Source organism: Cupressus sempervirens, chromosome 4 (assembly GCF_028749045.1).
Source record: "Cupressus sempervirens isolate cs-2001-9-10 chromosome 4, ASM2874904v1, whole genome shotgun sequence".
Taxonomy (NCBI): Eukaryota; Viridiplantae; Streptophyta; class Pinopsida; order Cupressales; family Cupressaceae; genus Cupressus; species Cupressus sempervirens.
In genome coordinates this window covers 716,149,738-716,221,826 of record NC_143121.1, presented here as the reverse complement: position 1 = coordinate 716,221,826, position 72,089 = coordinate 716,149,738, and the positions used below count along the sequence as shown (strand labels likewise).

The 72,089-nt window shown below is 36.1% G+C and overlaps 1 protein-coding gene across 2 annotated transcripts; it reads right to left on the bottom strand.

The window, feature by feature from the left end:
* Positions 1–19,109: 19,109 nt before the first annotated feature.
* Positions 19,110–53,624, bottom strand: LOC149563277 (ubiquitin family protein). Of its 2 annotated transcripts, none has more exons than XM_089826627.1 (7): positions 53,452–53,624; positions 33,626–33,758; positions 33,113–33,195; positions 32,870–32,948; positions 32,647–32,756; positions 32,458–32,522; positions 19,110–19,431 (listed from the first exon to the last, which is right to left on the bottom strand). In XM_089826627.1, exons 1-7 carry the CDS (start codon positions 53,533–53,535, stop codon positions 19,332–19,334), a joined length of 654 nt encoding a protein of 217 aa, XP_089682753.1. In that variant the 5' UTR covers positions 53,536–53,624; the 3' UTR covers positions 19,110–19,331. The 2 variants fall into 2 exon arrangements, with proteins under 2 accessions (XP_089682753.1, XP_089682754.1); XM_089826628.1 differs by having other exon boundaries at positions 33,113–33,192.
* Between the last annotated feature and the right edge of the window lie 18,465 nt (positions 53,625–72,089).

Here is a 72,089-nt window from a genome sequence, read left to right as displayed (position 1 = left end):
ATCCACTGTGATAATCAAAGTTGCATCAAGCTATTAGTGAATTCAGTTTTTCACAATCGATCTAAGTATATTGAAATACCTTATCATTATATTAGAGATGTGGTAGATCAAGATGTTCTCAAGCTAGAATACATAAGTACAAATGAACAAACAGTTGGTGTACTTACTAAACCTCTTTCCAAGCCTAAATTGGAATATTTCAGAGGTAAATTTTGTATGATTAAATTATGATTGTAAACACTGAAATTAGGTTTCAATTCTCTTTTAAACAATTGTATATTCATTATTGATTAAAATGCTGCTATCTTATAGTTGCATTTGATATGTAATGAAAGGTGATGGTCTTTCATTGACATATATAAATGGGAGGTAACCATTGTAAGGCGACGATCTCACAAGTGGTAGACCTATTATCATGACAAGATTATGTTGTTATTCCGAATAATTGAAAGTCCTGGTAACAAACATATTATGATTAGACTTAATTAAGTTGTTGTCCAGAGTGCCAAAGATCATAATACTTGTCGTGAAAAAGTTCATGACATTGTGATTTTGGTTATATAATGGACTACTCTAGATCTTTGTTTTTGAGTATTAGAAATTATATAACCTATTCTCCTGATAGGTATCAATGAAGTTGATACCAGTGCACATATCAAGAGAATATAAGAAACCTTGGTATTTCACTTCTCCCTCGCTAAGCGGGAGTGTTAAAGTGTAGCTTCAATAGAAGTCAAGTACACATTATAATTAGTATATGAATTTGTGACTCTCACATATATATATATATATATATATATATATATTCACTATTATGTATTTCAATATCTATTCATATACTTATTTGATTATCTCATAAGTTTATTTGTGTGTGTATATTTATATATTTTTATATTTTTATTTATTTATTTAATAATGATTATTAAAGGCTATTGAAACTTCTTTCTCCACCGGCCTTGATTCAAACTACTATTCAAAGGCATGATTATCGAAAGGTAACTAAGATCATGATCCATGTAGGGACATGACCTTACTAATACTGATAAGGATCATTGGCTTGAGATGATAATTCAATAACTATGGCAATATATCTTCCTTGGTAGCAATCGGTACACACTACAATATAATTATTTATATTTCTCATAATATTAATTGAAGTTGGCAATATATATATATATATATAGCCTAAAAGACATACTCAGTATACTATATCAGATTACTACTATAGCATATTTGAATCATTATTGATTAAGAATTTTGTACTTTGATCTCTATCAGAGATCCATTCACATTTACAAAACTGAGGATATTAATGAAGATCTATTACAGAATATAGAAGGAGCTAAGAGTGACAAATCAGGTGAGGTCTTTTACATTTGCATGGTAACTAGAGGTGTTGCCATCAATGCATATTAGTTGATTGATGAAGGAGATTTGAAAAGAGAGATAATTAGATGAACTAGTGAAGTTGAGGAGTAAGTATGATGGAACTACAATGGGCACTTGATCAGTTAATCTTTGACAACATGATGTATTGTTTAATAATTATATGATGAAGAGAAGACAGTTGAGTTGATGTTTAAAAGAGAAGATAAGCAATCAAGTAAAACACTAAACTTAATTGAGTGACACTTTCACTAGGTCAATAAAGCAGAAGATTAAGGAACTTAAGAGAGAGTCGAGCAAACAATATTAGCCAAGTGTCAATTTTGACCAAGTGAGCCAGTGACAGCCGAGCGTTGGAGAGAAAAATGAAGATAGAGCAATCTAGTGATGACCGAGAAGAACACAATGATGACCGACTGTCAGCAAAATAACAGTTTGTGAAAGAATTGAGTTTTGAAGCTAGCATAGTTGACATTTCAAGTTGGTCAAAATGCATGGAAGATAAGGATTGATGAGTTGGCGTGCACGGATAGAGTTTGTTATGCGATCAAAGGCAAGGATCTAAAAAGAAGTTTCTAGAAGTATCAAGAAAGGAGAGGAAGAACAAAATGATGGATAGGTTCCATGAATCTAATCTAACCCTAAGATCAACGATGAAAGTGCCAAAAGATCAAACCTACCTATTTAAGGAGGCATAAAAGATGTTTCTAAGGTTGGTTCGTTGTTGATTGGCAATTTTTGTGAAGAAATTGTGAAGAACAGAGTAGCATAGGAAAAGTGAGAAGATTGGTGAATTGTGATTGCCTAAAGGGTTGCTAAGAAGATCAAAGATGGAAAACTTAATGGAGGTCAGACAATGTTGTTACATTCTAACCATTGTGGCAGTAGAAATTCTGTAATCAAGGTTGACCTAACAGTCATTTGTAAATCCTTTAATCAAGGTGACATTATAATGGATTGAAGTCCTCTAACTAGGCCACACCTAGCTGGGTGATTAAATCCTTTAACAGGGTAACATTTAGCAATGTGTTATGTAACCTTTAACAGGGTTGGCTCTTAACCGAGCTCACTTCATAAGAGTGAAAAGTTGGTAGCATGTTACTGGTGGTTTTTCCCAAATTGGGTTTCCACATTAAATCTTGGTGTCATTTACTTGTGTGAATGTTATGTTATGCATGTTGTTTTTACAGATGTTTATTTTACTGTTAGTCGGCACATATACAAAATAGAGAGTTAAATAATGTTAAGTTGTTGATGAGCTGCTATACAGACCAAGTTGTTTAATGAGTTTGTTTAAGTTCTTTGAAGTTGGTAAAAGTTGAATTGATACATCTAGACCTGACAATAACTGATTCACCCCCCACCCCCCCCCCCCCAACCTCTCTCAATTATTCTAAATATTCTATCAAAAACTCCAGTAGCATATTCAACAATTTATTCCTTTTCTTGTGAAAAAACAAATGTTATGTGCATCTGTTATCAAATGCACTTGTATACAAGATAAAATCTTGTGTTGGTACATGTAGATTAGGGAGATCTTGGACTTTCTATTGGATTTTTTGGGCAACTTCATCATGGATTAAAGCCCAATGAGGCTTTCTTTTTTTCAAAAGTTATTGTAATGACACTCGATCAAAACCTACACTTGGATAAGAATTATTTACATAATTTAATATTCCTAAGAATCCTTGTAGCTCCCTTGTATTAAGAGGATGATGAAATTCAAGGGGTTTAGTCTTAATGTGAGGTTGAACCTCAAGTCTACGAAAGTTCACAATTATGCCTAAAAACTTACAAGAGTGTGAACACCATTGAATCTTAGAAAGGGATAGAACAATCCCAAAATTTAAACATAACCTATAATAAGATTCTAGATGAGATTTATGCTCATCAATGTTGGTGCAAAAGCACCTTTCATACACCATGGTTAATCATGCATCTACCCATTTTTGTCTTCTTTTACATTGTAGTAAGGCATTTTGCCAAGATTTGTAACATGATTGTGACCTAAATCTTATAATGCCCTCATTAGGCCTAATTAGGCAACGATGGTCAACTTTGGTCAAACCATGCCTAGGGGGGTTCTAGGGTGTCAGGAAGTCATTTTGGTTGACATGTAAAAATTTTGAGTTGATTAGGAGTCAAAGTTACATAAATTAGTTTGAAATGCAAAATATTGTCATTATATTACAAGGTTGGCAAAGTGCAACTTTGATAAGGTTTGCAAAATGATCATAAGTTGAGTTCCAACAGTTAGTTAGTTTGAAATCTAGTTGGAACAATTTGCATAAGCCATGTTTTAAGACAGTAGATCAATTGGATTTGAAGGAATTTGGTTGTTGATCAATGGGGATTTCATTGCTTTCTTGTTGTTGAAAGTGTTTGTGTAGACTGGTATGCATTGGTTTCCATAACTTTTTACCATGAATTGATAGTCACATTAACTAGCCTTCCATTGTATTTGGTTTGAACTCATTTGGTTAACTATAGAGGAAGATATAAGGAATCTGGTACAAACTAGTCTGAGGAAGCACATATAATGAGGGTTTCTCAAACAAATGGGATTTCCCTAACATTCCACTGTGGAAATCTAATGATTCTTGGGGCAATGCTAGACCACCTATATACTATAAAATACCTTTCGCTTTAGGAAAACACCATCAAACCCTGATTTTTGTTGTGATGCCCTAGGCATGGCATTTAGATCTGACAAGCCTATTTGAGGGAGAGATTTGATGTGCAAAACAAATTGATGTGTGCGAGTGTCAAGTAATTGTTGGTTTGATGTTCTTAGACATGGGGAAGATTGGATCAAATGTCCTTTCACACTAATCAATCCATTTGAAGGATGTATGAATAAGCCCTCGCCATTTAAGGGTCTACAAGCCTTTTTGGCCCATTTCATGTTAACACAGTAAATGGTAGAACCCACATACCAAACCGTGAAATCTCATAGTTCATCAAAAAGGGTGTTATAATCTCAAATTTGTTTGGGGGTCGTTAAGGAGGGTTGGGAAAACAATCAAATTTACCTGGTCAAGAGGGCTAATTGTTTTAGGTCTTCTCTAGGCCTAATTACACCAAATTGTGGGTCTTTGTGCATGTAATCAAGTGGACCCAAAAGGACAAAATGGTTCAAAGAGGTATGGAGGGTACTCGCACATACTCTACATGATTGGTTGAATTGATCCTAGGCTATAAATGAAGGAAGTTGTCTAAAAAGGTCTTAGGGGAAAAGGTTTGATATAAGGGGTTTGGAACCCAAGTATACGAACATATTGCTCTATTGAAGGGAGGACCCTAGATGGGTGCCTAGGAGAAAGGTTGAAAGAGGACTTGACCTTGGAAGGGTTGGAGTGAATAAGACCAAGTTTGGTGCCTAAGAGCAAACTTAAGAATATAAACCCTAGGGATTCTTGACGAACACCCTTGCACTCTGCATTAGGTATCCTTACTAAAAACTAAAATATAGTCAATATAGACACAAAAGAAATATTCACAACTACAAAAGATTTTAATAACTCTTTCTTGGAAGTATGAGGGAGCATTCATGAGACTGAAAGGCATGACTATCCATTAATGTCCAAAATGAAAAAAACTAAATGTTGTTTTGTGTTGGTATTCTTTCTTCATGTATATCTAGTAAAATCCTTTTTGCAATCAAATTGTGAGGAGATTTGAGCATTAGAAACCTTTTCTAATATTTAAGATTTATATGGAATAGGATAAGGAAAAGGTATTGTTATTGCATTTAAAGGCCTGTAATTTATAACCATTCATTTCTTTTTTCTTTTCTATTTAGATTCTTTGTTTAGCATAAATGCATAACAATTGAAATAAGATTGAGAGTGGACAATGTACTTCCCTATTTTGAGCTCTTCAATTGCTTCCTGCATATCTGCATAGTCATGGGACGGTATTGGAATCTTCTTAAACACTTTTAATATTTACATTTGGTTGTAGTCTTATCTCCATCTTTGGCATTACATTTTTCCAGAATTGTTGTGGATCTTCAAAATAGACATCTTGGATGATAGAAGATTGTAGCTCTGTAAGTGGCTCAACTATTTGTATCCTGTTAATAGTTGGGAACTTCTTTTAGGCATATACATGTCTAGAAGTGCTAATTTGTTTCCTTGTAGTGCAAACATGATGCTTTTTCTTTGTACAACCAAAAGGAGTATGTATGTCTATAAAGGTACCTCCATGTAACACATTTAATGGAATTTGTTACATGAAAAAGAAATTACACTCAAAATCTCTTCCCTCTGACTGGACTATCAATCGGTGACTGTATTTGTCACATTGGAATTTATTTCCTTGGATATCACAAGCAATTAAATAGTTTTTTGTGTTAATTGTTCCCAATTATCTAAGACTTGTTGCTTATAAAAAGAGAGGTAGGCTCCAGTATCCATTTGAGCATCAAATTGTTTTCCATTAATACCACACTAATTTATTCGGGCTCTAGCCTAGATGTAGGCTCAGGTAAGACACAACCATTCTCATGTTATTAGGGTCTGGTATACTAGGAGAAATGGTTTCCTCTTCATCACTATATTCTTCTTGAATCTTGACTGGAAATTGGTGGTGACTCGTACCAGAATATGAGGTTGATGGTTCAGTGGTTGCTTGGATTACAATGGATAGCTCGGATCTCACTAATTGGGGAAGTTTGGGATATATATGCTATTAGGAAAGAGCATGAATAATAGGAAAAATGATTACTTCTTTTTGAGGTTTCTTCAATAATTTCATATCTTTCTACTCAATAGTAACAGGTGTAAATAGAAAGGGTCTTTGACATACATCTTCTATGGGTTTTGTTGTCTGATACATATTAAAATCTTGAAATTCTTGTGAAAATTCCTCGAATTTTGGATCATGTTGAAGTTGTGGTTGGTAAGACATCATAGGAGGTCTGGAAGACTGCATATTAAAAGGTCTTCTACCTCTTCCTTTTTCATTTCACCAATTGTATCATCCCTTTCCTCAACGAGTATGGTTCATCATCAAAGTAGGCAAGTCCTTGTTATCTTCTTCTTCAAGTTGCCACTTCTTTTCTTGTATAGTGGTTGCAAGATCATCAAGAAAAGCATCATCTTCTCTTGGCACTTTTTCAATAATAGGTTCAAAAATGATATCTTGCTTGTATAAATCTTCTTCTTATCTACAAAATATCACCACATTGTTGCAATAGGATTAGTATAAGCTATTTTAACAGTATTATTACGACAGAAGCAATTGGGGGCTTATGACCAGGCTTTAAAAAAATATAGCAAATGCTTTGTTGAGTATGAGGATGCAGATGAGAAAATTTTCGAAGATAGTGACTCTTGGGAGCATAGGAATGGCAGTGAGGAAAGATGCGACGCTGGAAATGCAACTTTCTATGCTTCTTGTTTTTTTTTTTCATTTTGCACTAAATTTTGGTAAAAGGATTACAAGCATAAGTGTCTAGGAAAGACGAGGCAATTCTCTGAGCTTCAGGTATGGTGAACTTTTGTTGGTATTTGCAATCTCAAGAAACTTCAATATCTGATCCTTATCAAACTGAATCAGGTCAGAGGCAGGACATTCTTCTAAGGTCAAACTTCTCATATCTAAATATGCCATAACTTTATCAAGTATATTATATGGCAATCCTTCAAGATACTTTGATTTGGCCATATTAATTTGTTGTGCATTGGTGAGCTAGTCCAAAAGTTTTCTAGAATCTTGTGAGTAAGCAGAGAAATCTTTCAAATCACAACATTTCATTTACAAAATGTTCTTGATAGTTCTTTCCCTTCTATTAACCAACTCAAGGAAAAATTCATTGACTAATTCATTCATCAAACAAATGATTGGAACTAATTGAACTTGTTGTACAGTTTGGCCAGTATGTGGATCAACCATAGTTTAAGTAGTAAGTTTCTGATATACTTTTGCATCCCTTTCTGCATTGCTCTTCCCATTCCACTAGGCTCTAGTGATTCCCCATAAGTAATTTACAACCAGTTTACATAGTCTTTTCTTCATTTGTTCCAGACAAAGCACCGACGATAAGAAAAGTATTCATCCAACCTTCTATCTTCTGTTTTGGATCTTCATCCATGTCAATGTCTAAGTACCATAGTTGAATATAACCACCAGTTCTCATCATTAATAATCGATCACTTCGTTTTTCCTTTTTCTCTGATGTTTGGAGAGAAGTAGGGATTACTAGTGTTGTTTGTTCTAGCTGTTTTTCTTATCAACTGGCTGGACTAGAGAGGTGGAGAGTTCTTGTAGAGAATGTACAGTATCAAATCTTTGTGTAAAATCATCATGATGTTGATAAGTAGGAGATAATTTCCATAGCAAGTCAAATTGTGATGTGAATATCAGGATTTAACTGTGTGATTTTGAGTCAAACTCATTGACCCATGTTTCATGAGTAGTGATTCAACATGAATCCATCTCTCATGAGAATAAATGGAACACTTAGCAATCATTGGATCTAGGTGATGCTCACAGGGGTGAAGTACCAGGACTTCTCGAGAGGTCACCCATCCTAGTACTATTCCAGCCTGAGCGCACTTAACTACAGAGTTTCCTCCATAGTTAAACCCAAAGCTTGCAACCCCATTTGCAAACCTTCACCAAGTGTTGTGCCTTATGAACCATTCATTAGAAAGCCCCTTAAGCTCATCAATTGATAAGTAGGAGATAATTTCCACAGCAAGTCAAATTGTGATGTGAATATTAGGATTTAACTGTGTGATTTTGAGTCAAACTCATTGACCCATGTTTCATGAGTAGTGATTCAACATGAATCCATCTCTCATGAGAATAAATGGAACACTTAGCAATCATTGGATCTAGGTGATGCTCACAGGGGTGAAGCACCGGGACTTTCTGGGAGGTCACCCATCCCAATACTACTCCAGCCTAAGCGCACTTAACTACAGAGTTTCTCCATAGTTAAACCCAAAGCTTGCAACCCCATTTGCAAAACATTCACCAAGTGTTGTGCCTTATGAACCATTCATTAGAAAGCCCCTTAAACTCATCAGTTGATAAGTAGGAGATAATTTCCACAGCAAGTCAAATTGTGATGTGAATATCAGGATTTAACTGTGTGATTTTGAGTCAAACTCATTGACCCATTTTTCATGAGTAGTGATTCAACATGAATCCATCTCTCGTGAGAATAAATGGAACACTTAGCAATCATTGGATCTAGGTGATGCTCACAGGGGTGAAGCACTGGGACTTCCCCAGAGTTCACCCATCCCAGTACTACTCCAGCCTGAGCGCACTTAACTACAGAGTTTTCTCCATAGTTAAACCCAAAGCTAGCAACCCCATTTGCAAAACCTTCACCAAGTGTTGTGCCTTATGAACCATTCATTAGAAAGCCCCTTAAGCTCATCAATTGATAAGTAGGAGATAATTTCCACAGCAAGTCAAATTGTGATGTGAATATCAGGATTTAACTGTGTGATTTTGAGTCAAACTCATTGACCCATGTTTCATGAGTAGTGATTCAACATGAATCCATCTCTCGTGAGAATAAATGGAACACTTAGCAATCATTGGATCTAGGTGATGCTCACAGGGGTGAAGCACCGGGACTTCCCGGGAGGTCACCCATCCCAGTACTACTCTAGCCTAAGCGCACTTAACTACAAAGTTTCCTCCATAGTTAAACCCAAAGCTTGCAACCCCATTTGCAAAACCTTCACCAAGTGTTGTGCCTTATGAACCATTCATTAGAAAGCCCCTTAAGCTCATCAATTGATAAGTACGAGATAATTTCCACAGCAAGTCAAATTGTGATGTGAATATTAGGATTTAACTGTGTGATTTTGAGTCAAACTCATTGACCCATGCTTCATGAGTAGTGATTCAACATGAATCCATCTCTCATCAGAATAAATGGAACACTTAGCAATCATTGGATCTAGGTGATGCTCACAGGAGTGAAGCACCGGAACTTCCCGGGAGGTCACCCATCCCAGTACTACTACAGCCTGAGCGCACTTAACTACAGAGTTTCCTCCATAGTTAAACCCAAAGCTTGCAACCCCATTTGCAAAACCTTCACCAAGTGTTGTGCCTTATGAACCATTCATTAGAAAGCCCCTTGAGCTCATCAATTGATAAGTAGGAGATAATTTCCACAGCAAGTCAAATTGTGATGTGAATATCAAGATTTAACTGTGTGATTTTGAGTCAAACTCATTGACCCATGTTTCATGAGTAGTGATTCAACATGAATCCATCTCTCGTGAGAATAAATGGAACACTTAGCAGTCATTGGATCTAGGTGATGCTCACAGGGGTGAAGCACCGGAACTTCCCGGGAGGTCACCCATCCCAGTACTACTCCAGCGTGAGCGCACTTAACTACAGAGTTTCCTCCATAGTTAAACCCAAAGCTTGCAACCCCATTTGCAAAACCTTCACCAAGTGTTGTTCCTTATGAACCATTCATTAGAAAGCCCCTTGAGCTCATCAATTGCTAAGTAGGAGATAATTTCCACAGCAAGTCAAATTGTGATGTGAATATCAAGATTTAACTGTGTGATTTTGAGTCAAACTCATTGACCCATGTTTCATGAGTAGTGATTCAACATGAATCCATCTCTCATGAGAATAAATGGAACACTTAGCAATCATTGGAAATTATCTCCTACTTATCAATTGATGAGCTTAAGGGGCTTTCTAATGAATGGTTCATAAGGCACAACACTTGGTGAAGGTTTTGCAAATGGGGTTGCAAGCTTTGGGTTTAACTATGGAGGAAACTTTGTAGTTAAGTGCGCTCAGGCTGGAGTAGTACTGGGATGGGTGACCTCTCGGAAAGTCTCGGTGCTTCACCCCTGTGAGCATCACTTATGTCATGTCCCCAATTTTTTTGGTGACAATTCGATTTAATTAATTTAATTAATGGTTGTCCAAGGACGACTAATTAGTTATTTTAATTAAATAAATAAATATTAAAAGATGACCTTGTATTTAATAAAGTGACTTGGAAAATATTTAATAAAGTCACTAGAGGGATAAGATCAAAAAGGTTCTAGAAGTCTCTGGAGAGGATGGAGGGAAAAGAATAAATAGGCACCCCGGGGCTCCATTCGAATCATGCAGTTGATTATCTCTCTTTGATTTTCAGGTTGTGATTCAATCACAGGTGCATTGTGGAACCTAGGGTTTTCGCAATTGTCACAATTGGCCATTGAGAACGATAACTCTCAATTGGTACGCAATTTTGAGGGTGTGAAATATCATCCGAATTATTGCAGATTGGAGGTGATATTCAGTCATTTCATCAGGGGCAGAATCGGGTGGTCTAAGGCCGAATTTTTGAGAATCATTCTGAGAATTGAGATTTGAAGATTAAGCGATTTACAAAATTGGAGAGATCACTAAATAATCGCAGAGTACAAGGACACGAGTTTGAAACAGGTTGCAATTAATATTGAAGCGATTCCCTCTGAACAAACAAGAACGAATTTGATCTCCATTCGATCCAGTCTGGACCAGTTCCAATCCCGTTGCAAAGATCAGTTATGGTAGGGTTCTTATGAACAACGATTGCATTAATCTGCAGGGCATCTTCGTCATTGGAGGCAAAATCAAAAGGGGAAATCGCGAGTACCATTTGGACCATTACGAGGGGCATTTCATCAAATCTTCAATCACGTCCAAAGTTGCATACGAGGAACCCATTCGCATCAAACCCAGATTGAAGACTGCTAAGCACAGCAAGCCGATTAATTGGAAGTCGCACGCAGAATAGTTGCAGGGTCAGGGTCAGATGACTCAATCTACATCCAAGTGGATAGAACCGCTGAGGGAATTGAATTTCGCATCAAGCCGACTGTAGAAGAAAAAACCAGTTTCCGGTTTAATCACATTCTCCTGCGAGGAGCCGGGACAGCGGGCAGAGGGAGGTCATCGGGCAGAGAGGCATTTTCCACATAAACTCTGGCGGCTTCTTCCGCAAACGTCACTGCTGTCGGTAAAGAAATCACAGGCACTCCTATTTATTACAAGGGGGCACGGGTCAGACCATAGCAAATCTAAAACCGTCATTGGCACTTCATGGTGGAAGCTTGCATTAGACCCGAAGCATGGGTTCCATTCAGAGGGAATGGACGACTGGCTGAGTAAACAGTATATAACGAATTTGGACGGCACTAAGAGATAAAAATCTGAATCGATATTATATTTCAAAGATCGGCTGATTTCCTTCGTACAGTGATTCTCTAATATCGCCACATAAGCCAAGTTTGTCGCCCGTAGACATGGCAAGGTGAGGGCTATGTGGAGATGTCCGACTCTTCGTTGGATTACAATATCGACAGTGTTTGAAGAGGACGTGAGTGTTAGTTCGTAGAGCCATTGCAGAGAGGCAAGGCAAATATTTAGCAGGCCATTTGTCTCGAATTGAAAAAGTGGATGAAGGGATCACCAACTTAAGGAAACCGTGGCTAAAGACACAAACAAAATCAGGTTCTCAATAGATCATTAGAATCAATTTAATTATCAGGCATTGTTACTCTTCTTGTATTACCGTATGGAAACTTGTTATTGATACTTGGGTCTGTAATCACTGCACTATTACAAAGAGTTTAATATTATTGGCGTTCCAGTTATCATGGCATCCCTTGTATAACCATCTTATTTGCAAGTAGTTTCAGAGACAAATTCATTCTAGCAGTATTAGTTGTTGGCTAACTGTTTAACGAAATGTCAAACTCTTGAAGTGAATAAGGTCTTGGTGTTCAAAGGAGCAATAATCCTGTCAGGGATATTTCAGTGGTATCAGAGCGGTTTTCTTGCCATCCTGTGGGGTGAGAACCGACTTACATGAGTGATCAGCACTCTACTTCAACCAAGATGGATAGGTACAGCACAAAGTCTCCAAGGACACAATCTCGGACAAGTAATAGACGCAGTATTCAGAGTCGGAATTATGGAAAGGAGGACTATTCAGGTATTCAGGATGAGCTCAGAAAGATGAAACATAACATGTCTGAACTGTTGATTAAACACCACCGTATGCTTGACAGGCTGTCCGTCCCAGCTAAGGTGAGTAAATCAACTGGATTTCGTTTTGGCAAATCTTCTCACGAAGCGTTGACAGATACAATGAGAGATGCTACTAGGAACCTTAATGAGGAGTTCGAGAAACAAGTGTGCAACCAGTCAGAGGCTTCAGTTCGGTCACAGGAAGAAGCGGTGAAGGACATTACTCTGATGGATAGTAACTGTCAACCTGACACTCAAGTTGAGACAGTTGAATACGAGCTTTCCAAGGGTGATGTCTCAAATACTCAAGGTAGTTTGGTTTCGACAAGCAATGATTACAGTAAGGTGAGTTCAGATGATGATGATGTCATTGTGCATGGTGATGAGATACCTGGTGAAAATGAGCAGACATCGAGCATTTATGAGTTTGCTGAGAGAGAGTACCAGGCTCAGTTAGATGCTTCGTCACATGAGGATGAGATTGGCAGTACTTCACATGATTTGTCCAGCCAGCTGAAGGTAAGCAAAGATAGTATTGTGGCTTCTTTATCTCATCATGACAGGATGCGGGAGATGTTAGAAGAGCACATCCAGATGATTCAATTACAAGGAAGACATAAGGGAGTTCAGGCGAATTCTTCTTGCTTTGACTTACATGCAATTGGTGAAGGAATGGGAACGACGAAGTTGAGCTATTTGCATCTTCTATCAGACCGTGATCATCTACTAAGCCTTACCAAAGATTATTCAGATGCCTTGAGGAGGAAGGAGGAGGAAGTTGTCAAGCTTTCTTGCGAGCTTGAGGACACTCGAGCAATTTTGGCATTACAGGATTGGGAGAGACATAAGCATGGCATGGAGCTGGGCTTAGTTTCATCTTACATGCCTGACATTCAGCTCCCTGCAGCAGATGGATCATATATGGTAGCTGATAATGTTACGAGTTCATCTTGCATTCACATCCAGGATACAAGGACAATGGCAGACAGGTATGTGAAGTTAGTTGGTATTGGTCACATTACTCAGGTAAGGAGTTTGCTTGAGTTACCCGTTGTTCCTTGTTTACGGATATGGACTCAAGAATGTTTCAGGGGCATTTGGGGTTCAGTTAACTGGAGATCTTTTACACTTAATAGTAGCAATGTTTGTTTGAGTGCTATCATGGATTTGATTAGCAGAATACACGGTGTTGTCTTTCCTTGTGCCAGCAGTTCATCCGATGTTGGTATTAGTTTTTATGCACCGTTGTTGGGTTTGGTTCATATTTCCAGTCGACCATCCTTGCTGAAAGGTGTTGAAGGTTTTTCATATTTGGAAGCATGTACAGATGAGTCCCAGGATCGTTTTGACCTTGATGACATCCGGGAGAATGAAGTGAACAATTTTGAAGATTCAGCTTCCTTGACAGTTTCTTTAGGTACAGAAGAGCTTGACAGCAGAACTACAGATTTTGACACTCTGGATGTTGATATGAATTTTGGAGTTGATTCGCAAAAAATGGATGGTAATAACCCAGAGACCAGTATCTTTGAAGATACTCCTTTAGACAATGTGTCAAAGGGAATTTATAGAAGACGGTATAGCCAGAACCATCATGTGATTAGCCAATTGAAAGTTAGTGAGCGAGACATTGCTATCGCTTGTGAGCATTTTGATACTGCTCGTCAGTTGTTGGCGGTTACTAGTTGGGGTACGGCTATGACAGATGAGTCCAGCGGTGGTTACTTTTCTTTGGCAGAGATTCATGCCTTGCGTGAAGCTGTCCGGATTTTGAAGCAGGATTATTTACGATTGGTAGCCGACCGTGATCACTTGGTTGAGTGGGGGAGTACAGCCTATGAGGCACTCTTGGATCGTGAAGAGGAGGTGAGTGAGCTTTCCCAAGAGCTCATAGCGACTACTGAGGCATTAGAGGACACACAGCGAGATCTACAGAAGTCGCAGTTTCAATTGAAGGAGGTGACCGTGGAGTTGGAGCATTTGCGATCAAAACCAGCCCCAGACCCAGTTCATTTGACTACTGAGGTGGATGATGGTAAGTACACTTCCGCAGTTACTACTAAGGAGCATATTGTTAAGGCCGACACATACATTCAGGTTTTGGTAGTAGCTGGTCCTCATGAGTTTGGGATACCAGTAGAGTCAAGTCTCCAGATTGATTCTACTCAGATAGTTGATAGTGTGGTACAGTTGAGTACGCCATCCTTACAGGAGGACCAGTTGTGGTGTAAAGGGGAGTGTGTAAATGTTTCCTCATATAATTTTTACTGCACTGAACCGTTCATGAAGTATTTGCTGAATAATGCATGTGTTCATTCAGACTCGTATAAGGTGACAGAAGGTGTTCTCGTTCGAGATACTAGTGTTATTCGCGGATTGGTTGAGAAGATTATAGGGGTCCTTTCTACTATGCTACCTCACAGGGATCTTGAGGAGGGGTTTGTTGAGCAGAGTGCACAAGGACCTATCCGACCTACAGTCACTCGGAGTCAGAAAATGGAGCCATATGTTGATTCCCAGTTCAGTGATGATGAGCCAGCAGCAGAGTTTGGAGGTTCTTACCGGCATTATACGGTAGGGTACGCTCATCAGTTTTCTTTTGACACAGAGATAGAAGATTTTACTTCACGCAGATGTAGATTGGCTCCAGTTTCTTACCATCCATTAGGGGATAGATTGGCACCATCTTTTGAAAATAAAACTGGTAGTAGCAAGTTACTCGGCCTGCAGCATCGATACACCCGGAGCAGTTTTTCAGAGATTGAATTTGATGGCAGTAATTCAGGTATCTATAGCTGTTGTCATATCTACAGTGCAGTTGGGGGCAAGTGTCATTCTGAAGGGGGCTTGAGTTTTGATAGAGTTGATGTTTCAGTTGGCTTGAGTTCCGCAGAATGGTTTCTTCTACTGACATCTACAGTTGGGTTACAGATAATTTCATCAGAGTTGACAGTTGTTTGTATGTTGAGTACAGTTTCTCAGCTACTGGTATTGATGATTTCTCCACAGGAGTATGATGAGGATTGGGATGATACACAGATTTACATTTGGGATCCAGGAAGACTGATTGGTTCATGGTTCAGCCATTGCTTGGGGACAAGCAATTTCAGGAAGGGCGGACTGTCATGTCCCCAATTTTTTTGGTGACAGTTCGATTTAATTAATTTAATTAATGGTTGTCCAAGGACGACTAATTAGTTATTTTAATTAAATAAATAAATATTAAAAGATGACCTTGTATTTAATAAAGTGACTTGGAAAATATTTAATAAAGTCACTAGAGGGATAAGATCAAAAAGGTTCTAGAAGTCTCTGGAGAGGATGGAGGGAAAAGAATAAATAGGCACCCCGGGGCTCCATTCGAATCATGCAGTTGATTATCTCTCTTTGATTTTCAGGTTGTGATTCAATCACAGGTGCATTGTGGAACCTAGGGTTTTCGCAATTGTCACAGTTGGCCATTGAGAACGATAACTCTCAATTGGTACGCAATTTTGAGGGTGTGAAATATCATCCGAATTATTGCAGATTGGAGGTGACATTCAGTCATTTCATCAGGGGCAGAATCGGGTGGTCTAAGGCCGAATTTTTGAGAATCATTCTGAGAATTGAGATTTGAAGATTAAGCAATTTACAAAATTGGAGAGATCACTAAATAATCACAGAGTACAAGGACACGAGTTTGAAACAGGTTGCAATTAATATTGAAGCGATTCCCTCTGAACAAACAAGAACGAATTTGATCTCCATTCGATCCAGTCTAGACCAGTTCCAATCCCGTTGCAAAGATCAGTTATGGTAGGGTTCTTATGAACAACGATTGCATTAATCTGCAGGGCATCTTCGTCATTGGAGGCAAAATCAAAAGGGGAAATCGCGAGTACCATCTGGACCATTACGAGGGGCATTTCATCAAATCTTCAATCACGTCCAAAGTTGCATACGAGGAACCCATTCGCATCAAACCCAGATTGAAGACTGCTAAGCACAGCAAGCCGATTAATTGGAAGTCGCACGCAGAATAGTTGCAGGGTCAGGGTCAGATGACTCAATCTACATCCAAGTGGATAGAACCGCAGAGGGAATTGAATTTCGCATCAAGCCGACTGTAGAAGAAAAAACCAGTTTCCAGTTTAATCACATTCTCCTGCGAGGAGCCGGGACAGCGGGCAGAGGGAGGTCATCGGGCAGAGAGGCGTTTTCCACATAAACTCCGGCGGCTTCTTCCGCAAACGTCACTGCTGTCGGTAAAGAAATCGCAGGCACTCCTATTTATTACAAGGGGGCACGGGTCAGACCATAGCAAATCTAAAACCGTCATTGGCACTTCATGGTGGAAGCTTGCATTAGACCCGAAGCATGGGTTCCATTCAGAGGGAATGGACGACTGGCTGAGTAAACAGTATATAACGAATTTGGACGGCACTAAGAGATAAAAATCTGAATCGATATTATATTTCAAAGATCGGCTGATTTCCTTCGTACAGTGATTCTCTAATATCGCCACATAAGCCAAGTTTGTCGCCCGTAGACATGGCAAGGTGAGGGCTATGTGGAGCTATCCGACTCTTCGTTGGATTACAATATCGACAGTGTTTGAAGAGGCCGTGAGTGTTAGTTCGTAGAGCCATTACAAAGAGGCAAGGCAAATATTTAGCAGGCCATTTGTCTCGAATTGAAAAAGTGGATGAAGGGATCACCAACTTAAGGAAACTGTGGCTAAAGACACAAACAAAATCAGGTTCTCAATAGATCATTAGAATCAATTTAATTATCAGGCATTGTTACTCTTCCTGTATTACCGTATGGAAACTTGTTATTGATACTTGGGTCTGTAATCACTGCACTATTACAAAGAGTTTAATATTATTGGCGTTCCAGTTATCATGGCATCCCTTGTATAACCATCTTATTTGCAAGTAGTTTCAGAGACAAATTCATTCTAGCAGTATTAGTTGTTGGCTAACTGTTTAACGAAATGTCAAACTCTTGAAGTGAATAAGGTCTTGGTGTTCAAAGGAGCAATAATCCTGTCAGGGATATTTCAACTTAGATCCAATGATTGCTAAGTGTTCCATTTATTCTCATGAGAAATGGATTCATGTTGAATCACTACTCATGAAACATGGGTCAATGAGTTTGACTCAAAATCACACAGTTAAATCCTAATATTCACATCACATCATGATGTTGGTTTGTATGATTCAACATGATGTTTTTATGTAGATTATTCAATATTTGCCCAGTCTGCAATTTTAGTTTACTCATAAGATCTTTGATTTTAGTAATACTGGTATGGTTTTTCACAACCATATTTCCTATTTTTTGTATATTTATATGCATGGTTACAACTAATTGCTTAAGAGAGAAAATATTTGTACAAAAATCATCTATATTTTTTTTGCAGGTGTTCATAAAATCTACAGATATAATTTCTTTGTTTAAATTCACTAGAGGGTTCCTTTTCTTCAGTTATCTTGGGCTAGAAAGCATATTGAACTATAGACACAACCGCATGTTTTTTTTTGAACTCTCCCTTCAGAGGTGGCCATCTACCATTCTGATAGTAAGTGTTTTATTGTTCCTTATAAAAAGCTAGAGTTTGTGCTCTAGGTAAGGGATTTACCATGTGACGAAATGAATGATCTCCTTTTCTTGTTGTTGCTTGGATGGGCTTATGCAGATTAGGACCAGTGTTTATAGGTGCATCCTCTTCAACTTCTATTAACAAATGGGATTTTGTGCAGCTACTACTGGTACTGCTAAAGGAGCTGATGGAAGGACAAGCCTTCTGGAATTGATCAACAAAGGGATGCAATGTTCTGGAAGAAAGAGACTTAGGTAAAATATCTATATGGTTCTGAGAGACATTTTCGATAGTTTTAGTTACCTCTAGGAAGAAAGAGACTTTGTAAAATATCTATATGTTTCTGAGATACATTGTGGATAGTTTTGGTTACCTATACGAGCCATATTTAAAATCAAATATATAAATATCAAATTTGTAAGATTACATACAAGAATGATATTCAGGACAAGTTATTTTTTAATTCCGTGTCTTTTCATGATTTTCACCAATAAACAAATTATTAGAAATGAATTGTCCTTTTTAATGTCATATTATGTTTCTAGTGCTCTACAAATTAATCTATATTCAATATTAGTAAATATGACCCAAGACCAAGAATATGACCGTACAGAGTTAATTTGCTACAATTTTAGGTTAGCTTCAATAATATTTTATGTTATGTTGAGAATTTCCCTTAATATTATTCTATTTCTTAACAGTCTCTTAACTACAATTCTTAGTATATTTGGGGGATTGTAAATGGAGATACGTTGCATCTTTAAGTTCTAGATTAACCCATAGTTGCCATCTTACAGTTGTATTTACTGTAGGATTTGACAATAGCCTCAAAGTCCAATTGGTACTTGATTTAGGAGTGGTTTTAATTTTGTATTTCATGTGTGGTAACTGATTTAGGAGTGATTTGAATTTTACTTTTATGTTTGTTCTGTGGTTTTCTGTTTCTAGAGTTAGCTTCTGTTCTTGATGGCATTTCCATTTCAAAAACCTTACCTGTTTTCATGTACAATGAAACTTGGCTGCCAACAGATTACTATTGAAAGAATTCATATACTGTTAATAGTTGAGTAGAGAAACACCGAAAGAAACTTCACCGTTGCAATTGTTTTGCAAGCAATCTATGAACCCAGTATGCTGTAAAATTTGAATTCATAATGTGATGTAAAAATATCCATTGGATTGAGAATTCACTGGACTCTTATTTTTATACTAAATCACTGTATATTATACTGGTTACTTCAAAATTTAAAAGCTAATGGCATTTTTTTATGGTTATACAAGCCTGACTATTATAAACACCATCAAACCATGGAGTCTGTACGATAGAATATTACATGATCAACTTCAATCGTAGTCAACCTACAAACTGTCCAGCCCTTATATCTCTGTCCAAACGTTCTGCATTCAATGTCCCCGGTAACTCCCTGAAATCATCATTGAAGATGGAATATGCACTGCAAGAGAACCATACAGGGTTAAAAGATGAGTCCTTGGGGCGGAAAGACCAAGACAATACCTATAAATTTGAACAATTATATGAACGTCTGTATTATTTGTTGCCAATTTTGTCAGATGATTAAAAATTGTTGGAGCAACCAGCCATTAGAAAAAGAGCAAACATCACAGGCAGAAAAAACAGGTCTTGATAATTATCAAAATTCTGTACCACTGAAAGAAGATCTATATTTTGGACTGGGAGACTGGCTCGATTGGCAAGAGCTTCCTATAGTAAAGCACAAGGTCACGAGGTCAAGTCTCCCCTAGTACATGTGGCACTGGAGGATGTGTCGCGCCGTTGTCACTGGTTGTGCTTAAGAGTTTACGTACTGCAGTTTTTTTGGGGGGTGTTGCTACACCCAATTCCCGCAGTCTAAAAGGAAAGAAGAAGATCTAGACATAGAACTCTGATGGACCATTGAACTATTCTGTTGTTACACAAGGCTGCAAGTGCTGGAGTATGCAAGGCACAATTGCACAGATCCCCAAAGTTTAGGTATGATATAATGCAGGCCCTCAAAACTTATAAAGGTGGAAAGAAATTATATGCGACTCACACATTAGAAATTTTGCATTGTTGACAGAAATTTAAAGTCTGCATAAAGGATTTAGGTCAAGAGCAAGTAATCATGGGGACACTTGAGGTAAGAGTTTAAGTTATAACCATAAGGACCTAAGTCAACCTAGATGTTCTCCAGAAGCCTTGCCCTAATGTTACCCTTCACATTTACCCAAAATGCAATAAGTGGGAAACGATGATTTCCACATTGAAAGCCCAAAGTCCATTCCAACTGGCTCTTAGGCACCTTTAGTAGCCTCAGAGACACTTGGATGTAGAGGCGGAATGCATGGAAATGCATGAACCTAACTCCACCCATATGGATCCCTATAGGGGCAAATAGAAATAAAGATTTAGTGTGACCAAATTAAGGACCCAAGCCCACACTTGTGTTCCCTGAGCTTTTCTCTAATGTATATACTATACAGTGATATTTTCAGCCACTGGATGTTACTGTCTGTCAAGATTAAATAATCAAGACCTGTTCAGATCTTAAAATGGTAGATTGCAATCACCCTTCCTACTCCACACTAACAAATTATTTTAAGTGCTCATGTGCTAAATGGGTACCCTTGACTTGTCATCATTGCAAACATACATGAGGAAAAATCTCCTATTATAAAGATTACTCCAATTTATCTTGGAATGACTTTCTATTAAGGCATTAAATCTGGAACCTGTGACTGATCTCTAGGAAAGATGCTTTTCACATTGAAATTACAACAAAATAAGGTTGGAGTTATAGAAGAAAATAGTATGTAGAAATCACATTTAATGGAAATCCAGCAAGAAAATGATTACCTCCTCCAGCCCCACCCCAAAACTCATGATTTCTGTAGTCAGTGATCACAAATAACTTTTAAAGAGAAATTGTCAAGATCATATCTCCTCATTTCATCACATTTTTTCCTTGGCTGGGCAATTTTTTTTTCACTATAAACAGCAATATATGTATTTTTGGGAGTCATTTATCAGGTTTTTTGTGATTTCAAATCTTTTCTTAAGTAATTCTTGCATTCACCCTTCCTCCCCACTGTTAACAAATGGTTAAAGGTGTTTGAGTTGAATTGACTCTCCCTCATCAGTACAAATAAATACTTAAAGGTATTTGTCTGCTAAATGGATTCACTTGTAGTTTTAATTATTATCGAGACATGAGAAAAAACAGCATTAGTGTAAATGATTACTCCCAAAAGTTATCTTGAGATGACTTAAAATACACAGGCATCAAATACCACAAAAAATTTAAAAAATTCACTTCAAAGTGCTTGTGAAACTCTTTGAATACCCAACATGACATGCTTCAACTTAAATCCAAAATATGACATTACTTTCTACAGAGACATTACATCTGGAATTTATGATTTATCTATACAGAAGATGTCTTTTAGACATCAGCTATACAGTGAAAGATGGTTTGAATCGTAATAGCAAATGATGTCAAAAAATCATTCCTTACTGCGATTCAGGCAAGAAAATGGTATTTTCATTGAAAAACTTGTGATTTCTGACATAAATCACAAACAGCTTTTTCAAGATAAATTGCAAGATTGTCTCCTGATTTAAATGTTATTCTTTTGGCTGCACAAGTTTTTCACTATGAACAGTAATATCTTTAGATTTGTTTAAACTTTAAACTTCTGGATTAAACTGTGTAACATTATTGACTGTGGAAAATGCATTACTCTTTAAGTAATTTATCTATATTTATTTTGTGTTACAAGCAGGCTAACCCTAACACCAAATCGTAAAGCTTATTAGGGTTTTGGAATTAACATGAGGCTTTTTTATTAGTAAATACACCATAAACCTAGCTTTATAATGCTAAAAGATGTGTTTAGGGTTAGGGTTAGATTTTTTGTTGCTAAAACCTTAATACTATCATACCCTGAAAATGTTTAGGGTTTTGTTAGAATACACACTGAAAGATTAATTGGGTCGGATGCTCTCAAACAACATTCATTTAATATTATAACCTTAGAAAGATGGGATAGTCATAAGTAAGCATTCAAACATCATAACAAAGAAATGGAAAGCGTGAAAATAGAGCTACTCAATGAACATTGTGTTGTCATTGATGTCAATGGTGTATGTCATGGGTGCTGTCAGATTATCAATATATTCTTCATTGTCAAGGTATCCAGATGGTTACTAGAATTTTAATTACTTGTGATATTGCGGGAGCATCCTAGGGTAGTCAGCAATCCTGTATGCAGGGGCATTGAGCTGGGATTTGTTTAGTTATGCTTTGCGCAATTGAGGATATGTTTGAGGCACATTTGGGAACCTTGTCCTAAATGCGCAGAGTTTGGAGTTACCATCTTGGAGTTAGAGCTGTTTTGGTGACTGCTAGTCGTGTGTTCCTGATTTTCTAGGCAGACCTAGAGATTGTTTTTGCGAGCTTCGATCAGAGGTAGTTGGCGTGTGAGCTCTTGGATTTGGATCGTTGGATGGCACGTGGATCTATGCCTAAGGGCACATACTCTTATGTTGTCATATGAAATTGTTTATGCATTGTAAACTTGAGGTCTATCCTAAGTATTTAGTTATTTCAGGTGTTTAATGTCTGTTGCAAGCCAGCTTGTGGCTTGAGGGTTTATTTAATGTAACTTGCTAGGCCGACTTGTGGCTTGGTTTAAGTGTAAGTAGAGTCTTGTATAGTTTGGAATCATAATCATTCACCATGGGGAAGATGGAGTAGCTGAGAAGGGCGAAGTTTAGAGCTAGTAGCTATGTGTGGGCTTGGGAAACAAGAAGGTTGCTGGGTGATTTGCGAGCACAAGTTTAGATTCTTCTTGGGGTTTTCTACCAGATTGTGGATATGGACTAGCTAGGAGTTGGTTCTTGCAAGGTCTTGCAGAACTATTCTTGTAATTGCTGATGTATTTGGTTGTAACCTGGAAGGCCTTACAGCCAGGCATGTTGAATGAAAATTTTATGATTCTACTATGAGAATTGGTGTTGTTTTGGATCTAAATCTTTGTGTTATTGTTTATATTCTGCTGGGTGGTTATTGTTGGGGGCTAAGATATCTCCTTTGGGGATTCTCCTACCTTGTACTACATCAATGTGTCATGTTCGAGCATCATGTTCTTTAAGGACAGTCAAACTATGTTGGATAGCCCGCTTACAGAGTGTGTTCATGCGGGTCCAGACGTGTATGTTGTATGTTTATGTATAAAACCTATTGGGTTTATGTTTGAATAACTTATCATCTATTGTTGCACCTCTTTTCATGACATGCTCGAATAGTAGTTTGGCATATGGAAATTAAGATTTGAGGTGTGAAGAGCAAGAAGAGGTTTTTGTCATTTGCAGAGGTTATAAGAGAATCAAGGATAGAATGGGCAGAAATTTATAATCAAGAGATAACAAAACTTTATTTTGAAACTAAAAATGACCAAGATGTTAATGCTACATCATATGTAGGGGACTTGAAGTGACTCAGTATGAATGTAAGACATCGCACTTAGAATGTGTTGGATATTGTCAATTGGGATTCCTCACATGGAGAGTGGATTACATACCCAATCCCCACTTAGTCAGATGGCACTCCCTATCTTAACTTTGGAACCCTTAATCTTATTGGATGTGTACTCAACGTGAGGTTTATCTCTAGCCATTTATGTGAGTGGATGGGACCTTGGTTGTTTATATGCCCGTGTCTATTTTGTATGCTCAATGTATAATATGTGTGTATCTGAGCATTAGTCCCTTATTTGGTGTTACTAATTTGTTTGCCCATGTAACAATTTCCTAGTACTGTTTAAGATATAGCAACAGTCGGATGTTGAAATATCTGATTACAATTCAGATACACACACACACACATATCTGACTGTTTAATGTGAAATGATTATAATCTTATATCTCACTAACACTCTATTAAGTGTTGTTAATACCCAACGATCATGCTTATGATAAGCATCGATATCATTCATAAACCTTGGCTCATGTTTATAACTTTATACTATTGTGGCTAATGATGTCCATCCAGGTTATTGTATCAGGTGTGTTTAGTTTGTTAAGGAACTATGTTATGATAATCATGGGTCACCTCCACATAGGGTCATGATCCTACATGGCCAAGCCATGTAGAGTCACACCCCTACGTGGGGTGTGAATGTTCCAAGTAATATTTATTCTCTATCAGTCATTGCTAGGAAAATATCAATCCCAAAAACAACATATCAATACCAACAATTGGCCCTCTCCACATCTGCAGTTGCATTAAAACTTATTCAATATCAATCTTGTTAAATCTGCATTACAGTATTCAGATTACACTCTCTGTGAGATTCTAAGTCATAGATATATATTAGTAATTATATAGTTGCAGAACCGTATAATCATTAGAGTATTTCATTCAGTAATTTTCAGATTACTGATCTATAAGTAATATTGAAAAGAAACGGACCTCTATCACAGATCCATATTCCTTCACATGGTATCAGAGCCTTGTTGATACTTGATAGAGATCAAAAAGACAGTGAAATTACCTTTAAAAATTCAAACTTGCATAAAACCCATTCAAAAGTGCAATCATGGTGAATGGTGTCAGACTTGAAGGCGCATCAAATTTTGTATCGTGGAGAATTTGAATAATGATCATTCTTCGAGAACTTAAACTAAAATCATATGTGGAAGAAAACAAAACCATGCCAGAAAATGAAACAGATAAAACCATATGGAAAGGAAATAACAATAAGGCAATGAAAGTTATTATAGATGCGGTAGAAGATCATATACTACCAAATATATCAAAATTGAAAACAGCCCATGAAATGTTTATGACTATTCAAAACACTTATAAAATCAATAATACAAGCAGGCTGCTCACCTTAAACCAGCAACTTCTCTATATTAAAATGAATAAAGGAGAAACAATTACATCATATTTCACCAGAATTTCGAAATTAAAAGATTAACTTTCAACTATTGGAAATAATATAGTTAACCAGGAATTATCCTTGATAGCACTTAAAGGTTTGCCAACTTCTTGGGAATCCTTTATTTAAGGAATCGGTGCATGGCCTATACTACCTATGTTTCATCAACTTAAGAATGACTGCACTTAGTAAGAATCAAGATTAATTACGAGAGGGATCAGTCCAAATAAAGAGAGAGAAATAATAGTCATACATACAAGCAATAAGGGAAAGAAAAGAAATTTCAAACAGAAAAGAGGGAAGAATAATCAAACCTACAAGAAAAAAGATTTGTCAAAAATACAATGCTACAAGTGTGATAAGTTTGGAAACACTCACAGGTACTACCCTAAAAGGAAGAAATCTCAAGCCTCAATAGCTGAAGTTGAGGATGCTGTAAATTCACTATTCTTCTTAGCCTTATCAAGTGAGCTAAACAGAAACAAGAATACTTGGATAATTGATAGTGGAGCATCTCGACACATAACTGGATCTAGAGACCATTTCAAAACTTTTGAAGGACACTCAATTGAAGAAGTCACAATAGGGGATAACTCTACCTATCCAGTGAAAAATAATGAAACCTATTCAATACAATTAAAAATTGGAGTTACCCTTCAATTGAAAGATGTTATATTTGTACTAGGCATCAAAAGAAATTTGGTCTCCATTTCTAGCCTAGCAGACCAAGGATATCGTACCACCTTTCAGGAAGATAAAGTTCTATCTTGGCCTAAAAATTCTAACATTAAAAATGCAATCACTATAGGATTTAGAGATGGAAGTTTATATAAACTTTGCAATGCTCAAAACCAAGCACTAAATCATGAAGTTTCCAAAACTAACAAAATTTGGCATAAGAGGTTAGGACACCTCCATTTTCGTGCCCTACCCTCTATAGATAAAATCATGACCGAATTACCAAATCTAAAATTTGAATATATTGGAACCTACAAAGGATGTGTCTTAGGAAGGAACTCCAAAGGATCTTTTTCACATAGTGAACATAAATCAAAAGTTGTACTAGAACTAATTCATACTAATTTGTGTGGCCTAATGTTAGTACCCTCATTAAAGGGATTCTTGTACTATGTATTTTTTGTTGATGACTATTCCAAAAAAACCTGGATTTATTTTCTAAATAAAGAATCAAATGAAATACTATTGAAATTTAAAGAGTTTAAAGCATTAGTTGAAAATCAATCTGAAAAGAAAACCAAAACTCTGAGAATACATTTCTGAAAATTTCAAAGAATTTTGCAATTCTGTCAAGATTAAAAGGGAGTCTACAGTACCTTATAATCCGCAACAAAATGAAGTAGCAAAAAGGAAAAACAGAGCTATTATTGAAGCAATTAAAGCTATGATGTACAACCAAAACCTTCACACATCATTCTGGGTTGAAGCCTCAAATATAGCAGTATACATTCAAAATGCCCTCATTCAATTTTAGACAATATAACTCCTAAAGAAGTCTTCAAAGGGAACAAACCAAACTTAAGTCACCTAAAAAAAATTGGATGTCGTATATAACTATATATTCATGTTCCTAAAGAGAAAAGGTCCAAACTAGAACCCTCAAGAGGCGCATTTGTTAGTAATAGTGAATCCTCTAAAACCTACAGAGTATACATTCCAGGACAAAGAACTATCGAAATTAGCAGAGATGTTGAATTTGAAGATGTTGCATATACACTTTCTAAAAATATTGAAGAACCAAATGATGAGTCAACTATAGAATTAGATGAAAACCATATTGTTGAGATTTAGAGGGAGAATTGTTCAGAAGATCATGAACCCATATCATCTAATCCTGAACATGCTAAAATCCCAAACAATAAGAAGAGAACACTTTGGGCAAGGAAAATGATTGAAGAAAATAAGGTAGCCCCTGAAGAAATCTTTAGAGAAAGTAAGAAAACAAGAAGTCACTCTTGCTATGTTGCACTTATAACCAAGCTCATCAAATTTGAACCATCAAGTGTTCAAGAGGCTTTAACATGCCAAGACTGTGAAGATGCTATGATTGAAGAATATCAATACATATTGAAAATTAATGTTTGGTATATTGTACCTAGACCTGAGGATAAATGAGTGGTCTCCTCTAAATGGCTATTCAAAATCAAACATGCACCAGATGGTAGTATTGAAAAACACAAAGCCGGATTTGTTGCCAAAGGGTTCTCTCAAGGGGCTAGAACTGATTATGAAGAAATATTCACCCTTGTTACTCGATATACCTTAGCAAGAACCATAATTGCCATTACAACATTCAAAGGATAAAAGACCGCTTTTCTAAATAGTGTTATTGATGAAGAAGTATATCTAGATCAACCAGAAGGCTTTGTCACCCATGACAAGAACTCCCATGTGTGTAAACTAAAGAAAGCTCTACGGCCTTAAACAAGCTCCTAAGGCATGGTATGAAAGGATAGACAGCTACCTTACCAAACTAGGATGCTCAAAAAATAAAGTACATCCAAATATATACTTCAAAGTATCAGATGGTGACATGTTAATACTTGTTCTTTATGTTGATGACTTGCTAATAACAGGGGAAGATCATCTTATTATAAAATGTAAATAGTGTCTAAATTTGATATGAAAGATCTGGGTCTTCTACACTATTTTTTGGGTCTAGAAGTATGGCAAAAGGAGAACTATATTTTCCTAAAGCAAGGAAAATATACTATTGACATTTTAAAGATATTTGGAATGATGAATTGTAAACCCTTATCTACACCACTGGTGACAAGTCTTCTCAAACTTAGAAGTGATGCATCTAAATATGAACCTACAAATCCCACACACTATAGACAAATAATTGAATCATTAATGTATTTGCTGAACGCTCGTCCTGACATATGTTATGCAACAAATGCATTAAGTCAATTCATGTGTGAACCTAAGAAAATCTACCTCAACTGTCTGAGATACTTACGTGAAATCATTGGACTTGGTCTCGGATATGACCATGTTGAAATACAACTTCAAGGGTATTCAAATTCAAACTAGGCCAACAGTTCTATCGATCATAAAAGCATTACAAGATGTTTCAGTCTTGGATCTGCCATGATATCTTGGTTTAACATAAAACAATTTGCATTTGCTCAAAGTTTCATTGAAGCTGAAAACATAGCTGCCTCTATGGGAGCTCAAGAAGCAATGTGGTTAAGAAAGTTATTGGTTGGACTGTTTGGGAAGTCCTTCAATTCCACAGTTATACACTATGATAATTAAAGTTGCATTAAACTATCAATTAATCTAGTCTTTCATAACAGATTAAAGCACATAGAAATTCCCTACCATAACATCAGAGATATGGTAGATAGAAATGTCATCAACTTGGTGTACATTAGCACTGAAGAGCAAACTATCAACATATTTACCAAACCTCTCGCAAAATTAAAAGTGGAGTACTTTAGAGGTAAACTCGGTATGACTAAAATGTAATTGTAATTCCTAAGATTGAGCCTCGATAATGTTTAAATTTAATGTAAATCCGTTTATATTTTAAATGTTAAAAGAGTTACTATGTTGCATATGTGGATTATGTCATGAAAGATGACAATCTTAGGCTTGACCTGTTATCATGATAGACTACATTAAGTTGTCCTGGAGATCATGATAACGAACGTATCATGATAGACTACATTAAGTTGTTGTGTCGGAAATCATGATAATACATTTGTTGTTCTTGTGTTCTTGTTCTATTATCATGATAGACTACATTAAATTGTTGTCCCGGAATAGATCATGATAACGAACATATCATGATAGACTACATTAAGTTGATGTCCCGGAGTGTGTCGGAGATCATGCTACTTGTCATAATGGAGACTCCATTAAGTTGTTGTCCCTGAGATCATGACAAACTGGTTACTATTCATGATGAAGACTACATTAAGTTGATGTCCTGTTGTCTCGAAGTGCGCTGGAGATCAGATAATTCATATCCTTGTAGGATATATAATAATATATTTGTTGGTGGGCATCATGATGTTGATGCTAGTGTTCCTCGCTAAGAGGGAGTGTTGAAGATATAGCATCAGTCAGATGTTGAAATATCTGATTAATATTCAGAGATATATTCACTAACATACATACATGTATATATATATAGTATTGTATCTGACTGTTTAATGTGAAATAATTCTAATCTTAAATCTCACTAACACTCTAATCAGTGTTGTTAATACCCAGCGATCATGCTTATAATAAGCATCGACATCATTCATAAACATTGGCTCATGTTTATACTATCATGGCTAGTGATGTCTGCCCAGGTTATTGTATCAGATGTGTTTAGTTTGTTAAGGAACTATGTTATGATAATCGTGGGTCACCTCCACGCAGGGTCATGACTCTACGTGGCCGGGGTGTGACTGTTCCAAGTAATATTTGTTCTCTATCGGTCATCACTGGGAAAATATCAGTCCCAGAAACAACATATCAGTACGAGTGATCGGGCCCTCTCCGCATCTGCAGTTGCATTAATACTTATTCAGATCGATCTTGTTAAATCTGCATTACAGTATTCAGATTACACTCTCTGTGAGATTCTAAGTCATAGATATATATTAGAAATTATATAGTCACAGAACTGTATAATCATTAGAGTATTTCGTTCAGTAATTTTCAGATTACTAATCTGTGCGTAATTTTGATACGAAACAGACCTCTATCACAGATCCATATTTCTTAACAAGAACAATGGGGTGGACCTATGGGTATTATGTGGTTGGGTGGCCTAGAACCACTACTGCGAACAGTCTCATTGGAAAGAAATGGGATCATGCATAGAATGGAAGAAGGCCTCATATCTTTGTTATTGTATGTTAATGTATCAAGCTGTAACATCTATATTCATGACATTTTAGTCCTCTTCCGTATGTATAACTTTATGTAAGACCTATGCCGAAGCGATGTAAACAACCACTTAAGTGATGTCGTTCAGAATGAATTATGTGCCTTTTAATGTCATTGCCATTTCTGTGAAGGAATGAACTCAATGCATGATTTTGTTTTAGGTAAATAAGTTAGAATGCCTTTATATGATAATTCCTCATTAGAGTCGAAGTTCCCTAACCCCTAATAAGCCACTGATGTATTGAAATTGTTGGGACTCTGAAACCAGGGTTGCTTTTCTTATCTTTATTAATCTTGAGAAGAAATGAACTTAGTGAAATTCTCATTACTTGTGCTATATAAATCGAAATTGTGTTTCTATTGTTCTATTATGCCTTAGCATTCTCTACATTGTCTTGGGCATCAAGCTATTGGCAAGTGTGATACTCTTTGGCATTGAGCTTGCGGCAATAGTCTAGTACCCTATTTTAGATATTGAAATTGGGCCAAGTCAGATAGCCCATTTAAGGTACCAAACTTGGAGCTTGTCTAATAGCAATTTTTAGGTACCAAAAGCAAGCCCATTGCCCAGTTTTAGATAATGGACTTTCCCAATAACCAATTTTAGGTCCCAAACTTGGGACAAGGTTGATACCAAATATAAGGGCACAGACTTGATGCAAATTCGATGCATTTTTTGCATTGTTTAAGAGATTGGACTTGAGGCAAACTCAATGCCATATGTAAGTATTCAGACTTGTGGGAAGTCTAATGACTTGTCACGAAGAATTTAGCTGAAGGCAGTTTTGGACTTTCTTGGTTGCCATATCCCAATGGTTTTTAGAGGATGGACTATAGAGAACATGTATTCCAAGAGTTTTTGTGATCCTGCCTCTCTTCCATGCCTTGTTTTTTATCCCTACCTTGGTGACTTGTCACAAGGCACAGTTAAGTCTTCTATTTGTGCTACCTTGCTCAAAGCAATGGTGACGATGTTTGGTATGTCTATTGCCCCTGACACAGCACTCATTGTGCATGTTCGGTGCCTTGTCTTGGGCTTGTTTTCTTGTTGATGTTCTTTAAAAATAAAAAATTGGTTCACTTGGTTAATGTCATTAATGGTTGGCTTGGGGCGTTCTAGATTAAAGTGATTTTCCCTCAGGCTAGGAGGCACAAGAAACTACACCAAAGGTAGAGCTCAAAGAGTGTCACATATTTTTTAGCAATTTTATGCTCATGCCTTTGACAATTAAATTAATTTTCTCCGAAGCTAGGACATGAAAGAAACTAAACTGGCCAAATAAACTGAAGGTAAGAGCCAAAGAGGATAAGATATTTGCAAGGAAGCATCCCTATTATCTTCTGAATACAAATATTGGGAAGGCAAAATAAAATTATTATTGCACAATCTTTAAGGCACAATGTATCATGGTCTTGAGGAGAACGTTCACTGATTCCATAGCCAAAACCAATGAAGAGTGAAAAAAAAGGGAGTAGATATCTAATACCTCCAGGAGGTCATAGAGAAACATGTGGTCACCATTGAGAATAGATTAACAAAGATTGTCAGGTCAAATAAGATCCAGAAATAGACACTGTTACAACAGAAATGCAGGATCAAAATATACAAGAAATTAAAGCTTACAAAACATACAGGAGCATTCAAGAAACAAATCAAATGATTTGGTGAGTTTAAAAAGTGAGGATATTATATATATCATCAATTGAACTCACTACATCAAATTATGAGTAAACTACCAACACCTCGCCTCACAATTCAAGATGTTTAAGGTTTATTTTCTTTTCTAGATTCCTGAGTTAATAATTGGACAGATGTTGCATATTCCTGACAGTTTAAATGCATTGGAAAGTCACATTTATGGAACAAATATGCATCCAAAAAAGGCACATACTGATACGCATATACCTATATGCATTGAACAATCATATGCCTTAATCACGTGTCATTTAAAAAGCACAACAAAAAATGACAGTACAACAATAGCAGCAACATGTACGCAATAAGCCCATGGTCTCTTTACCAAATAACCCAGGATTTTAATATTGTCCTTTTATATAACAGTGGCATCGTATCAGTATGCGAATATGATAGAGAACAAGTAGATATTATTTCAGCCCAACTAATCATAATGTTCACAACAATATAAGCATGGGAATGATACTAAATGCAACATGACAGAGAGAGAAGAATTTAGAAAATGGCAAAAGCAAAAGGCCTGACAAGAGAATGAAGTTAATACTAACAACAGAAAACAAAATAGACTTAGTCTAAAAGATGGTCACTCTTTAGAATACATCAATTAAAAAAAATTGGCCAAACTATCAGCCTACATGTTATTGAGTATTTAATACATTCTTGAAGACAGGATCAACAAAGACATGCAATTCAGAAAACTACCACTGAAGTAGCCTCTAAAATTCTATAGATTAAAACTTACCATCTTACAAAGGGATTCTAACACGTGACTTTCATTAGCTTTTAAATTCATTTCTGACAGAATAAAATTGTTTGCATCTTATGAGGTGTTACATCTTAAGGCATGCAATAACATTTGTTTTGTGTTAACTGCATAATAAGGAGCAGCTTATCAGCTAATAGGAAATTAAGAAAAATTATTACAGAATACCTGGCATCCCCTTGCTGCCTCTGCCCAAGATTGAAAAACATCATACAAAATGCTGTAGTGAGAATCTGACATGCCAAAAAGACGCTTAATAGTTATGATAAATCAAAGATGTATTTATGGAAGAATAACCCAAAAGATTCATAACAGAATTTTAATTTGCCTCTAAAAGTATTATTGGTAGAAACTTACGTATAGAGGCCCTAAATCCCATCTGTATGCTATAGGTGCCATTATAAACCAGAGGAAAACCATTCCCAATGTCTTGAGACTAATGGAGAAAATTGTCACCAATAGGATATCTATTGACCAAAGAAATTGTAAAATAAATGATCAGTTAGCATTCTCATGTGTCAAACATAAATTACAACACATAGTTGTTGGAACTTGGGATTACAGAAGACCATAAAATTACCCGGTACTCTCAACTTATTGCACAAAACAAACAAAAGGTTCTTTTTCCACTGAGCTGCATTTTCTGGAATTTCAAAATGCTGGACTTCCATGGAAAAACTATAATCTGTTAGCACATGCTCAGAGCCTAAACACTACCATATTTGAGTTAAAAAAAGACATTATGACAACATCTATTCCAAGCTATTGCTGTTAATTAATTTGATCAATAAATATATTTAAAATAATAATAAATAAAGCTCACCAACTCATCTTCATCATCTTCTCCTATCACTTGTACATGTTTTGCAGGTGGTTTTGGTGCAACAAATGCAAGTAATGTGTCTGCTAAACAGTCATACCCACAAATTAAATGATATTAAGCAAGTTTGCAAACAAATACAAGCAATTTCTACTAGACCAGAAAAAAGTATCACATGACAAAATGGTTTTGCCTCGGACAAAGAAGCATATATCTTCATGGCGGGTGAACTTCATTGTATCAAAATGCAAGTGAAACAAGCAAACTTATATTCAATGATTTGTAATTTCCCTTGCATATTGACTTATTGGAAATTAAATGAAGAACATAAATTGTGCTTACTGTTAATACTTGCAATATCATTCAAATGGCAATGAATTGACTTCATCTATTACATTATTCATGTATTCCAGAGATCCACACTCAGTTAAAATTTCACTAGAAAATGTTCAACAGAAACAGACAAAAGTAGTGCTTCATCAAGCTCAGTCACTGGACAGATATGATCTAACATACCACTCTCATTGAGGTTGGCATGCACTTCACGTCCACCTTTTGTATCATCTAGAACTGCACCATGTAAGAAAAGTTTCAGGCGCTCAATTGGCAAATTGACCTCTACTCCAACCAACCTTCGCAGTTGAGATACCTACAGAAGTTTTAAAGAGAAATTGAGCAACAAATTCTTAATGATGAATCGTATAGAATATGTTTTCAATTTAGTATAAACCACTTGTAAAAAATTATTGGCATTGAATTATGTAAATATTATAAGTAAAGATGCTGATTGATTGACCTCAAAATAAATTGGACTAAAGAGCTAAAGGGTTCAGTTTACCCTTTGGATTTTACTTGTAGAAGAGCAACATCTAGTAACTGGCTAACATAAATCTTCGTTAAAAAGTATCAAGTCCATTCATCTAGAGTTACTTAAAAGTTAAAACAGCAATAAACAAGAATAAAAGGAAGTACTTATTGTCAAAAAACTGAATAACTCAAATTAAAAGTTGAGAGATGTAGGATAAATGCTACCTGCCTCAAATTCAACGAAAAAAAATTGCAGCTGGGTGTTTTTTTATCTCAAACTAGAATGCCTATCATAGGAAACAAGAAATCACGTTTCAATTCTCATACAACAATGGCTCTAAAAGAAGTCTCTAAATAATTCTTATAGACAATAAGGACGAGTATAACCACCTTGGAGCAATTGTCTAGTTCAAGAGCAGACTTTTAATGATACTGGAAGCAATAATAAATATGTGTGCATACCTTAGGACTACTTTCAAGAGAGGATGCAATAGGGGGGATATTTAAACAGCAAAATATAGCAAGCATATGATATTTTGGATGTAAATTGGAGGATGGAAAGAATATGATAATGGCATGGAGAACTGAAATGTCAGAAGTTTTCAATCTAACAATGAAATACAGTGAGAGATCTTTGAGAACAAAGAGGATTATGGCACTAACAAAGAAGTTAAGAAAAGTGAAAACAAATAATTTTTTATTGATCAATGCTGAAACAAAAATTGACCACTTTCTGATTTCACACATTTAAAAAGTACCTATGCTGTGCTTAAGCACAGATGAGGTATGCATATGGTCTTTGAGCTAACATCAATGGGAGGAATCACATTACCATCACGTTCCTTAAGGCAAGCCTCACTGAAATTGAGGAGTGAGCGAAACAAAATATATTTGATATACTAAGACATGGCTTTTTATTGTCCACTTATATTATGAACTAAGGTTGTTATGCATGTATATTTCATTCATGCAGGATAATATGTTGCCACTGAGAAACAGACCAATGCATAGTTACTAGAAGACTCACACTCTAACCCTGGTACTCTTTTCCATACTCGAAAAATGTCCCCATCTTGAAAGCTGATATGAGGATATCTACAAACATTAGGAGACTCCAGATGAAGTTGTTGGTGAGTACAAAGTTATACTAAGGAAGGGGTGGGCAGGAGGCAAAAGACTCAATATAACCACAAATTTTACTTTTTCAACTTGATATCATAAGCATGTAGCTTAATCTCATAAACATATTCATCGCATTTACCATTCACATGAGATCTAACTATCATGCAACATAAATGGAACAGAAGATATACATAGAAACCCTTACAGAAGAAAACCACGACAAATTAATGCTTTCTATATAGATTCTTCTTTTACAAATTTCATAGGCTTATCTTACTCGAAGCACCGACCTCTTATTCAATTCAAGAGAACTTCCCATTGGAGGCACCAATCCCCCATTCTTTTAGAGGCATCAAACCCTCATTCTTTTAGAGGTACCAACCCCTCATTGAATTTTCCACCTTATCAATGTTGCTTCTACAATAGATGTTGGATATCATTTTCCTAGACAAAGTCTCTTCTTCAAGTTGCTATTATGGGGACAATAAATTTGCCATAGAACAGATTATGTCATGTCCCCTCTTTAGTCTGACTAGCAGAGTTATGTGAGTTAGCCAATCATGGGGGTCTCGTAGGCTAGCAGTTGTGGATAGAGACACATATAGGATATTCAGTGACCAGGCTTGACTTTATAGGCAGTTGGGAGCCAGATGGGTTCAGTTCCTTGATTTTGGGGGGTATCCCTACATTTTGGGAGGATGTGGCAGTTTCCAGATGTGAGGTTCCACATGACCATTCCATGGTTTCAGTTTCAGAATGACAGGGTGTGTTCCCTAGTTTCTAGGAGCATCCCTAGATTTTAGAGAAGGAACTGCCAGTTAACCCATCTCATCTGATATCAATCACAGATACGTGACATGGTTAGTTTCAAGTTTGTTTAGTTGGTTTCGACTTTCAGATGCAAAATGGGGAATATTTTGATATATTTAAATATCTCCTAAGTTAGCATTTAAATAATTTATAATAAGGCTATTTATATAGCCATTTTAGAGTAATAAGGGGAATAGGGCTTCGTTTGGTCAAATGTGCCATTGTGTTATAGCTCATTGGAAAGGACTTGAATTATTATAACTATTTTCACTATCTAAAGACATTTTTGCACTTTGAGTTATGACATTTTAATAAAGTAATGTTTTTCCTATAGCCTAGATGCCTTTATTTGGGAAAATGTTATTTTATTATAAAGTGCGAAGTGTAATTCACAATTAGGGTTCGATTTCCACTTGGGAGGAGTTATAAGGAGATGAAGACCTAATTGTGGAGTATCTTTTGACATTTGAAACTTGTGAGATTGGAAATTGCTCTAGTGGAGCGATTCAGAGGCTTGGGACGAAAACCTTAAGTCTGGAGTGTTGGGACACAAACCTCATCAAGGATTTAATGATTTAGTATTGGAGTTGGAAGGTACTATTCTCTGTGGCAAGGATCGACATTCTTCATAGCACCATTTATCAGAAGGAAACATCACATTCAGCTAGGCGGCCAGCCTATTCCAGCTTGGGTGTTTCTTCCACAAGCAGCTCGGACTTGTATTGTGGGCGGCTGGGCACCATTCTTTATTAGCAACCACGTTTTGCAGTTTGGAGATCATACAAGGGTTTGTGACAGCAAGCTCTCCATCTTTTGTGATTCTAAAACCCTTCTACAGCTGGCGTCAGGTTCATTGTAGACAGCAGCAATTCCATTTGATACATTTATTTCTTTGACTGCAAAAATATGAATATTATGCCTAGTACAATTTGAATCATTTCCAGATTGTTAAGTGTTTTCACTATTTGAATGCTGCTCATCATTCTTAGTTCGAAGTTATTGCTTGTTTGTCATTTACTTGCATATATCTTCAACAACACCTAAAAACTTGAAAACAAGAAAAAACCAAAAAAAAAAAAATCAGAATTCTATGAAGTCTATTCAGAGGTACAAAATTGTGGTCAAAGTCTTGAATTTTGAAACAAGCATCAATTTCCAAGGTCACCGAAATTGGGGATCTTTCAAATTACAATCTTCTCATGAAACTTTTATAAATTTTTTGTACAAACTTCACAATACTATCTTCAAAATGCTTCATGAATCTACTCCTGCATGTTAAGGGCATGGATCTTCTGCAAATGTTTACACTCCTATGAATGATCCTATTTGGGCAGATTGCTAGAAGAGCAAACTTATGGATTTCGGTGTGTCTTCTAGTCTGCAATCTAGCCCTCCCTTATACCTAGCTCAAGGGGCATGTTCATTGAATGGACATGTTCATTGAATGGACATGTCCATTGAATAGACATGTTCCTCTCTAGGTCAGCCTACTTCAAAACATGATTGTTTCCTCAAGATTGGTGCCCATTCCAAGAGTTACTAATGGTTAGTAACTAACCAACCACACTAGTAAATAAGAAGGCTTATAAAAGCCACAAGGAAGATGCCAATCTGTCTAGAGGGGACAATATGTTTTAGTGACGAATACTTAAGGAAACTCATGCATCCAGATTAGACTGATCTGAAAATCAGAACACTTGTCTTGTCAAAGTTACAAAGAATTAAGACTCCCTCTTAACTTGATAAGTGATAGAAACATATCTAGCAACATCAATAGAGATGACTAAGCATAGATATACACTATACCTTTTTGAATTTCAAGCATGATGTATCATTATACAAATGATACACGAAAACACATCATATTACAAATCTTGTAATATGAGTTATCACCGAAGCTTGTGATCAAGTCATTAAGCATCGTTCGCAATACAAACTATCAAATCACCTAGGCTTGTAACACAGGGTGTTTGACAAGGGTTGTGATATGAAGTATTACCTGAGCTTGTGATAATAGTATTGCATAGAATGCAATACTCAGAGTAAAGACTAGAGAATAATTAAATTCTCCCTTTACCCAAGTTGTGACATATGGAGTTTTAGAAATGTCATTATCACAACATGATCTTGATTTCGTCCAAGATCTAGATTCTACCAGCAATCCATTACTAGAATGCCTTACACAGGATAAAATCCAGAGAATAATTAAATTCTTCCTTTATCCAAGTCGTGACTCATAGGCACACAACATGATCCTGAATTAAGATTTGCCAGTACACTGGATAAAATCCGGAGAATAATTAAATTCTTCCTTTATCCAAGTTGTGACTCATAGACATAGAAATGCCTCCATCACATCATGATCTTAAATTCATCCAAATCTACTAGTAGTTCTCTACTGGTCAGAACATTATCTCAAAGATCGTCACCTCTTATAATATCTTTATACAAGTGTTCATTATTTCAGAGATCGTCACCTCTTAAATAACAAACACAAATGGTGAAGCCCCATAACAGTCAATATCCTGAGTCCCTAACAATAATATAAATTATCATAAGAATACAAAGCAATTCAATCATACCCGGATCTTTCCTGAGATGATCACTCTCAGAGACATTTGATAAGAATACCTGCTTTCTAATTTCCAGTACTTAAGGATAAAGTCTAGAGAATAATTAAATTCTCTCTTTATCCAAGTTGTGATTCATAGACATCAAAATGTCTCTTTCACAACACAATCTTGAATCTATTCAAAATTTGCCAGTTGTCCTCTATTGATTTAAAACACCATAAGATCATTTGCTATCACTGCAAATTCGTGTTGGAGGATTGTTTTCTATTAGTGCAAACTAATGCTGCAAGACTGTTTGCTGAGAACTGCTTCCACACCATGATGTTTATAAAGGTAGGCCCATCAAACGGTTGCTCACTTTAGATTTTCCAGACATTTGCTGGATATGAAATCTTCCGAGCTCCTTATTCAAGGTTGCCTTGATGAGATATCAGACTCCCTCTGAATCCAAAATTCTTTCCTACAAGAACATTCTTCAAAAAAAAAAAATCAGGGCATATACTCTTCTAATAAAAAAATACAAATGAAAGATATTATAGACATAAGGAAAAAGAAGAGCTCAAGTACAATATATACTTATCTTGCCATCATAAACTTGATGAAAGCTTTTGGACTTTATGAGTATACACCATCTTGACATGGTACACTCAGTCTGAGTTTGTATAACCTAAATCCTGGGGAGTCAACTCGATCTTCTAAGTACTCTCTCTGACATATAACCTTCTTATAAGATGATACTTATGATTCTTTGCTACAAATTCTTTATTACTCGGGAATCAATAAAGCATGGTCTACTCCCTCTGAGTCAAGATTCACCATTGCAGATCATTTAGCTTCTCCTTTTGTCAAGAAGGCATACCATGCTAATATCCATGATCTTAGTGTCACAGCATGATGTCACTTTATTCCGTACTTTCTAAGAGAACCAATACTAATAATCTGAATAGTCATAAGATTATATAGAATGCATCTTTTCTTAAGTCCACAATCAATAACACTCCCTCTTGGACTTGAGGGAAGATCAGAAATGCCTTGAGTAAAATGTTTATCTTAATGATCTGTAGTCTCATGATGTAATCTTTATCCATGTGCATCTCATCAGTGATTCTATCCACGATTTATCTTCATTGATGAACTCCCTCTCAAACAAAATAATCGAGTTTGTCTAAGATGATAGAATCATTTGTTCTTATTCCAAGGTTCCCTTTTATAGTGGATCAAACTTATTCTAAATGGGAGTTTCCTTACAGTAGAGCGGCATTCGGCTTACTCACTATAAATTCTCCAAATGTCTCCATATCCTATGATTAAACAAAGTCAGACTCTCTCTGATTCTGAGTCTTGACGGGTGCCAAGAAAACTTTCTAACTTGATGCCATCTCCCCTTCTAGAAGAACACGTAAGCAATTACCAGGAACTAACAAACAATTCCATATACTACTGATCATAGAATGGAATTCATCAATCAACCTGGTACCTCAATTAATCATTCACATTACCACGTATCTTCAATCATCCTCTTAATTTGGTTATGTTTTGTTAGTTTTCCTATGGGTGTCGATTAAATTAGACCATTCCCACAAGTCTCACCGTTTCACATATCAAAAGTGGTTCTCCTCTTTGCTAGTTCAGCCCGACATATAGCATTCAATAATTTTTAGAATACTATTTACTTTCGAAAAACTTTTCACCATTTCATGTAGATAGATAGATAGATAAAAAATTAATGTCCGCGAGGCTAAAAATAGCCTATGGGACAGCAAGACAACTTAAGCAAACTTAAGTAGCTCCGTTCATTTCTTGTGTAGGATGATGATGAGCCCACCCAATTGCTCAATGTACTCTTCATTGAATAGGTTATGCCAAGAACTCTCACATATATTATCCACAAATTTATCTTTGTTGTCCTTGTAGGCCTCACATTCTTAAATAAAGTGTTGTTCAGTTTCCACTTTCCCAGAATTGCAAAATCTACAAATTCTCTCTTCCCAAGCCTCCTTTGGCCTCTTCCAACGCCCGATCTCAGAACGAAGTTGATGAGAGTTGGTTCTCAGTTGCGCAATAAGAATTTTAGCCCTCCAAGAAATGTTGGCTCCTATGTACGCTTTTTGGAGTTGATCACAAGTGGGGTTGAACTCATTTATATAATATATTTTCTTCTTCCCGATCTCTCTTCCCCAATTTCTCTTGTAGAATTTCTCCATAACAAAGACCTTTATTTCTTTATTATTTGTGGGGCACATATTGAATTGAATATTCCATTTACTCATCCATTTGATGTTTTGTTGCATCCATGTCCTTTTTCGCTTACATAGTGTATCACTAAAGACAACTTTGAGCCATCTATCCTCTTCCATTTTTTCGATTCTTTTTAGAGAGCTTAAAAGGCGAACCATAGCAAGTGCCTCGATAGAAGCAGCCCCCATTTCACTTAGCATGATATCATATGGAACAGTGCTTTTAATTTTAAACTTACTTGTGATCAAACGCTTTTGGATTCCTTTGATTTGCTTCCATTGCACTATAGTAGTGTTGCTGGCCCATAAATCACACCCGTAAAGAACAACCGGCAGCACAAGAAGACCGAACAAGGTTTGAATAGTTTTCCAATCCCACAACTCTGCTTCACGGCACCTGTTCTGAAGAGCATAAAAAGCCTTCCACCCACCTACTGTCCTTTTATGCCTACAACTAGACCAGCTTAGTTTTTTGTTGAAATCGATGCCAAGGTATTTATAGTCCACAACTTCTTCAAGAACACTTTCATTGTAATAAAACTCATGTTTATGCTGTTTTTTATTATTAAAGAAAATCATAACCTTAGTTTTGCTGATATTGACCTGCATCCCTACTATTCTGCAAAAGCTCTCAAGGGAAGATAGATGATCTTGCAAACCACAGGCAGATTTGGCAATCAAAATGAGATCGTCCGCATATAAGAGCAGCTTTATAACAAATTCACCTAGCTAAATGCCTTCACCATTTTGCAAGTTTAACCACTCTTCCAGTTTGTCAATATATAAACCAAACAAAGTAGAAGATAAAGGGCAACCCTGTTTGACCTCGATATTGCTCCTAAAACATTCTAAAATGCCATCTGAAGTTCTGATTTTGACTTTCACCTCTTCGTACATCCTATGAACAGCAGCTCTAAGATGCATAGGAATCCCCAATTCTTTCATCCTGAGCCAAAGCTTGTCTCTAGGGACAGTGTCAAAAGCCTTTTTAAAGTCAACAAAGCAACAAAAAACCTCTTCCTTTTTCTCCCACTCTTTTTCAATAATGTGTCTCAGAGTGACACAATGATCCATTGTCGAGTGCTTTGGTCTAAAACCAGCTTGCCCTTTAGCACGTTTACGGTTTTCTTCTACCCATTTGCTGATCCTAGTTTCTATCATGCTGCCAAAAAGTTTAGCAAAGAGGGGATTGATCATTATAGTCTTGTAGTTGGAGGGGTTGTTAACATCACCACTATTAAAAAGTGGTATTGCAAGGCTAATTGTCCAATCTTTCGGAAACCCTTCTTGGCAGATTTTGTTGAAGATTTTAGTGATGTGCGGTGCAAGAGTTTTCACACCCCACTTCAGATATTCTGCTTGAAGCTCAACAAGGTCTTTTGCTTTACCTCCACCCAACTTCTTAATCCCTACCTCTATCTCTTGCACAATGAAAAGATTTGTAGTATCGTTGACCAGGCTGTCCCACTCCACCCTCTTTTTCATAAAGTTTCTTAGAATATTCAAACCATTGGGTGGCAGTAAAATTATTTTCAGTTTGCTTTTTCCTTGGTTGGAGTTCTTTCCAAAAAAGTTTGGGGTTATTTCTGCCCAAGAAAATTAGCTCCTCTCTCCTTGTGAACATAATATCGGTTTTTTTCTTCTTTAGGATCTGTTTGTAGGCCTTAATGTCAAGGTTAGTTTTATTTGACTCCCTTACGTTTCTCCTAGCCCTCTTGCATTCCTTGTCAAACCATGCATTGGCTGGAAAACAAGTAGTTTTAGATTTTCTATTTTTTGCTCTCTTGCATTTTGAAAGAGCCTCATGAATCAAATTTGATAAATCATGACTATTAACAACATGCTTATACATAGGGTGTCCCATGCAAAGTTCCTCGAGTAGCTCTGAAAGTGTTACTGTTTTCTAAAGTCAACAAAATTCTGCCCTGAGAAGGGGGGTGTTGAGGGCCTTGGTTTTATGCCCCAATCCGCCTATCCTTTGCCCAATACAAATTTATGTACAGCGGTCTATGATCTGATTTGAGATCCCAAATGTGCTCTCCAATTTCAACTTCTTCAATATTCTCATACAAATTCTGCGAACAAATTACATAATCTACCACACTTGCCCCGTTGTATGTGTTGCAAGTGAAATTGCCCAACTTAGCCCATCTAGCCAAACCATTACAAATTATTAGATCAAATGTGCCATATAGAGTGATCAATTCTTCCCCAAAATGATTGCAGCCTTTACCATCCTCAGATATTCTTTCCCATTGATGATTTCTCTCTTCTATGAGCCAAATAGGGTTATCATTTACTTTGGAGCTGAAAATACTTGCTTGCCAATTTGTTGTCCTAGCATTGAAATCTCCAACAAGAAGAACATCCCCACGCTGCGAAAAAACAACAACATCTTTCTTTAATGCAGCATAGGGGTCATTGTGATCTAAGCCACACTTTTTATAAGTTTTAGAAACCTGTGGAGCAAAGTAACAGGCTACAATCCTAAGAAGACTGTTATCTTCCACAATTTTGAGCCATATAAATTGTTTATTAGAATCAGTCTTTTCCAACTGAATGGCACAACCTTCTCTTTCTTTTACTAGAACCATTATACCTCCATGACCTTTACCATTTCCCGCTACCTCATTCCACACTGCCAACTTCCAATAGCCTTCAAACAATGAGGTCTTACATCCCTCATGCTCATGTGTCTCTATGAGACAAACAATGTCTTTGCCTTCCGCAATAGGTCCTAACCCAGGCCCATGTCTCCATGGATAACCTCTGCAATTCCAACAAACTAAACTTAAGGACGCCTAGGTTGAGCTTGATTGCTATTTGTTTTGCATGTTAAAGTGTTTGTTGTCGCACCTTTGTTGCCTTCTTGCTGCCCTTCATTGGGCGGTGGCCAAAACGAGCAATAATTGCTTTTCCCTTGAACATCCAAGCTCTTTTGCCTTCATTTCTAGCTGTTCTGATTTTTTCCATTTCCATCCTTCTTTCTTCTTGTTGTCTCACAGTTAGATCCTCCTCTAAAAAGAAGCGAGAACCCCTCAAGAGCTGTTTTTTGTTAAGTAGATTTTGTTTGTCGCTAATACTAGGCATGACTACTTTGATTGGCCTATTTCTCTCAGCGTGTGGTTTGCCAACCCTCCACGCTTGGCAGATTTGATCTTGACATAACAACACTTCTTGTAGGAAATCCCTCGTTAAGTCAAGGGTATGTTTGCCTTCCCCATAATCTTTTATCCCTTTGATAATTATATTGGATGCCCTAAGCTGCCTTTCCTTGACCTCTCTGTCTTGTGTGTTCACACGAATCTTTGCCTCTTCTCTTGCCAGATCAAGGTGTTTGCAATTGTCCCAAGTTTTGGTGATTGCTGAAAAACTTCTCTTCTCCTCTTCAACCTCTGCCTTTCCCAGCGAACTAGTATGAAGAATCTTTCTCTCCTTATTGTGAGATGGCTCGGTATTTGCTGTGACCTTGTTTGCTACCAATGTAGCATTCAAGTTTTTCCATTCATCCTTCATGTTCTGCAATTCAAGCTTCCCTGCTAAAAGTGTTTCTTGCAGCGTTAAAATTTCAGCTTTTAAAGCGTTGTTATTATCTGCAAGAGCTTTATTTGCTGCAATTAGCACATGTATATTGCGGTAACTTTCTTGTTCCTTGGCCTCTAGGTGCTCCAACCTCCTCTTGGCCCTCAAAAGTTCTTGTTCATAAAGATCTGGGCACCAAGCAAGAGGTGTGGAGGTAGGGCTGTAAATGACAGGATCAACAAAGTTGCTACTACTGCACAAATGACTGTCACCACCTAAGTGTGGAGGAGGGCACATTTTGACAACATCTTTTTATTTCTTCTCTTGTTTATGCAATCTCTGCCCGTGTTTTTGCTTTTCATGTGACCATTTCGAGTGAGCAAGTCTACATTTTAAAATACCCTTGAACTGTTTAACATTGACCCAAATATATTTCCCTATCTTGCCAAGTAAGGCCATTTTGACTTGCCCCAAATGATTAGTTTCAAAGTGCACCAAAATTTTTTGACCGTTTTTGACCAATGAGATGGTTTGTTTTCCCATAGTTTGCATATCCACAGTTTGTTTTCCCATTGTTTGTGTATCCACAATTTGTTTTTCCATTGATCAAAGGAATGAAAGACAAAACAAAAGGTAGCAAGAGCAAATATATAAAGAAAAAAAAAATACCGGAAATGTGCACCTTGAAGACTGCCCTAGGACTACCCCCTAGTCTAAAGGCCTACCACTATCTTGTTGTGGGCTGGGCCCAATCTTCGTTTTGCCCTTGGTATCGAGCCTGTCTAGAATCTAAACGTAAGACCCATATGTTACTTTTGAAGAATATATGGTGCCTTAATAATCTACTTATTTTGTTTTACACCTGTCGATGATCATCTCACATTTGTCTACAGCCAATATTGATAATAGAGATATTATCGTTTTCAAGAAATCTGTATAAAGGCAATCTACAGGTAGGACAAAAGTCAAATCCATAGTGCACATCGATACTTCGGATTTGCCAAATGTTATTACAAGTTGAATAGGCATTCAACCAGTACACATGCATATCGAATAATTTTGCTCTCCCTTTTAAATTATAGCTCATTATTTAAACAAGGTCTTTTCCTGCATGCAATTGTATCCCAAAATTTTGTTTAATACAAAGTGTTTCAAATGGTTTCATCATATACAATATGAGCCATGAAAGCTTATCTTTATTTTATAGTTCTTGCTTGGTTGTCACACTAAGCTTTAATCGTGAACCTAAGTAAGACTTTACTCAGAGGGATCTTTATGACATTCGCTCATTGTCAAGTCTTCATCATACTTATTATTGCAACTGCATTGTCATTACCATACCACTGTAATGCCCCCTCTATAGTTGACTTGTGAAACTCAAACATCCACGTTGACAAATTCTTCGAAACTTCTCAATTATGCTTCATAATTACAAATCATTCCATGAATATTAATCACAGCCTTTAACATGGTCTGAGTTTCTCACAGACAACGTGATAGTTTGTGCATCATTGCTGCATTATTTTGGTCTTCTATTTAAAATAGTTGCTGCCTAAGGAATTTTTCTCCTTCTCCATTATATTCACTCTTTTAGCGATTATAATTTTAATTTACTGACATGCCTGGCCTGAGATGCATCTGTGATCACCTTTTATATATATATCTGGACATGATCATTGTCGTCTCTGTTGGCAAAACATTATTCAGCCAGATCATATAGTTCCTATCTTAGCTGCGTTAATTTCATTAAGAGGCATGCATATTATATTCTTACACAAAGGGAATATATCCAAGTCTCGTGACTTTCAATTAATACCAACTCATCGCTCTGGAATAAAGAACCATGCAGTTGAATAATGAAGCGCTCACTGTTTCAAAGTTAACAACTGCTTGCATTTATATGAAGGTTTCTAACCCTTCTCACTGCTCCATTCTATGCACACATCTGCAAACATTTCGCATAATAATAACATGCTTTCTTGGGGCATTTTCAGCGGGTCTTGTAGCTATTTAAGGAGAAGAATGAGCACTTGTTGAACAGAAGAATCTGATTCTATTGGTCTGCGAGCAATTAGGAAGTCAAATCTGACATGGTGGGTGGAAGTACATTCACTTAATTTCCCAACATTTCACATTAGTGAGAATCATACTATGTTTTAGAGAATCATCACTGATGGACTCGTGAACAAAATATTTCTTATTATTATTCATATCTTAATGCGAGTCTTCCTGAGTTACTCTCAGAACTCGATTTATATCTTATATTAGAATAGAATCTTTACATCCACAAAGCAAATATTTCCATCTGCAAGCATTCTCCTTATTTTCTTCGCTGTGTTTAATGGATTGTGATATGATAAAGAGATGCCACTGTTATGACAGTATTCTTAAATCGTTCCTGACTTAAGTAGAATCGAGCCTTCAATAATCATTATTGATTACTCCCCCGTTATCTGCCTGATGAAATTTCTCCAAACGTTGCCAATCTCCAATATTATGGGCACTCAATATCGTGTATATATTTTGTTGTCTTCTTTTCTTACAATCAATGATGCCGACTATGATTTAAAATTATTTGCAAACAATCAAATATGGCAAAACAAGGATTCCCCAAACGATGCCAATACCATCTTGCCTATTTTCCTCCTGCTCCCTGCGTTAACTTTGGACCTTGACTGGAACTACATTTCTTACGTCAGTTTATAATATTCTTTTATCAATATCTCCATTTTCTTTTCCTTCTCACATTTGCAACTAGGCTCTGATACCATGTTAAGGTCATGGATCTTCTGCAAATGTTTACACTCCTATAGGTGATCCTATTCGGGCAGATTGCTAAAAGAGTAGACTTATGGATTTCAGTGTGTCTTCTAATTTGCAATCTAACCCTCCCTTATACCTAACTCAAGGGGCATGTTCATTGAATGGTCCCTCTCTAGGTCGGACTACTTCAAAACATGATTGTTTCCTCAAGATTGATGCCCATTCCAAGAGTTACTAATGGTTAGTAACTAACTAACCAAACTAGTAAATAAGAGGGCTTATAAAAGCCGCAAGGAAGATGCCAATCTGTCTAGAGGGGTCAATATGTTCTAGTGACCAATACTTAAGGAAACTCATGCATCCAGATCAGACTGATCTGAAAATCAGAACACTTGTCTTATCGAAGTTACAAGGAATTAACACTGTATGAAACCCTCTTCAAAACTCTTCAGTAATGGCTCCTTGTCAAATTATTTAATTCTATCCCTTATCTACCACACTTTCTTCTTAAGATCTTACTGCCTTTAATATCTTAATATTTTCAAGAAAGGATGCAACTCTTCAAAAGGATACAATCGTTTATTTAAATGTCATGTCTCTACTATCAAATTTATTAGAATATTTTTAATATTTTAGTATTTTGCTATATTTAGCTAGTTCTAGTTAATGGTCATTTAGGCTTTCTTTTTAGTTTGTTCATTCAGTTCTATTTATAGATGTCTATATTAAGACAACCTTGCTTTTTTTTCATGTTATAATTACAGTTTGTAAACTCTATTTAAGAATTCGTTAATAATACAACTATTATCCTGTATTTAACAACAAGTTTCATGCTATCAGAGCAAATATTTTGGGAGATAGTTTTTTTTTGTAATTCGTTTTTTCAAACATGTAAAGAAAAATAAATTAATATTTCTCCAATGACTTGTAGTGTGCAACAGAACTCAATTAGGTCCACACCAGCCAGTTCTTGGCCTTTTCTGAGTTTGTTTTACGAAATTATAAGGTGGCTTCAGAATTTTTTTGGTACTTTTCTGAGTTTACCCAATCACAACAAGCAATGTGATTTTTTTATTTATTGGCCACGTCATCTGCAAATCATTGGCAAGTAGTGTTTATTTTTTGGCCCGCTCAGCACAGAAGGACAAAGATTTTTGTTTTATCCAGCACCCAATACTTTTCTGCACTACACATCGCTTAGCAGTTGTGTCTCCTTCATCATCCCAGTGCCTTGTTTTTTAACCTATGCCCTGTTTTGCAGATAGTGGTGATCTTATATGACCCATGTACGTGTATTTTAGCTCAGCCACACATTAATCAAACTCAGCACAAAAGCTAGAGACAGACAATACTGTGCCTTGTCTTTTCCGGTTAATAGACCCACGCACTCTTCCCTCCGATCAACGATTTTTTTATGCTGAGCTGAATGTTGTTGTTGGGTGTTCTTTTTTGGAATTTTTTGGTGGGTGCAGTCCAACTTTTGGCAATTCAGCGGTCAAATGTTTGGCTAATTCAGAGATTTTTCTGGGTTTTGTTTTAAACCTGTGACCTCCTTTTTAGTGAAATATCCCCGACAGGATTATCGACTCTTTAAGCACCAAAAATCTTAAAACTTCAAGAGTTTGACATTTCGTCAGACAATTAGCAATCGAGCTCTGATACCACTGTAATGACCCTAACTATAAAGGTCACTAAATCCCAACAATGTACTGTGGCAATTCGTCAAATAATTTGCAAACAACCTTCGAATACCACAGTAATCATCCTGCTGACTCACTCTCTAGAATGGTATCGGATGAATGCTTTTGATTTTTAGTACTTAAACAGATAACATGCAAATGAAACAAACTGAGTTTGCCAAAATCAATTCATGAATTGCATTTATAGGTTCTGCAATCATAACAATCATAGCTTAAAAACAAATACCCAACTAGGCACCTGAAACGTTCGTTGGCATATTCACAAGCTGAGTCGAATTGGGCTTCCAAGCTCACCACTATTATGCTTGACTGTCTTCGATCCGGCCCTTGCCCGCCTGCATATTATCTTGGCGATTTTTCTTTATAATCTCCGAATATGGACACTGGAAGTTTGGATGTCTTTGACCTGGTTGCCGAAATTCCACTAGTCCTGTGCGTTTCCTTTATAAATCCGAACCCTCATGGAGAACTTGTTATCCTGTTGCCGAAATCATTCCCTTCCGTATTTCTTTCCTGATGCGTGTGCAGTGTTAGACTTCAGATTTAAATGCTGGACTGGAGCGATTGAGGACTATGAGTTTCTGCACCGCTCTTGGATGTTCATTGGGTTCCTAGGTGCGTTGAAGTAGGGCCTGGAGTAGCTGCGCGACAAACGACCCACGTTCAGCCTGGAATTCTCATGTTAAATTTCTGAACCCGATAGCTTGAATCTGAATTCATTGCTTGCTGGTAAACCCGTGCTGACAATATGTGAATCTTACTCCGGTCTTCTCTTGCCCACGTCACTGGCAGTGGCTTGAGACAGCGGTTATTACTGATGAATTTCCCAAATGCTGAAGCGATGGCCTGTAGTCGCATATACAATTCGCACTTTCCAGTTTCCTCAGACAATGACTGAAATGCGTGAGGGGAAAGGCGTCTAGCATTGGCTGTTGCCGAGTTGAATCATTTTGATGGGCAATAGTGTTGTCTAATTAACCAATACTGGTTGTTCCAGAGGTAGATTTCTGGATCGATTCACAACACGCTGTAGGTGATCCGATGTGCCCAAACTGTATCGAGGGCCCTTCTTCAACCTTTCACCAAGAGATAATGCCGGTACAGATCACAAGCTCGCCTTTGATACTCATACGCTTTCAACTAAGGTCGGCCTGAATGATTTATGGCAGTGCTGCTGGAAGATTGACTAGGAGACTCGCCTTCTTTTCTAGATCTGTTCAATGCTGCAACTGATCCTGTAAACCTTATGAATATATTATATCTTCGAATATCAATCCTCAGAAAGATCCTCCGAAATTGTTGGCCTTGAGCCCACAGATTCTGTCCCTGATGAAATGACTGAATGTCACCTCCAATCTGCAATAATTCGGATGATATTTCACACCCTCAAAATTGCGCACCAATTGAGAGTTACCGTTCTCAATGGCCAACTGTGACAATTGCAGAAACCCTAGGTTCCACAATGCACCTGTGATTGAATCACAACCTGAAAATCAAAGAGAGATAATCAACTGCATGATTCGAATGGAGCCCTGGGGTGCCTATTTATTCTTTTCCCTCCATCCTCTCCAGAGACTTCTAGAACCTTTTTGATCTTATCCCTCAAGTGACTTTATTAAATATTTTCCAAGTCACTTTATTAAATACAAGGTTATCTTTTAATATTATTTATTTAATTAAAATAATTAATTAGTCGTCCTTGGACAACCATTAATTAAATTAATTAAATCGAACTGTCACCAAAAAATTTGGGGACATGACATTTAGTTTGTTTAGTGATTTCAGGCCTGCACTCTCATTTTCAGGCCTGCGCATAAGAAAGCCACGGTAATCCAAGTTTCCGATTTCAGCAATGGGTTTTCTGTATTTTTTGGATAAAGACTTTTTAATAATTTTTTTCTAAAATAAATTATTTGGAGGTTTTTAATATTTTTCCCTCAAGAATTATCTAATGTGTCTTCGTAGTTTCCCCCTCTAAAAAAAATCAGCTGGGTTTTCATAATTCTTTCCCTCCCAAAAAATACAGTTGGGCTTTCATAATTCTTTCCCTTAAAAAAAAAATCAATTGGCATCTGCAATTTTCCCTCCAAAACAGAAGTTCGTATTCTCTGATCTTAATCTCTTCTTTCATTTGGTTTTGATTAATTTTTCACCTAAAAAATTATGCCTGGTTTTGGTAGGTTTTTCTCCTAAAAAATTGTTTCTGATCTCTGTCGCAAAGTTCACATGGAATGTTATTTCGAAGTTTTTACCATTTTTTCTCCCAAAACAAAACAATGCTTTGTAATCTTCAAATCATGGTATTATGCAATCTATTTTGGGACATTATACTCATCTGCAACAGTTTGGAGGGCTCTGCAGCTATTCTCAGTATGTCTCTGTTTCCAAGGAAGGATAGTTTTGTTACCAAACATCATGTTGGATATTTCTGTGATGATTTCTAGTCAGTTGTTTTATAGATTCTGCAAAGGTCAGTGAAAGAGTTAGTGGCAGGCTCTACTGCCTTTTTGCAAATTATTTTGAAGAGGGGCACAACCTTCACTGTTATTTAGCTACTCGTGGTCATTAACATTCTCCAGAGCCAGGGAGGAGTCTTAGCAGTAGCAGAATGTTCTGAAGAATTTGGAGGGTTCTACAGTTCTCAGTATATTTTTGTTTCCGAGGAAGCACAATTCACTTATTGAACATCAGGTTGGATGTTTCTGAGATCATTTTGGTCACCAGTTTTGCAGATTTTGGGAGGGTCAGTGGAAGAGTCTGTGGTAGACTCTACTCTCTTGGTACAAATCATTCTAAAGAACGGGAGCACCTTCTCCATTTTTTTCTTGCTACATTTGGTCATTGACATTTTGCAGATCTAGTGCAAGTCTTAGCAGCTGCAGAATGTTTTGTCATATTTGTGACTACAAGACATGTAAAGTCTTTTGCAAAATAGTTCATAGGATGACCATTAAGGGAGTGTATTAAAATATTTATAATATTTTTAGTATCTCGCTATATTTAGCTAGTTCTAGTTAATGGTCATTTAGGCTTTCTTTTTAGTTTGCTCATTTAGTTCAATATAGACTTGTCTATATTAAGAAAACCTTTCTTTTTTGTTCGCACTATAATTAGCATTTGTAAACTCTATTTAAAGGTTCATTGATAACACAATTATCATCTCATTTTTAACAATTTAAAAATTTGCATATTAACTTAATCAACTACCATTATTCTCTTAACATATGTTCTTCATAAAGATTTTTCTCCTATTCCTCATAGACATTTCATAAGTGATTTGGATCTTCTTTATATACCTTCAAAAACTGGGCAGGAGGAAGGTAAATCAATATAACCACACATTTTACTCTTTCAACTTGATATGCACAGCATGTAGCTTAATCTCATAGACATATTCATCGCATATTACCATTCATAAGTGATCTAACTATCATGCAACATAAATAGAACACAAGATATACATAGAAAGCCTTTTACTGACTGAGAATGCAGTGCCAAGTTTGGTTAAAATAAAAGTTGAGGTCCAATGTTTCATTAACAGTTCTGATTTGTTCGTGAACCCAGTAACCCTTTTCAATACAGTGTCCTTTTTGTTTCTGTAAGAAAAGAATCAACATGAATTATCCCCCTGTAATCATAACAATGTCAATTGCACCTGTTGACATGCAACTCGCTGTGAATCTTAAACCTAGGTAAAAACCATCAACATGCAGGTTAGGGTTTTTTTCTTGAGCTGTTATAGTCTTTTCTCAACCTTTTCTAGAAGTAGTTGTTCATTTGTGGATTTCCAATCCTCTCATGCAGCAGTAAAAAAATTGAGTTGATCATCCTCAGAGATCTTCAAGCTATCTTTACTCACTGGTGCTTTGACTGAGGGCTGATGGAGATTGGATGCAGCCAGACCAGTTTGGTTGATTTTTGGCTAACGCCTCATTTTAGTTAGTCAATTATCTCCATATAATATTGGCACTCACGATAAGAGCTGCGATAATTCAATCATCAATTAACCACTCGTGAATTATGCTGTAGCCAACTATGGATTTTATGCAACGGGGTCCCTTACGAGTTATAACTCCTGCAAAAACGAAAAACTTTGCTCTAGTCAGCTGAAACGCTACGGCGAGTTGTTTCATTTTCATTCCAACCGATAACGATTAGAATATTTATGAGGAGATTTTAAAATCCCTATGGCTTAAATAGGTTGTGAAACTGTCGAAGTATACGTAGTCACAGCGGATCACACATCTCATCCCTATGATGTATCGTGTAGTTTGGTGAGAAACAATAAATGTGTCCAAAACTGTATCATAGATTGTGATGTGAATATCAGGATTTAACTGTGTGATTTTTGAGTCAAACTCGATGACCCATGTTTCATGAGTAGTGATTCAACATGAATCCATCTCTCATGAGAATAAATGGAACACTTAGCACTCATTGGATCTAGGTGATGCTCACAGGGGTGAAGCACCGGGACTTCCCGGGAGGTCACCCATCCCAGTACTACTCCAGCCTTGAATGAAAGCTTTATCTATATTGGCGTGCAATGCGAAAGCCTGTGAGTCCGTGCTTGATTGTCTTGATTTCAGATTCTTGGTTATGACTCCGAAAATATATACAGACACCTAATAGTGACTACAAACCCTGACCGGCTAAAAGATTGATCTAAAATGGATATAACGATGTACAGAAAATTAAATTACATGCGTATTCAAAGGAAATCAATTCACAGCGGAAAATTTTCCATTGATTATTTCAAAAGACTCCTTAATTTTATTCAGATATGTTACAGGAAAAACTTGACTTACTTGAATGTTTGGCGAGACTTGCAATTGACGGGGAGGACTCGATCCGATCTTCTTTACGGAAATAGTGACCTTTTCTTCTTCCATTGTTGATCCTTATATTCTGCTACATTCTGAACAATGTTGATGGAGAATTCTGCCCGCCAAGCTACTGCTCTGGGTTTGGATTCCGTCTTGAATCTCTACTAAATTTAGCGTAATATTTATTCACACCAAGGCCCCACTGATTTGGTCAGTTGATTTGAAGCGCTTTGCTTTCGATTAACGAGAGAGTTTCATCGGTTGTCCTGTTTGGGTATGGACGAAAACATTGTTTTGATTACGTAAAAAGGATCCGAAATCTTTAACAAAGTATAGAGAGTAACTAATTAAAAGTTCAAAAAATAAAAAGTTTCAATGAATAGATATACTAATACATAAATATGAGGTTTAAGTACATCTATGTATAAAAAATAGCAAAAAGAAAGTAAAATGACAGCTATAGAGTTTTTGATAGGTCCATTACTTGATCTGTCAAAATGTTCAAAATATGAGATTTAAGTACATCTATGTATAGAAAGATAGCAAAAAGAAAGTAAAAGGACAACTATAGAGTTTTCAATAGGTCCACTACTTGATCTGCCAGAATGTTCATATTTTTTGCAGTGGCTTTCATTTCATTCAGCTTTTTCACTCCCCCACTTGCATTCTTCTTGGAGTTGGCCCTGGTGCACTTGCTCAGCCCCTAATCCTCATTCACAACAAAGGAGTCAAGTCCTCTAGTCTGATCCATCTTATTCAGCAATGTATTGAAGTTATCAGCCATAGTTTTTAGAATATTACAATTTTTGTCACCTGAATTCTTGATCATTCTTTCCATATTGCTCGCTCTAGCTTCCAGGCTCTCCAACCCTTTTTGGATATTTTTATTAACCTGTTCCAAATTCTTATTTTTTGGATGAAAATATTGTTGAAGTTATAATAATTTTGTTATTTTTTCGACTGTCATGAAAGTCTAGTTTTTAAGTTTTTAAATTTTCCCATGAATATATTTTATTATTATTAGTATTATTTAAGTTATTTTTATACCTTAGTTTTTGTTTAGGAATTGGACAAACTACAAACAATCCTACTTATACATCAATAATTGATGTAATATTTTTTATTAAAATAAAATTCTAAATTTTAATTGTCATTTTTCTATTAGCTCTTTTATTTTTCTTTGTAGTCTTTTTATTTTGTGTCAGGAATTTATATAGAAAATAAGGTCACTTGGAGATGTGGCAATCTTCATATATGTGTTCATTGAGAAGAGTTTCCTATGGCATTATGCATAGTACTAAATGTGTCATCCTCTAAAATCGTTGAAGAAGCAGGACATGTCCTTCAATTAGTTTTTGGTGATTATTTAGTCTTTATGGGTCATGCCATTACTTTTTTGTGATGTTTTAGTCTCTGTGTCATTCAATGAACATGGTGTATTTGGTTGATGCCTATCCTTTTCTAAACGCTTAAAATCGTCCCAAAACACTGTATTAATTTATTAATTTTTCCTTTGACACTATAATTAATTATATATTGATTAATTATATTTGTCATGTTCCTCTACTTAATTAATTGAATTTAAATAGGTTCACTTCCCTAATATATTTGAATTCAATTTAAATACTTCCCCCTAATGTATTAAATTTATTTAATACAAAGTGCTCCATAAATCCCCTTTTAAATAAATCCTAATTTATTTAAATCCCTCCACTTTATTAAATTCCATATTCTATGATTATATTAAAATACTACCTCTCATCCTTTTGAGCCAACCCACTTTATTAATCGCAAGCTCTCTCTTAAGCACCTTTTTAGCCCCTAAGTGGTTGCTCACACATGTGAGCAACTCAATCCCTAGGAGCCCCTCTTTCATTAAATTCTTCAAAAATGACTCTTACATCCTTGGCCCCCACTCCTTTCCCAAAAGTTTCTCGCATGTGTGAACAAATCTTGAACCACTCAAATCATAAAGGTTTTTTTGGAATTTTGCATGGCTTGTCCTTTAGCCTATGTGTCTCCTTTGTGGAACCTATGTGGATATCACATAGATGCCACCTCCTCGAGGTCTCCCTCAAGCCTATAAATAGAGCACTTATCTTAAGCATTTTTCATCTCCTCCATTTCATTGTTATCATGCTAGTTTAGTTCTACAGTCTTTTAGAGATTTTATGCTTGGAGCTAACCTTTGGTAGTTGTTTGTATTTTAGTCTTGTATCTTGCATTTTCATGCTAGTTTGTATTTTTTAGTTTTCTTATTTGCATCCACATTCACCTTTTTTTAATGCTTTCGAGAATGGTTGCTTCCATAGCTATCTCTTGAAGCATTCTTGATCATTTCGGGTAGGTTCATATTCATCATTGCATATCATTTATTTACTTGGGATTCAATAGTTGTGTTTGAGGAGAGCACATCCACATCCCTCAATCTTAAGCACACCAAGAAGGTCTCATTTGGGTGCCCTTGTTGACCTGCTTTGAGGTTGTGTGGGATCCTTGCATTGGTTGCATTAGTTCTAAAAATCAAGTAGATTAGTTGTATTTCAATTTATTTGAATTTTGATATACATGTACAACTAATGTTTGTTTGTTTAAGCGTGCTCCCAACACAGAAGGATTTTCACGTATATGTTTTAGCACACCCAATGGGACCCACGTCCCTTTTTCTCATTAAAATTTTAACCAAAACTTGGTGGTTTCTAAAGAAAAAAATAGCGCATTATTGTCTACATTCCAACGCAATGTCAGTTGCGAAGATGTTTCGTTGTCTTCATAGTTCAGCATCTCTATATTTTGGCATCTATATCATTGACAAATTTAACACATATTGTTTTATCATCTCCAAGTTCATATGTCTCTGCTAATTTGGTCTCTAGCGTTTGCGACTTCCCAATATTTGCATGTTTTAATGTCTATAAGTTTTTGCATCTACGTGTTTTGGCGTCTCTTAGTCTCGTCTATCATCTGCGACCTACGAGAGTAAGTATCGAGTATAACCAGTTTGTTTCTCTTCTGTCATCTACATTTAATCATCTTCGCTATTTTGTCGTCTACAACTATATTTTATCGTCTTTGTTATTTGATAGATTACTGATATTTGGAGAATTCTTGATATTCACCTCTTTATTTACTTCATATAAAAAGATTACTAATTAGATTTTATTGTAGGAAGCAGACTTTGGGGGACTTTAGAATTAGGGAATGGAATAAACTTGCATGATTTAACCACTTGTCCTATGAATGAATGTTTCAAGTAATCTCACAAGTCCAAACAAACTCTTGAATGCGCTTAAAAGTAATATTACTCACTCAATCTTGAATGCCTTGAGAGAATTTACACACCTTTCATTGGAATTAATGTTTCAACACAACCTTGAATGCCTTAAGGGAATTGACAAGCTTTTCATTGGAATGGATGCTTTGATAATAAAACACACTCTTGAATGCCTAAAGATTAAAGAAGAATGCAATGAAATATTTCAATTTGGGCTTAAAACATTCTCATAAAATCTTGAATTCCTAAGGGACAAAGAAGATTTCTATGAAACATTTCGACTTGGTGAATAAAATGAATAAATTTAATCTTGAATGACTTAAAGGAACTCGTTCTTATCCCTATCAATTTTATTATGTTGACCAACGATCGATTTATTATGTTGGCGACATTGTCAAGTTGGACAAAACTTTTGCATGCTTAAACATGATTGTCTTCAAAAGTAGATAGAAAACCTAAAGCTTCAATTGGGAAAGAACAAGTGTCTTTTAAACCCCGAGGCCACTTACGTATTCTCTCCTCTTGCACATTCAGGTGATCTTGAGTGCACAAGAAATAAGTGGTCTTGTTTTTAATTTTTAGGAGGCCTACTTGAGTATTTAATCACCCCTTAGAATGACCTCAAATCCCATGTTTTGGCAAAGTATAAATAGTGGGAGGTGAATCCAAAGACACCTCTTTTGGAAGTAAAATCATGTCACTCTTGCCTAAGCCCCAAATAACTCTATACCTTTGGGAAGTGAAGGTGGAGATTTGGGTTACTGTCTCCTCACGGTTATGTGGCATTATTTTCTTTCATCTATAGATTTGGGCCTCATGTACCTTGTTTATATTGAAGACACCCACTAGTTGATCTTTGTACAGCCTAGTAGAAGCCTTAATATGGTTGTTGACGTGTTTGGCATGCTTGAGTGTTCAAAATCCAAAACTAATATGAACATCAAACAAGTCCAAATGAGTGAAATGGTGAGCTAAACATTCAGTGAGAAAAGTGGTTTGCAAGTAGAACCTCCTAACTTACAAATGTTTGCATAAGTCTTGTACTTGGTCCAACATTCAAGGTTCACTAGGTCTTTTATTTTCATATCTTCACAACATTTTTCGTGAAATTCTTGTGCTTGGTCTTACAGCTGGGATTTATTTTGTCCCTGCCATGTTTGACACAATCAAACATAAGAAGGTGAAGTTATCTAAACCATTTGCCTACAAGGAAAGAAAAATCCCAGAACATGGTGATAAACAATTTTGATACGCCATCAAATACATCAAAAAAGAAGAAGATAGACAAGATTATTATGATATAATTTTGTACAATGCCAAACTTTGAGAATGGTCCACTTTCTTAGGAGTAAACCCAATATTTATATTTCCAATTAGAGAAGATTAAGTACCCACATAGTGACCATATCACCCTCGTTTTCCACATCAATCTACTCCTATATCATCTTTTTTCAAAGCTTCTAGTATTCCATTTGTAAACTTTCCTCTAGAGAGTGTTGTCATTTGAACTTTAATCCTTAAGTCCAAGAACATCTTAGTCATGACCCTCTATTCAAAATCAAACATCAAGAGCTAACAGTTTTCAAATTCAATCCTAGGTAGCAAGATTTCCAAGATTACAACACTGAAACTTTATCCACAAGTAAACATTTATCATAGTTGCATTTGCTCATTTGGGATCACAAGTCCATCTCGAAATATTGAGTCCTTTATTTAGTGTCCTATCTTGCTTAAAGATTATTTGTCCATATTTAGTAGGAGAAAGATACTGTAGTGCCTACCCTCGTTCACATCTTTTCTAGACTCATTGTTGCTATTATTATCAGACTTTGATGGACTAGTATTATGATGATGGATTAGTGGTATTGTTTTGACACTATCAGACATTATGTTATGGATTCAGTTATTATATGATGAGATCATTTAGACTTTACATTTCATGTATGTATGATGATCATTATATTGTTTTTTTTAGTTATTGTTGATGATTAGTTAGATGGTTATTAATTCATGTGTTTTATTATGGATACTTACCCCATACTTGCATGTGTATGGTGTGCGTGTTTTCTTATTGTATGGCGTTTCTGATGTGGTTAAGGAAGGGAGTCGTAGTCACCTGCTTAGTCGGGATCTACACGATGCACCACTTCCTGCCATTGTCTGTTTAGCTTAGCACTATATATATATTGTATGTACATGCATGGTTTTTTTGCAGGTTGCAGGTACCGGGTATCGACTTCCTTGAATTGCCAGGATGAGCGTACCCTATTATACTATCTCAATGATAAGAGAAGGGAGATAAGTTCTCAAGTCCAAATCCCAAACCCTAAAACCATTTGTCCTAGTGAGTTGGGACAAGTATCAGAGTTGAGCACCCACTGAATGTGTCGGATGACATATTTCATGATTTTTAATCCTTTAGACTAGTTTTGTATGAATTGACCTATGATGGGTTTTCATATTTTGTTATGAAGGTCTATGGTGAATTTTTTGTTAATTAAATCTTAACAAATAGATTCAATTAATAAAATTAATTATTTGAGAAGATTAAATATCATGGTTTTGATATTTTGATTATAATTAATTCAAGGAGAATTAATTGGGAGAAAAGAATTAAATAAAAAGAAAATTAGAAAATTAAAATAAATAATGATTATAAAATACTAATAAATTAATGAACAAATAATAATAATAAAATTTATAAAAATTAAAATAAAAGTTATTAAATTAAAATGGGAGTTATAAATATTTAAATGGAAATTATTTTAAAATAATTGGAATTATAAGCTTGCTTGGAAATTAATGCAATTCTCCATTTTTCATGTGTCAACAACACGGGGGTTAGTGCATCAATTGAGCACATGGTGTCTACAACCCTAGGGCTTATCAAAAAGGTTGGAAAAAGGCCCATGCTTAGTTGGCGACATCTTCTAGCTGGTTCTAGAAGCATTCTAGGGTTTTCCTAAGAGCTCTTTATATTCGGGCATTTCTTAGAAGCTTGGACATAGCGTGGATAGTGTGGATAGCGTGGGAACAATTGAAGCATTGGAGGATTCGAGAATTTTGAAGAAGGGGAGCTTGCTCAGCGGGTTATCTAAGGAAGAGCGAGTTAGCATCAGAATCCGGCTAGATTCTTGTGTTTTCACTTATGCTACTTCTGCATCTTGTTTTCCCGTGTCTTCTTCGTGTCTTCCATATGTCTTCATTATGCATTTTGGGCAATTAAAATTTATTTGAGGAATCTATATGTTTAGATCTAAAATGACACGGGCTAGAGTTACAATTCATTGACAAACTCATTAGAATTAGTTATTAGAAAATTTTGAAGAAAACAAGTTTCATAGAGAAACTTTGAAAATGAAAGCTTGTATTCATAAATTATCATTTTTACATATATACTGTGATTTTGTATATTATATATATATATATATATATATATATATATATATATATATATATATATATATATATTCATGTGTGATGAAAGTCGAATATCATTAATCAAAAACGTTTTGAAAAAAAATGTTATACATTATTTACAAACCAAATCGCACCGCGCGGGCAGAAGCATTTTAAAAAAAACGTTTAAATGATATTAAAAAAATTTGGCAGAGCTGTATCACCCTGCGGGTACGTAGAGGGCCTGCCATCGCAGGGACTGCGATGACAGGGGTACTCTGTACCCGCTGTTGGGCAGACCTGCGATAGCAGGTACCCTGTACCGCGCAGCATCAAAGATTTGTTTAAGCATTTCAATTTTTTATAAAACATTTCATGAAATCAGTTATCAATATTTCGATTTTTATATATATTTTTTATTTTTATTTTATATATATATATATATATATATATATATATATATATATATAAGTATATATGTATATATGTAATTATTATATTAATAAAAGATGTGAGTTAGTAGAGATTTTAATAATTAATTTAATTAAACATTAGTTTTAATTAAGATTAATTATTAGCATATACATAATTGAAGTTTTGAATATTGGAAATGTTATTTCTCAAACGAAGTTTTTGTAAATAAAATATTATTGGATCAATTAGAAAATTGAATCTGATGGAGGAACTTTTATCTATCAAGTAAATACATGGGTTAGGTAAAATGTGAAATTTCTCCACTTGAAATTAAATTTGGGAAAATGTAAACTGAGACATTTGAAATTTAAATTTGAAACTTAGCAAAACCAAAACATGTGTTTACATTGTGTATTCCTTATGCTAATGTTTTGGGTTTTGGGTTTTGGGTTGACTAGTGTTGACCAGTTATAGGACGTCTACCAGAGGCTTGGGGGTTATGTGATTGTGATGTCATGATGATGTTTTATTTCTCGATCTTTATAAACCCAACCATGATTATGTGATGGAATGCTCTATGTATTGGTTGTGAATACTGATTGTTATAGTTGAGATTCTTATGTTGAGACCCTTGACTTAACCATTATTTTTGGTCATCGATCAGTTATCCTTGGATATATTCTAGTCGCCATGATGGGACTAATATGTGGATTTATTCTTGATGATGTCATGTTGTGACATGTATGACTCAACCATTTTGGAGTCTTCGATCAGAATGTTTGAGATATTCTTGGTTGTTGTTGAGAACCAATGGATATGATGATCTATTTTGAGATATATTCTGGTTATTAAGAACCAATGGATACTTTGATTATCAGTGATACTTCAGTTGCCAATAGAGAGTTGTTGTAGTCATGATTTTCTATGGATATTGCTCATGGAGATTTGATGCTTTTATGCATATTTGATGATTTTATCATGGATATTTGATGATTCTTATTATGGATATTTGATGATTTTGTGGACTTTCTTTATGATTATGAAACCATGAGCATTAGGGTAGGATATCTGCATGTAGTGTCGGGAAGTGGCTTGCAATGGGGGTCGGGGCCCTAAGAGGCTGCCAGGGTAACTCATTGTAAGTTGGATTAATAAGTGATAACATTCACACTTAATACTAACTAAATGAACCTAAAAAGATAAGATTTTTGGTTCTCGCCCATGCCTTGAGTGCTTGTATAGGCTAGGATGGGAGTAGAGAGAACGCATGGTTGCGACCTTGCATTCCATAGTATGCCTTGTCAGTATGAAAGGATACTAGTGGCCGCATGAGATCTGTATGGACCCGTGGAGTTTAGCTAACTGCCAAGGTAACTTGTACAAGATAAATGCGATGACACTTTCCCGCTTGCATAGTAGGTTCCTACATGTCATTGTGTGCCTCTGGGAAGTAGATGTCTGTTTTGGTGATTGGAACCTTTGAGTTAGTATACTTTTAGGATTCCTGGACTTTAGGGACTTGTGCTATGTGGTTTTGATAGCCTATTTGGGACTTGGGATTATCTCCTTAGCACGGTGGGAGTGGACCACTTAGGTACCACGCGGTCGGGTGGTAGTGTATTTTCCACTCTTATCATTTGAGATTCATTGAGACATCATGGTTGATGTGTCCTTCATGATGGTGGATATGTATCCTTTCATTGATGATTAGCATATGTTAGATGATGTTATCTTATGCTTATATCTGCATGTTAGATTATTTTCTACATATGATATTGTATTTATTAGGAGTGACATTCCTACTATGTTAATACCGATGATCTCTTCGATGATTTGGGATGTTACGCACAGAGGGATGGCTAGGGCCCACGATGGTCTAATGATGCTATTAATGGTTGGGAGGAACCGTGCACTTAGTTTATTTATATTTATTTGATCTTTATGATAGATGTAAATGACTTTTATGATGATGTATCATGAGTATCATGTGATTATCTTTACTTTGACGTATCATGGATTAGAATAGGATGATGAAACCTATTCTACATATGTATATTCTTTTAAGCCTTCATACCCTGTGACATGTACAGTGGATGAATGAGCAGTTGGATATGTAATAATTGAACATCGGACTTATCATTATTATTTCATGTGGATATTGTAATCATGTATGTAATTCACGTTAAGGGATCCTAAGGAATGTAATATGTTGTGTATATTATGTTTACTCTTTAGATGGACATTGCTATTGCTTCCGTTATTGTGCATAAGTTATATGCGGTATTTACTTTCATGGAAAAAAAAAAAAAAGTTACCAAACTTAGTGGAATTCTAAGTTAATTCTTTGGATCCCTTGGCGGGGCATTACAGATACTATTATCCTATATCACACTTGATTTGCAAAATTAGTAAGGTCTCTTTTTCACACTTAGGTTATCTTATGCTCTAGTCATCTTCAACACCATAATGAATCACACAACCGTTAAGGCATTTTCCCTCTTGTCGTGTAAGGTTCAACTTTTATCCTTCTTCCACAAACTTTCACCCATCATTTTGGTCACAATTGTATGGTACACACATGATATGATAGATTTATGTTTAATTTGATGTCTCATTTATTGGAATCACTAATACAACAAGAGATGGAGAATCCTTTCCCTCCTTGATTAACCTCATTGACGAATACATTTTCCCCTAGTACAAACTTTTCCATGCCTATCTCAACACCCATACAAGAACCTAAGAATCCCTTTCGAAACACCACTATAGACAGTAACACACATAATCAAGAAGAAGTCTACCAAAATGAAGAGTCCATTCAGAACAATAACATTCCTAACTATGTTCAAACATTTCTTGCAGACCCATACAACTTGGAAGTGTTGAAAAAATCTATTAAGGAAAACAAAACTGAGATCTTCTTGAACCTTATCAAGGATGGTGTTAATGTCCCTATGAACTCTAATGAGAGTACTTTGTTTAGACAAATCACCAAAGGTGGTGCTCTAGTGTTGTTGAATCCCACCATATCACAAAAATCTAGCAAAGAAAGGAACCTATAGTGGGAGTTGATTCTACACCTACATCAGCTCCAGAGCAACCCACTTTCCAATTAAGTGCAAAACACATTCAACAAATCATCACTGCTATGCCCAACACAACTACACATACTAGTATTCTGTAGTCAACCTTGACGGGTCCAACTATAAGATGCTTAAACATTGGGAAAGCACCTATCCAGCAAATAGAAGTCATGACACAACCAACGTATTCCTCTTATCTACACATGCCAACAAATATTGTGAAAACATTTGTGATGATTTCGACATCTGCATACCAATACATTGGTCAAGGTGGAGCACCACCACCTCATAATCCAGCGCCACCTTACAATCCATCTGGGAACTCATACAACTTTGTCCTTCAACATCAATCCAAAACCATCATAGATACAACCAAACTAGGATCTTGCCCAACAATTACATGAACTCCAAAATTTTGTCCACAATATGAGCAAAAAAGGGATGAAAGATTTCTCTTTTGAGGAAATTTTCCCTTTTCCATTTGATATATCTATCAACATGATACCATTTCTGCCGAACTTTGAGACCCCTAAATTTGACAAATACATAGGAGAAGCATGTTCCATCACACAGCTCAAAGAGTTTTCTTTCTTATGTCAAGAAGTTTCCTACTACGAGGATTACCTTAAGAGGCTTTTCACATTAAGTCTTATGGGCCCTACACTTGAATGGCTAATGAACTTACCAAGATGATCTATCACCTCTTTTAATGACTTGATAGGAAAATTTGTAGCACAATACTCATACAATATTGAACATCATGCCTCCTTGAGTGATTTGTGCAACACAAAACAAAGAAATGGTAAAAAATTTGCTCATTTTCTACAAAGATGGCGACACCTTACAAATCACATGGCCTACAAAATTAAAGACTCACACCTTGTAGACATATTCATTAAAAACTTGATTCTGAAGATGTCTTTCCAAATGAAGATGGCTAGTGCTAAAGACTTTGCAACATTAGTCAAGAAATGAAAGAATATTGAAAATGGACTCTTAGAAAAGGGTTCCATTAAACATTATAGCTCTTCATCATCAACCAATGAACCCAACCACAATTGAAAGTTGAAATTCTGGTCCAAAAACAAAGGCATTACTCACAATGGTGTCATTGATGTCAAGAGTGTGCAAAATCTTCAAGGTGGAAATAATAACAATAATAACTATCATCAAAATAACAACAATCCAAATCATGGCACTTAGAATTATAATCAAAACAACAATCAGAACAACCAACCACCTTGCAATCAAGCACAATTCTTTCCTTGCAACAACAAAAATACTAATAACAACTACAATCATGACTAAAATCAAAATAGAAAGTTCACTAGCCTTCGTGAACCCTTAGATGCCATATTCCATAAACTAGTGGAACACAATTTGATGGTATTTCCCAATACAAGACCTTTTGATGAAAATCAACCCAAACCCAAGTGGTATGGAGACAATGAATATTGCAGTTATCATCCCATCAAAGGACATAACACTAAGAAGTGTATCAAGCTCAAAATCTTCATTCAAAACCTTGTTGATGATGGGGACATTGATTGAGGGAGGATCACCCTCTAAAATGCTAAATTGAAGATCTTTCAAAAGTCGTTCCTTAACCACAACAATGAAAACAATAATGGAAACAACAACACAAACAATATTAACCGAGATTCCACATCCAATGCACTCCATTATGACTATTTTACTAACCACATATCAATCTGTGGCTCCTTGTGTGGCAAAATACAAGCAAATGATATGTGTGGCTTTGACTCTATGTGTGGATGCATTGAGGAAGTAGGCACCCATGTGAACACTCTCACATTACAAACAACTAACTGTGGTGCAACTACTCGATAGGGAAGAATTATTCTGCAAGCTTCCACCTCCAATCCCACAAATCCATTAGTTCCACATGTGCCTGCTACACCATCCACTTCACAAAGATTGGAAGGTGTCCCAATGATTTTTTGTCCAATCAGTGAGTTTGCTAAAGTCATGCCTGGATCGCTCACCATAACCGAAACACCTTCCATGGAAATTACAGAGACACCTAATACTGATTATAGTTCTAGTAAAGGAAAATAGAAGGTTAAAGTCATCAAGGTTAGCACTGTAGTGAAGAAGGTTACCTTTGTCGACCAAGGAATGGGAGAGTATAAGTTTGAGAATGCCTTGTGCATTGGACAATTACCACTCTATCATATCCCCATTTTAAGATAAAATTTTAATAATAATTAGATAATACAATCTTATTCAATGAATAATGATAATAAAGTTATATTAAAACTAATACTAAAATATAAAACAAGGAAATAGTAGTCATTTAATCTATATTATTAATGAAATAATATTTAGTATGATATTTTAAATAATTAAAATCTATATATTTCAATGAGTAAATAATGAAATAAAATTAAATACAAGAGACAATATTGTAGAAATTATGTTAAATTTCTAAATAGAACTTAATAATAAATAATAATAAACACAAATAAGTAAGTTAATAAATAATATAACATAGAATAATATAAATTAACCAAATCTAATGAAAAGTCAAGGGATGTTTAACAAGTAGACATGACTCCTTAAAATTAAGATATAAAGGGAGGAGAGTTTATTTTAGAGAGGGGAAAAAAAGGGGGAGGAGAGAGGAGTTCAAAAAAAAAAATGGAAGAGGAAAGTAATATGAAGAAAATCAGGAAGTGACTTTCTAAAAGGTATCAGTGATACTGAAAGGACGCAAACCTTGAAAGGGTCATAATTATGAATAGTTGTAACTCTTCAAAAATATTTAGATTATAACGTATTGGTACTTTTCTAAAGGATTTTATTTATGAAGTGTTGTGACTTTTCAAATGGATTATAACTATGAAATGTTTTGACTTTTCAAATGATTTGTATCATGAAAGGTTGCGACTCTTGGAAAAGAAGAAATAAAAAAAATTATATTTTTCCATTTCCTTGTAATTAGAAAAGGAAGAATTTTAGAAAGTAAATATAGAATTGAGATAATTCTAGAAGGAATAATTCATTAAAGGGCCAACTAAAGATAGAGCCGCATGGACCAAGAAAAGAAGAAGGTAAGAAAAGTATGTTTATGGATTATTATTTTTAATTATAATTATGAATTTATATATATTAATGAATCATACTTGTGGATAATATTATGTTAATGTATGGGGTTAGCACCATGGATATTAATGAGACTTGAAGCATGGAGCACATGAGATATTAAGATCTATATGAATTTATTTATATTAATGAATCATACTTGTGAATAATATTGTGTTAACATACGGGGTTAGCACCATGGATATCAATGAGGCTTGAAGCATGGAGCATGTGAGCTATTAAGATCTCCATTGTCTGACATGGCCGAGAATCAATGTGAACTCGAAGCATGGAGCATGCAAGATATTAAGATCTCCATTGTCTGCCATGGCTGAGAATCGATATCAAAGCATGGAGCATGGAAATATTAAGGTCTCCATTGTTCATCATGACCAATAATTAAGGTGCCAGAATATTCTGATGTTGTCAACATATGCATATGTGAGTAGCCTTGGATAGAGGGTGCCCATCCAAGAAGAATCTTAAGGGGTGCGCTACCGAGAAGACGACGAGCTAGCTATGAGCTAGAAAGCCCGATCTAAAGACATCCTTAAGATTGGGATTAAATTAGAGGTTTGAATAATATAGTTAGTTTTTTTAAATTGTGATTCTAACCTTTATTTTGTAGGTATTACTTGTCCCAAACTAACCCTAATAGCGGGGACATTACACACTCTCTCCACAATCCTTTGGTAAACATTTATGAATACCTCCCTCTACAAATAAGGACACTGCGCATGTTAATAAAACAACCTTTGAACATTGGGGTTCTCTTAGTGATGGGCACATGGAGTATAATACCTTGGATTGGCTATATTATGATGGTAAAGATGATCCTATGGAATTCCCCAAAGATAAGTATGTCAAGGCTCTTCCCATCATTGAGAACATGGGCTATCATAGCACAGGCCTTGGACCTAAAGAAGATGGAATCAGAAAACCCCTTGAGGCTACTAGCTATCCTAAAGGATGGGGTTTGGGCTCCATTAAACCCAAGGTGACCTTTGCTAATAACTATTGTATGGTTGAATGTGATTATGAGATTGAAGAGGAGGAATTATTCGAAGTACCTTTCCAATACATTGGGGATGACCTAGATACCTATGTCCAAGCCATCATCATAGCCGACCTCTCATCCACTAACCTACCTCTCACTAACCATGACATGATAGACTAGAACCTTCAAGACACACCACCAACTCTCGATATCTAACTCTGATGAAGTGGTGATGGCCCTTTTTGGCCTCAAGAATCTCCAAGATCATGTGCATGAGATCCAATACAATGAGAAAGCCTACTTTGGTAGCCAAGTCAACTCTCTTAGTCACAAAAAAGAAAAAGAAAACAAAATTTAAAAAAATAAAAGAAACATCCTCTAGTGAAAACTCTTTTGGGGCACTCTTGGATGAATAAAAAGATAAAATAAAGGAGACATCTTCTAGTGAAAACCTCCTAGAGGTGCCACAAGAGGGAGATGTTAACTTGCCATTTAGAACTCTACCATTAGAAAAATCATCTATACTGAATGAAGACACCTTTACAGTTAACTTGGGTACTATACACCAATCACCTACATTGTTGTTACCCTAAGTATAGAAGAACGAGAAGTGATGATTCAATTCCTACAGAAATGCAAAATAAATTTTGCATGTACATACAAAGACACGTCTGACTTAGACACAAACTTAGTTGTACATCACCTAGTAGTGAATCCAAAGATTAGACCTATTAAACAAAAGTCACACAAGATGCGTCCTAAGGTAGCACTCTTGCTAAAAGAATAATTATAGAAAATGATAGAGGCAAAGTTCATCTGAACTATTGATTATCCTGAGTGGGTTTCCAACATTGTACCAATAAGAAAAGCCTCTGGGGGCATACACATTTGTTTAGATTTCTGAGACCTAAATCTCACATGGCCTAAGAATGATTTTCCACTACCCAACATAGATATTACAATGGATTTGACTATCAGACACGAAAGGTTATCTCCAACGGATGGTTTTTCTAGTTATAATTAGATTAGAATTATAGAAGAAGATCAACAGAAGGTGATATTTTCTACCCCATGGGGAACTTTATGTTGATGTCACCCATCAATGTGCAATGACCACAATATTCCATGATCTTCTACATGTGATACTGGAGGACCGTGTTGATGACATCCTAGGAAAATCTAAGACACGCGATTCACATATTATTGTTCTTACCACAATATTTGAAAGGTTGGAGAAATAAAAAGTTTGCCTTAACCCTAAGAAGTGTGTTTTTGGTGTCCAATTGGGAAAGTTGTTAGGTTATATAGTGTCAAGAAGAGACATTGAAGTAGACCCTACAAAAGTAAAAGCAATCATGGAAATGCCTCCACCTACTACATTGAAATAACTTTGCAACTTTCAAGGTTGGTTACAGCCCATCAAATGGTTCATCTCCCAATCAACAGATAAATTTCATCCACTCCAACACTTGCTTAGAAAAGACACCAAGTTTCAATGGGATTGCTTATGTTAGAAATCATTTAAACAAGTTAAGGTATGCCTGGCTAATCCACTAGTGCTAGTTCCTCTAATCACAGGTCAACAATTAATTCTTTACATCTTTGCTACTAATATGGCACTGGATGCTCTTTTAGTTAAGCTAGATGACAATGACAATGAGCAAGCTATTTACCATCTCAGTTGAACACTAGTTGGCTATGAGTTGAACTACACTACTATTGAGAGAGCTTTCTTGGTTGTAGTTTTTTGCACATAGAAACTATGCCATTACATGCCTAATCATACTACACAACTCATTGCTAAGATTGATCCTCTAAAATATTTGTTATCCAAAGCTTCCCTCACTGGTTGTGCTACAAAATAGGTCTTAATTTTAAGTGAAATTGACATTGTCTATATAGATTGCAAGGCTATAAAAGGACAAGCCATTGCCAACCAACTCGTAGATGCTCCTCTTCATGGAGACCATCCTATCGTAGTAGATTTTCTAGATTACAAATTATGGTTGTCGCCCCTAGTACATCTTGGAAGCTCTATTTTGATGGCTCTTTCACATAGAAAGGATCGAGTGCAGGTATCTTATTTGTTACACTACAAGGAGACCTCATACCCAAGTCTTACAAAATTCCATTCCCTTGCACAAATAAAATAGGTGAATATGAAGGACTAGTTACAGGACTACATAAAGCTATCTGTTGGAGTATCAAGAGCCTACTTGTCTTTGGGGACTCCTAATTGGTCATTCGAGAAGTTACAAATAAATATCAAACAGAGGATGAAAAGGTATTACCATATTGTTGAATAGTAGAACAAACTGAACACCATTTCACCGAGATAGTCCTCCAATAGATACCAAGGACAAATAACAAAGCAATAGATACCATGGGTACCATAGCCTCCATGATCGTCATGCTCGAATATAGTCCCAAGTGTGAATTTCTTGTTGAGAATATTTTTCTCCCTGCTTACAAGTAATTTGAATCAAAGTTGGCGTGTAAGATTGTCAATCCTGAGTCTCCATGGTACTCTGACATTTTTGCCTACCTTCATCACAAAACAATCTCCACAGCCCTTTCCACAAGCCAAAGTAAAACCTTCATCCACCGCATTGACTGCTACATTATCCTAGGCGACACTTTTCTTAAAACACTTTGATAGGACCCTCCTCCAATGTCTCAATTTAGATGAAGCGAGAATGATGTTAGAAGAGGTTCACCAAGGAATTTGTGGGGCCCATTCTAGTGGACTTACAAAAAGAATCCTCATAACAGTTTATTATTGGCCTACTACGAAAGTTGATGCCTATCATTTTCTAAAATGATGTTTTCCTTATAAACAAAATCGAGATTTGATAAACGCTCTTGCCTAAGACCTCCAGCCCACCATCACACCATGGGCCTTTTTTCACTGGGGTTTCGATCTTGTCGGTCAAATATATCCAAATTCTAAAAAAGGCCACAAGTATATTATTGTTGCCATTGAGTACTTACAAAGTGGGTCAAGGCTATCCTTTTAACCTACCCTACAAAAAAATAGGTCTTAAAGTTCATCTTGAACTATATCATCTATTGCTTTGACATTCCCTAGGACATCATGACTGATAATGGGACTCCTTTCAAAAATTAGGAAGTCACCACATTATGTAGAAATTTTGGAATCACCCACCATTTCTCCACCAAATACTTCCCCCAAGGCAATGGTCAAGCTGAAGCAACTAATAAAACTATTTTGTAAATCCTCAAGAAAATCGTTGATGCCACTAGCCATGACTGACACCTCCAAATTGCTCCCTCCCTTTGGTCCTATCACACCTCCATCCATGCTCCCACATGAGCTACTCCATTTTTCCTTGTTCATGGTTATGAAGTTGTATCACCCATTGAAATGGGGCTCCATTCCCTCACAATATCTCTCAAGAATCTAATGTCCAAAGAAGAATACCAAGTTGCTCACTTGTAAGAGCTACAAATCCTCAATGAGAGACACCCCATTGCTTTAAACCACCTTTGTGTGTATCAACATCGCCTTCAACTCTAGTTTCACAAAAAGGTCAAGCCTTAGGAATTTGAGGTTGGTGACCCGATGTTGCAGCATAACATGCAAAATCTCCATAATCGAGAAAAGAAAGGAAAGTTGGAAGCCAATTGGCTTGGTCTGTTGATCATAACAACCAAGTATGGTTATAGGGAATATCAAATTTCCACTTTAGAGGGAGATCCACCCCCTGAGCCTATAAATATGCAGCACCTTAAGTGATTCTATGCTTGAGCTCTACAATTCCTGTATAGTGTCACTAAGTTCTGCAAAAAATCCCAAAAAGTTAAAAAATTATAAAATAAAATAAAAATTGCAAACAAATTGTGAAGAAAAGACTAAAAATAGAAAAAGTTCCTGAATAAATCATTATTGCGATGAAAACCTAGTAAATAGGCACCTCAGTCATCTAAAAAACAATCAAAAGAAATATAGCCAAAAGATAAAAAGGAAGAGACAAAAATAATTCATCCAGCAGTGAAAACTTGGTAATTCAAGTGCTTTGGACAAGTACCATGGTGAAAATCTATCTCAGGTGTCATTTAGATCAATTATCTATGAGGCTCATCCCACTTCACCATGTCTCCTCCATTTCATCCTATATTTTTGTAGGAGTCCCATTTGGCTCACACTTTTCATGCATCTAATAAAAGACCTCTTGCCTACGAAGCCTGTGTCCACTTTTATTTTTGAAAAGACCACTAGTTTGTGAGGCACTTTCTTGTCAAGTGTTCACTCTACTCCCATTATCCTGAGCTTTTTCGCATAACGATGACTATAACAAAACCTAAACAAAATCGCCATTGATACTAA

Bases quoted from the DNA above. Each gene is read 5' to 3' on its own strand.
- LOC149563277 (XM_089826627.1), bottom strand. From the start codon at position 53,535: ATGGAAGAAGAAAAGGTCACTATTTCCGTAAAGAAGATCGGATCGAGT. The intron at 32,949-33,112 runs GTGAGCTTTATT...ATGGAAGTCCAG, and splicing joins AAGATGATGAAGATGAGTTG to CATTTTGAAATTCCAGAAAA. The intron at 32,523-32,646 runs GTAAGTTTCTAC...TTGGCATGTCAG, and splicing joins GGGATTTAGGGCCTCTATAC to ATTCTCACTACAGCATTTTG.